Raw genomic sequence first — 72,089 nt, forward strand, 5'->3', positions numbered from 1 at the left:
AACTTTTGGGGCATAATTCCAGATTGCTCTCCAGAATGGTTGGATTTGTTCACAACTCCACCAACAAAGCATCAGTGTCCCAGTTTTACCACATCTTCTCCAACATTCATCATTATTTTTTCCTGTTATCTTAGCCAATCTGACAGGTGTGTATCTCAGAGTTGTCTTAATTTGCATTTCTCTGATCAATAGTGATTTGGAACACTCTTTCATATGAGTGGAAATAGTTTCAATATCTTCATCTGAAAATAGTCTGTTCATATCCTTTGACCATTTCTCAATTGAAAAATGGCTTGATTTCTTATAAATCAAAGTCAATTGTCTGTATATTTTGGAGATGAGGCCTTTATCAGAACCTTTAACTATAAAAATGTTTTCCCAGTCTGTTAATTCCCTTCTAATCTTGTTTGCATTAGTTTTGTTTGTACAAAGCTTTTTAATTTGATATAATCAAAATTTTCTATTTTGTGATCAATAATGATCTCTAGTTCTTCTTTGGTCGCGAATTCCTTCCTCCTCCACAAGTCTGAGAGATTCCATAGAATTCTTTAAAAATACATTAAATTATCTGCAAGGTGATAGTTTTGTTTCTTTGTTATCTATATAATTTCTTTCATTTATTTGTCTTGTCTTGTTGATATAGATAACATTATTTTTGATTAAAAATGATAACAAGAAATCCCAGAAATCACTTGGAGAACTTTTAGTTTATCTCCCTTATAGATATAGCTTGCTGATAGTTTTAGAAACTATTTATAATTTCAAAGAAAGATCAATTTATTACTGTATTCTCTAATGTTTTTTTATACAAATGGATTGTTTATTTTTTCTAAAGATTTTTCTGCATCTATTGAGATAATACTATTTCTCTTAGTTTTGATACTGATATGGTTAATAATGTTTATCAATTTTCTATACTAAACCAGCTCTACATTCCTGGTATAAATCCTGCCTAGTCATATTATATGGTCTTTGTGGTATATTTCAGAAATATCCTTGCTAATTTTTAAAAATTTGATTGATGTTCATTAGAAAAAAATATTTAGTTATCTTTATCTATTTTGGCTCTTCCTATTTTACGTATCAGTACCATATTTATGTAATAAATGGAATTTGTTAGGACTTCTTTTTTCCCAAAATATTTATATTTTAGGGGAATTAATTATTCTTTCATTGTTTTATAGAATATGCTTGTAATTCCCATATTTTCCAGGGGATTTTTTTATTAGGAAGCTCATTGATGACTTGTTCATTTTACCCTTAAGATAAGGCTTTTTACGTATTCTATTTCATCTTCTGTTAATCTGAGAAATTCATTTTTTTTGTAATTATTCATCCATTTAATTCACTTTGTTAAATTTATTGTTATTTAATTGAACAAAATATCTCTAAATAAATAATTTAATTTCATCTTCATTGATGGTGAATTCACCCTTTTCATTTATGAATCTGGTGATTTGGTATTGTTTTTAATCAAAGTAACCAATAGTTTTTTTTTTCCTATTCTGTTGATGTTTCTTCATAAAACCATGTGCTGATTTTATTTGCTCATTCAATACTTTTCTTTCACTTTAATTAATTTCTCTTTTGACTTTTTAAGATTTTAAATTTGATGCTTAATTGGAGATTTTTAATTAATTCTTTTTCTATATTTGCTTTGTTGCATGTCCAATACATTGATTTACTCTTTCTCTTTTTCAATAATATTGGTCTTTTAAAGACCAATTGCTTTGGAGGCATCACATGAACTTTGGGAGATTTTCTCATTGTTATCATTCTTTATAATGGAATAATTTCTTGTTTCTTTGATTTGTTCTTTGACTCACTCATTTTTTAGCATTAGACTATTTTGTTTCTGATAGTTTTTTATTTATTTTTCCATGGTCTTCTATTGAATGTATTATTTTTTTACATTATGATCTGGAAAAGGTGCATTTAATATTTCTGCTTTCCTATATTTGACTGTGAGTTTTTTTATGCTCTAATTTACGGTCAAGTATTGTGAATACCCCCATCTACTGCTAGAAAAAAAAAAGTATATTCCTTTCTATTCACATTCAGTTTTCTCCAGAGGGCAATTATAGTTAACTTTTGTAAAACTCTATTCATTAGTTTAACTTATTTCTAGTTTATTATTATTTCAATATATATTTCTGAAAGGTGCAAGTTTAAGGTCTTCTATTATTATTGTTTTGATGTACAGTTTTTCCTATAATTTATTTAAATTTTCCTTTAAAATTATGGATGCTATATCATTTGGTACATCATGTTTGTGTATTTATTGTCTCTGCTGCCTTTTAGCAAAATGTACTTTCTCTTGAAGCTTCACTTCTTGCTGTGAGTCTGATAGACTCATAATTTCACCATCAACTTTATACACAACACCTTCCTATTTGTATTACCCTTCTCTTCTCCCTGTTATTACACCTCTACACTCTCTAATTCTGTGCTACAAAATAGAATGATTCACCTTTAGGGGAGTACATGGAGCTCCAGTGTCATTTCTCTAATTAAATTTTACATTTTATGCAGTTATGTAAAATTCTTCAACACATATTTCCACATTTATCATGCTACACAAGAAAAAAAAAAACAGATCAAAAAGGAAAAAAATGAGAAAGAAAACAAAAATCAAGCAAACAACAACAAAATGCTGTGATCCATAGTCAGTCCCAACAGTCCTCTTTCTGGATGCAGATGACTCTCTCCATCACAAGACAATTGGAACTGGCCTGAATCACCTCATTGTTAAAAATAGCCATGTCCATCAGACTGATCACCACAATTGTTTTGTTGCTGTATACAATGTTTTCTTGGTTCTATTCACTTCACTTAATATCAGTTCAGAAAGAAAGTCTTTCTGAACTTCAGGTCTTTCTAAAATCATTGTGATAATCATTGCCTTGTTTTTAGATTTTAGTTTATTTATTTTTTATAAATCTTTTTATTTTCAAAATATATGCATAGTTTTCAACATTCACTCATGAAAAATCTTGTATTACAAATGTTTCTGCCTTCCTTCCCTGTACCCCCTCTTCTAGAAGGCAAGAAATCCAATATAAGTTTAAACATGTGCAATTCTTCTATACATAGTTTCACAATTACCATGCTGCACAAGAAAAATCAGATCAAAAAGGGGAAGAAATGAGAACGAAAACAAAATACAAGCAAAAAAACACCACCAAAAAGTGAAAATACTATGTTGTGATTCATATTCAGTTCCCCTAGTCCTCTCTCTGGGTGCAAATGGTTCTCTTCATTCCAAAACTATTGCAATTGGTCTGAATCACCTCACTATTGAAAAGAGTCACATCCATCAGAATTGATCATCATATAATCTTGTTGCTTTGTTCTCTTGGTTCTGCTCACTTCACTTCTGTTGATCATTTCTCATAAATCAATAATATTCCATAATATTCACATACCATAATTTATTCAGCCATTTCCCAACTGATGAGCATCCACTCCATTTCCAATTCTTTGCCACTATAAAAAAGGACTGCTACAAACATTTTTGTACATTGTAGGTCCTTTTGCTTTTTTAATGATCTCTTCAGGATACAGGTCCAAAAAGACATTTCTAGGTCAAAGGGTATTTACAGATTTATAGCCTTTTGAATATACTTCCAAATTGCTCTGCAAAATATTTGAATCAGTTCACAACTCCACTAATAATGCATTAATGTCACAGTTTTCCCACATCTTCTACAACATTTATCTTTTCCTCTCATCTTACTCAATTTGAAGTGTGCAATAGTATCTAAGAGTTGTCTTAATTTGCATTTCTCTGATCAATAGTGATTTTGATATTTTTTTTTCATATGACCGGAAATGTTTTTATTTTCTTCATCTGAAAATTACCTGTTTCTATACATTCACCATTATCAACTGGATAATGACTAAAAACAAGCTTTATATTAACACATTTCACAAAATTACATGGGTTTTGAGTCAGAAAAAATTAAAGATACTCTAGCTACTCTTATTTGTTCTTTCAGGAAATTATGGCTCAGAAAAAAGGATAAAATCTCTGAATTAAAAAGGATATCAGAAGTCATCATTTACATTTTAATTTATATCTAACTAGGAATTCTTAAAATACGCAACAAAGAAAAATTTAATCCAACTCAACAAGCATTTATTAAGCCATTATTGGGCTATAACACTTCAAAAGATTTTAGAATGCCGACATAGACAAAATAATCCCTTCCATCAAGGAAATTTCTGCCTATATTTAAAACAAAAGAAGTTCAATTTAGGTTTATATTGTAGTTTGATGTTTACAAAGTTTTACTGTCAACATTGCTGTGGAATAGGTAATGAAGCATTGTGCTCCTCATTTTAAAGATGGAAAAACTGAGGCACAGAACAGTGAAATGTTTTATTTTGTCATACAACAAATTAGAATCAGGGACAGATATCAAACTCAAGTCTCCTGACTCTTATCATAGAGTACCTTTTCACTATCCCATGGTAATTCTCTATATTCCAAATGAAATGAATAGGAATTAAATGACACAAGAGACCGCTGTTTTATTGTGGATTAAGTATCAACATATCTGAGTTTGATACTGACCCTCTCTGGCTGTGTGATCCCAGAAAAATCACTTTCTTTTACTGAATCTAAAATACCTCATATATAAAAACATGAATCTGTTTATGAATCACTTTCCAGTGTTGGAGAAAAACTCAAAATCTAAATGCTTCAGTATCCTCTCAACATTGCTCACTTCATAAAATAGTGAATAACATATTTTCCCAAGCTATTTAGTATTTAATTAAAGGTGACACTTGAGCTTACTTCAGAGTAATGCTATAGGTACCTTTTAGGATGAGAATGTAATCTTTTCTCATTCAGAAGGTAGAGAGAGCTGGGATGATTGCAAAGGGCTGGAACTCTAAAAAGGTGTACTTGAATCTAAGACAGCAGAGTACTTAAAGCTAAGTACCTACTCAATGTGAGATAATGGTTCTATAAACATATAAGATGATATGGTGATGTGATTGCTCTCCTCATGATTGGCACCTGCTGAATGTGTTATGGTGAGGTAATAGTAGGCAAGGATTATAAGGCTGGGGGAGAGGGTCAGACTCTCTCTGCCACAGTGTGCTCTACAGGGAAGACTTTAGGCTCTAGAGTCCAGAGTCCAGGATCTATCTCTGATGAGCCACGTGGCAGCTTGTCTGCTTCCTTCACTTCTCCTCCTCAAGACCAAGGAATTTGACTGATCCTGACTCTGACGGATCCTGAGGCCCCCCAGAGAGCTAGCCTGGACATTACAGGAAGGAATGAAAAATTCTAAGTTTTCCGCTTAGATACCATTCCAAGGGCAGGACATTCCCAAGAAGAGATGAAATAATTTACTAAGCTCACACAATGAATTGCGAACCAATATTCAAGCCACAATCTTTGACTTTTTATCCTGTCCCTATGCTAGGCTCTGTTTTTGCTTATGGCTTTTTTCAAGGCTCCTTTCACATCTTGGTTCCTCAAGCTGTAAATCAGGGGATTGAGCATTGGTGTGATGATAGTGTAGAAAACAGCAATGATCTTCCCTCCAGACCGGGAGGACTTGGACTGAGGCCGCATGTACATGAAGATGGCCGTCCCATAAAACAAAGCCACCACAGTCAGGTGGGAGGCACAGGTGGACAATGCTTTAAGCCTTCCTGATGCAGAACGCATCCTGAGAACTGACAGGAGGATGCGGGCGTAGGAGATCACAATGAGAAGGAATGGGATGAAGACAATTATAATGCTAAAGATGAATACTACCAACTCTGTGAAAGATGTATCTGTACATGCTAACCTTAGTACTGAGGGCACTTCACAAAAGAAGTGGTTCAGCACATTAGGCCCACAGTAGGGCAATCTCAAGGTGAGGACATTTATCACCATGGAACTTAGGAAGCTGCTAGTACAGGAAATGATGACCATTTGAGCACAAGTGCGCTTGTTCATAATGACTGTATAATGCAATGGGGCACAAATAGCAACATATCTGTCATATGCCATGACCCCCAAAAGGACACATTCAATCATCCCAAAGGAGAGGGAGCAATACATCTGGATTGCACAGCCAATAAAGGAGATGGTCTTTTTCTTCCCTACCATATTGGAAAGCATTTGTGGGACATTAGTTGTAGTGTAACAGATGTCTAGGAAGGACAGATTAGTCAGGAAAAAATACATAGGTGTTTGGAGACGGGGTTCAATCTGGATTACTGTGATGATGATGAGATTGCCAAGCACTGTCAATAAATAGAAGAATAAAAACATGATGAAAAGGATGAGTCGATCCCTTGGTTGAGAAGAGAGTCCCAGGAAAATGAATTCAGTCACAGATGTAATATTTGCCTCTGCCATACTGGTTCTTCAGGCCAAATCATCATCTTTCAGAGGAAGAGGTAGCTTCTGTTCAAAGGATTAATCAACCCTACCTAGTCTGAAAAGGAAACACCCCACACAGCACATTATAGACAGATAATTAAAAAATAAAAACCAAGGTAAACATTCGCTCTAGCAGTTTACATAGAATTTAAAGTTTGCACAGATTTGCGGTTGTATTTCCCATTTTAGGATTAGGAAAGTGTTTTCCTGTCCAACTGCCAACATCAATATTTAATTATATATATATATATATATATATATATATATATATATATATATATATATATACACACACATATATATACATATAGATCTATATGTATATGTATACATATAGATCTATATGTATATATATTTAACATTCAAAAATACTACATCATAAGAAATGAGATGAGAATACCCCACATATCTATTTTTTGCCCATCCTACAAGGTTATTTTTAGATCACCCATCCTCCATGAAGCCTTCCAAAAGTATATTTATCCATATTCAGTTTCCCCTTCTCTAAATTATTAAATCATTTGTCTTGTAAAGTTTAAATCAAGTGAAACAATGAACAATATAAGTTAGTATAAAATGAAATTAGTTTATCTCTCCAATCAGAACAGAAGGTCTTTGAGAACAAGAATTATTATCATTCTTTTGTATCTCTCCCAGAACCTGAGAATACATATGGATTAATTGATGCCTCTACTTTTAGTCTGTAAGAACAACAAAGAACCAAAATAAAAACTTACTGACTGTCAAGGAAATAGATTAATAAAGGGCTTTTAGCAGTTCTGTCAAACTGGGCAGTGTTTCTGATCTTGAAAACTGCCATGCCAATGAACAGATAAATAACATCATGTATAAAGTGAGAACATATAAGGACTATGATCTCATTGCTGGGGCATCTTCCTCAATGCATATCATTAGTCTCATTTAATTTATTAAGTGAAACTTAAAAGAGTATTTGAGGTTCAGCAAGTTTGAGCTATCCATGGTCCTACAGCTGATAAATGTCAGTTTACATTCAGGTCCATTGGTCTCTCTGATTCCATATTCAGCATGCTATTCATTATGTGGAACTTCTCTATCATCATCCCCAGCAACAGCATAAGCAACAATTTAAAAATAACATCAACAGAGGGCTTCCAAGTTACTAAAGCATTCTGTGTATATTAATTCATATACCTCACAGAAAAAAACCCATTGAGGTATATAGTTTATTTATTGTTATTGTATTTTAAAAGATAAAAATACTGAGGGTCAGAAAAAAATGAAATCATCTGCTAATGATCATTCAACTAATTTTTGAAATATGCAGTCTCATAAGATGAGCTAAGAAAAAATTTGTAACAATTAATTTTATATTATTATTTAATATATATCATATTTTTAAATAATTTATAAATAATATATAATATATTAATATATATTATAATTATATATAGATGCCTTTTTTACTTGTAGTTGTTTTTAAGTTATGTTAGTCAAAAAAGTAAAAAAGGTTATTTTGGTTTTGTTTTTTTAGTATGGTTTTATGGGGCTTTTAGTTTTTTGTTTTGTTTTATTTTTAGATAAATCAAAATAAGTATTTGCTAAGGAGCACGATGAACCGAGTGTTGGACTTACAGTCAGGAATAGTTTAGTTCAAATCATTACGTAGACATTTACCAGCTATGTGACCTGGGGAAAATAATTTACCTTCAGCTTTCTCATGTGAAAAATAAAGCTAACAACACCACTTACCTCATAAGATTGTTTTGAAGAATAATTGAAATAACGTCAGTTAAACACATGCAATTTTCTAATTCTAAAAAAATTAGGGCCTTACAATCTTGATTCTTGTGTTTCCCCTCTATCAACAGAATAGAAACAGGAATTTATAAAAGTGAATACAGAGAATTGAGAGGGTGAATACAAAAACACTAAGTAGTTGCTGATGCTCTAATGGAAAATTGAAAAGAAGAGATTTGTATGTAAAAACAAATATTCAAGAAATATCACTATAATATGGAGAAACCCAATAATTGATATTCATAATGACCCCAATGTTAAATAAAAGTTAAATTATATTCAGCTTCATTCCTTCCTCCCTCTTCCCTTCTTCCTTCTTTTTTACTTTCCTTACTTGTTTTTTCTTCTTCCTGTCCTCCTTCATTCCTCTCCTTCCCTAATACTTATTATCCACTTACATATTTTATATCTTAATTGTGTAGAAATGGAAATTATATAGATGGTAACAACTCCCCACTAAATTCATCATCTGAAATTTGACCTTGGTAAGGAAGAACATCCTTACATGTTGAAGGCTGTGCCTATGGAGCACAAGTGATGATAAATACTTCTAAACTACAAAGGATTGGTAACAGTTTGCAAATCTTTGAGCTACACTAGCTAAATTCAAAGAAATGTCTAATCAGGTTTGATTCTAGGCAATAGGTTATTCATCTCTGAAAATGCCCTGAAGACCACTTCCCCATTCATAAGGATTTAGGTTGGAGATTGAGGATGAGGTGGTATCTCTGATCTTCATCAATGGACAAAGCTCCAACAGAAATCCAATCTTGGACTTGGGAAATGTGATTTCTGCGAAATTGCCTTTTCTAGGTGATAAAGGAGAAATGAAGATGAATAACATTTTTACTCCTGCTATATAACTAGAGAAATGAATAAACAGATGAATAGATAGGTGGGTGGGTAGGTAGATAGATATAGAGATATATAGATAGATAAAGAGTAAATCGATGGCTATATAAATAAATGCATGAAAACAATTTACAAAAAATAATAATGTAACAAGACACATTTGTGAAAAAAAATACTCAGATACAACTGATCTGCTAAATAAGGAAATGGAAAACTATAGATAGAGGAGCAGCTAGATGGTGTAATGGACAGAGTACCTGCCCTGGAGTCAGGAGGACCTGAATTCAAATTCAATCACTGTCACTTAATCTTTACTACTTGTGTGACCCTGAATAAGTTGCTTAACCCCAATTACCTCAGAAATAAATAAATGAACAAACAATGAATTAATACTTTAAAAGTATAGATAGAATCACCCCAGTAAGAAGGTAAGGAAGAATTTCCATGTGAATCACAAAATCACAAATATTTCAAGTCCTTAATCTATATATCCATATATATATATATATATATATATATATATATATATATATATATATATATATATATATATATATATATATATATATATATATATATATGATACTCTTATGAATCTGTGATCTCAGTGAGGGTACTCTTATCACCTCAACCCAGATCATAATCTAACCATGATTTATCTTTCCAGATCAGTCTTATATTTGTAGTCTATAACATCATGACCTTAAGTTTCCTGAGCTATAGAAGACAGAATTCACAAGTTTATAATACATCAGCATATTTTTCCATTTATGTTATATTATCACACACACATACACACATACACACACACATACACACATATATATATATATATGTGTGTATATATATACACATATATATATATGTATATATATATACACACATATATAATCACAGTTCAATTTCAAAACGAAGGTGTATCATATATTTTAAATAGTAAAAATTAACTATTTTCACCAGCATTGTTCATTCTCCATAACTTGAAATCACTTGATTCAAACAAGTGAGACTTCTCTGTAATGATTCTTTTAGTGTCAGAAGCTCAGAGGTATGGAGGGATTTTATATCATGTTGTCTATTCCTGCCCAGCAGATATAGTATAAGTTTCCTCCCTTAAACACGAAGTCTATTATCACATCCACTTAAAATAGAAATAAATTGACATTTTCCTTCCTACCTTTTAACTCATCTTTCTGTTTTCTTTTTCTGCTATCCATTCTATTTTCTATACTTTGTATTTCAGCTGCAAAAATAATCTTACTAAGACATAGATCTGACCATGTCACCACCTAGTACAAAAAACTGGTGGTTCCTTAATGATTAGGATAAAATGAAAACTCCTCAATCATTTCAAGACTTTCTGCCTGCTCTCTGCAACTTACATTTTCACATTAATTACACATTCTTTCTCTTCATCCACTATAAATTTCAGCCAAAATAGAAATGTTAACTGATCCTTAATCTTTGCCCATTTCCCTTCTTGCATTGTATAAGCTGTCTCTAAAGGCCAAATCACATTTTCTTTTCAACTCTGACTTTAGAAATATTTCTTTCCTTTTTTTCCCCTCTAGGACTAGTTCAGGTGCTATCTTCTCATTGGAGCCTTTACTCATCACAGTTCTATTGCTAAAAGATGAAAGTAATATTTTCTTTTGTTATTTATCAAAGCTCTTGTTCTAGACATTTTTTGTCCTTATATCCCATTTTAACTTATGACAAACAGTATTTTCATAAGCTCAGAGGACAATTTTTAAGACATAGACATATGGAATAGAATGAAATGATGTGAGCTTTTCCTTTTTAATCTTTTTTTTTTTTTTTTAATTCTCAGCACCTAGCAAAATACCATGTACAATATAAGAGGATTTTTAAATGTTTGTTATTCTAAATTGAATCTAAGGTAGTCAGAAGTTAAGAATGTGAGGAAAGGAGAAATGGAAGGCAGGTCAGGAGAAAAGGGCAAATCACTTCTAAACTGCTCCATATTTGTTTGATTTATGCAAATGGCTTAGGTGATCAAAATATTAAACCTAGAATAATGGAAAGAATATCAGACTTAAAGTTCCAAATAGTGGATTGAAGTCTCAGCTCTTTAATTAACTACTGTGTAACCTCAGAAAAGTCACCCACTGGTTATCAGTTAACTCTTCCTTAAAATATCTAGGAGAAATTAGATAAACTTAATGATTTTTTTTTTCTGAATCAGAATCAATGATAATGGATACTCATTTAGCCAGAAACATTCCATTATGATACAAGAAATTGAAACATAAAATGGGCTAAATATATTGAAGGGTTGAGAGATGGCAAAGGTTTGTTTTGAAATAGGCTTTTTCGTTAATCTCACCAAGTTCTGGTATTATCCTTTAGGATCAAATGGAAAAAAGTTTAATGTCTTTCCCTTTAATCAGTCACTCATATATTTCAAGGTAAATTTCAGATATCATGTCTTCCTTTTATTTTTTCCTGTACCAAAAATCCCTAGTTCTTTTGTCAGTTCTTATAAGGCACCATTTCTAGTCATCTCACCAATCTAGTTACTTTCCTCTTCATAGTGTGGGTGTTTTTAATCACTTTTTGGTACCATGATCCCTTTTAAAAGTCTGATGAAGCCTGTGAGTCCCATTTCAGAAAAATAAGATAATATACATATGATTACCATGCAAGTCAATAATATTTAAAGAGTTGTTAAAATATATTTATTTAAAAAGTGAATAGAGCCCCTGATATCTAATCAGACCATTTGGGGAGTTATGGAACTCAAGTTAAGAACCCTTGTTCTAACTAATCAGAATTTCTCCTAAAATATGGCCCAAGATTGCACTTTTACATAGAGTATAGAAGGGGTGGAGAGTTATAAGCATGAATTAGGGTTCATTTTTTTTGCCAGGATAGAATACCAAAAGCTTATATGTTAAGATGCTATTGGAATTGTAAATGTCACCCTACAACATACCACAAAGCTTTCCATCTAACTAGTCCATTGATGATACCTAGAAATTCCACCAGCACTTCTTTCATTTATTTAGAGTAGGAGTGGGAAAACTTTTTCTGACAAACACTATTTGGGCATTTATAACATCATTCAGGGGTCATACAAAATTATCAATTTATAGAACTCAAGCAGTAGGAAGTTGTTCTACCTAGATTTCAGCTTATCATCACCTGCAGTTGGTTATGCAAATAATTTCTTAGCTAGCACTAGCTGAAGATCACCCCTCCTGCTTTAGGGTAAAGAATTTTCCTAAGTTCAAATACAAATATGCCAAGGAGGGAGATCATTATATAATAGATGTAAAACTGTCAGAGATTTTGGAGATATCTTGTTCTAGTGTCTTTTTGTTACTAATCAGAAAACCAAGAAATATAACTTGTCAATAACACAAATAGTAAAAAAGAATGATTTGTACCCAAAAAATGCCAATTTCAAATTCAAGCCTTTTAAAATTAATGCTGTCCTCTCTTATGATACTACTAATTTTTTATTCTTTGAGTGCATTTTTAACTTTGACTTGCTAATTGTCTATCATAAATAAAGCCTTATTTGAGATACTGAGGGAAAAAACAAGGCACAGATTTGCCTTTATGAAGATGCCGTTCTAACAGTATATGAAGGTAGAAGGAAGAGGATAACTTTTATACAAATATATTTGTACTAAAACCCCTCAAAAAAACAATAATCAATTATAAACACTTACCAGAGAGACTTAGCCCTGAGATCTTAGAGCTTGGTCAACAATTTTAACCAAAGGACCTGGGATTTTTTTTTTTTTTTTGATCACTTTGATCACAGTATTTCAAGATAATGATTTCCTATGCGATTATTATAAACACTATTTTTGGAAGACTGCCATAAACTACTTGAATTACTAAAGAGGTATGAGACACAAAAAATGTTGAAATACTTTGTTTAGCAAAGATTCTATCAAATTGAGGAGATCCTTTATAAATAGTTTGCATAAAGTCTTAAGTGACAAACACAGGTTCAAAATATGTGGAAAGTAAAGTACTCCAGTGAAAACATCCTCACCTGACCAATATATTGTTCCCACACTGAATTCAAGTGAATTTTTTTCCTATCATTTTTCATTAGCCTTCATATGGTTTAGATTGAGGGTATAGAGAAAGAGAACTTGAGAATCCAAGGTTGGAACAAAAGAATATACTGAAAGATAATATCTATCTCATCCTAAACCTAAGCTTATGATTTTTAGCTAGTCTTAGGCCAGGGACATATCCCAAATTTAATTCATAAGATACATAAAGTCATTGAAATATTACTTTTACCAAAGAGTATCATGTGGCAATTTCAGTGGCATCCAAAAAAGCAGTTCATCCAATGAAGGGAGAAAATAAAAACAACTTCAACAACAAAATAGTTTAATTTAATTTAATTTAAAATAATTTAATTGGTTCAATTTTACTTTTTTGTTTGTTTGTTTGTCTTTTTGTTTGTTTTTTGTTTTGGTGCTGAAGGTAAACTAGTCTTACAATTAAAAGATAGTCCTGAGGAAAAAGGTAAGGGCTTTACCTGTCCATTCTGGAAGCATCCACGTAGCAAAGCTCATCTGATATAAAATGGACAAAATGGCAACGTTTTGAAAATATGTGCATGTATATGTGTATAAGTGAGTGTAAGCTTGAGCATTTTTGTATGTGAATGTGCATTTCCCAAAATACCCAAGAGTAAGATGAATGGAATTATCATCCCTTAAAAATCACATTTCAAACTTGAGACTTTATGTTATCTTGCATGTTTTACATATATGACCAGCAGAGTTAAATCCCTGAACAAGTCAAAATTCATCACTTTAGGAGCCAGCTCCACCTGCATGCTTAGATTCTTGAGGGATAACGTCCCAGGCCAACAATTAATCTCTAATGACTACTGAGGTCTTGCTGTGGGGACTGCCCCCCCCTGTTTTTCTTTTACATTTAATATTGTTTCATGACTGTTTTACTAATCTCCTCTTATTGTGACTGCTATGATTTGTCCCAAATTATTTAGCCTAATGAGCTGCAGAAACTGTAACTGGCATGTGTCAACCTGAGTGGTCTCATAGTCTACTCAGTATTCAATCAATCATCAAGAAGTTATTCAATTGCTACAGTATGCAAGGTGCTATGCTACCTTCTGGGAATAAGAGCCAAAGAATTAATCAATCCCTATTCACAAAGAGTAATTTTCAATAATAGGAAAGACAAATACATATTATAGCTAGCAAGCTAGCTCTACTTCTCTCCTTACATAAATACCTGTATACACAGAGCATTACTATAAAGTGAATAAATAAAAATATATATCATATAGTTCAATGCTTAGAAGGTAATATACTATTAGATACCTTATTGACCTCTTTTGTGGAGATTGACATTACTGTCTGACATTCCATTTTCTTGGTCTTTCAGAAAAAAAAATAATTATATTAATTATAATTCTATTGGATTTAAATCTCTGATTTTTGTCAGGGAATCAATTTCAAAATATTCACTGGTGGTCAGTACATAATAAAATTTGGATACATTATATTTAAACACTAGAGTAATTTTCTCTGTGGCACTAAGATGTGGTCGAACCAATTCTTAACCATATCAATCTCTTATTTACTAACTGGTTATTTCTTTTCTTATTTTTCTAAGCCTCTCATGCATTAAACCTATACTTCTTGTATAGACAACTGGACATGACTTATCAGTGCTAGGAAAGAATTTAATCGTGTATCTATCCATATATGTATTATGTGAAAGAATGGAAAAGTATTGTGTGTATATATATATGCATATACATACATATACACACATATGTAATAATCGTCTCACACAATAAGCTGCTATTTCTATCTGATTATAAAGTTGTCCCAATTATGAATGTATATACATATATACTTCTATATGTGTGTATTTAATGTATACATATAAACATATATGTATATACCATACATATATATATATATGTACAATGCATAATGAAGCAAGAGAGAGAAATGAAAATACATGGTTATAACTGGTACACCAGTTTCTCTTCCCTCTCTCTGTTTATACTTTTCTAATTTAAAATGCAAAATTTTATACTTGCATATTTTAATACCAAGATTAAATACATATAATAATAAATTAATGATTGCTTATACATAGAAATGAGAAAAAGAAAATTAGTATTTATTAAGTACCTAATATGGGCCAGACATTGTACTAAGTACTTTGAAGTTATCTCATTTACTCCTCACAATGCTATGTGAGAGGTGCTATTGATATCCCTTTTTTTACACTTGAGGAAACAGAAGCAAACAGTTGTTCAGAGTCATACAGCTAGGAAAAGTCTGAGATATGAACTCAGGTTTTGCTGTCTTCTTGACCATTATGTGTGCATGTACATACACATATAAACACATGCACATGGTTATGTATGAATGTATATGTGTGCATATGGGCACATGTGTGTGCATATACACACATGCAAAATGCCTATCTATTAGTATACTTTCTGAACATTTATAAATGATTGAAAAGATAGCAGCAGTCACCAAAACCATTTGGTACTGGCTAAGAAATAGAACGGTAGATCAGTGGAACAGATTAGATACAAAGGACAAAAAAGGGTACATCTATATATTTATGTATACATATATATATATATATAACATATATTTATTTTATATATGTATATAAATAAATATATATATACATATATATGATATGTATATATATATGTGTGTGTGTGTGTGTGTGTATATATATATATATATATATATATATTTGCTGAGGCAATTGGGGTTAAGTGCTTTTCCCGGGTCACACAGCTAGGAAGTGTTAAGTCTCTGAGGCCAGATTTGAATTCAGGTCCTCCTGAGTTCAGGGTTGGTCCTCTATCAGCTGCACCACCTACCTGCCCTTTTCTACAGTTATAGTAAATGGAATTTCTTTCCATCACTTGCTACTGGACTTTTTTGGTAATATGTAGAATATATGGGAATGTTGATTCATATAGCTTTATTTCATATTCTGCAACTTTGTAAAGTTATTTTAATTTAATTCTCTAGAATTCTTTAAAATACATTATATCATCTTCAAAGAATGACAATTTTGTTTCTTTGCTATTAATTCTAATTCCTTTCAGTTATTTTTCTTGTCTTATTGATAAAATTAGCTTTATATTGAATAAAAATTATAACAAGCATTCTTGCTTGTCCATGAAATCATTGGGAGAGCTTCTACTTTATCTCCATTATATAGAATGCTTGATATTATTTTTAGAAAAAAGCTATAATTTCAAGGACAGATCTATTTATTACTCTCCAATGTTTTTAATACGAATGGATATTGTATTTTGTCTAAAGAGTTTTTTGGTATTTATTCAGTTTATCATACTATTTCTATTGGTTTTATTACTGACATGGTTAATAATATTTATCATTTTCTATACTGAACCAACTCTTCATTCCTGGTGTAAATCCTACCTTGTCATACTATATGGTCTTTGTGATATATTTTGGCGATCTCCTTGCTAATATTTTATTTTTAAAAATTTGATTGATGTTCATTAGAAAATATTATGCAGTTTTCTTTCTCTATTTTACCTCTTTCTGTTTTAGGTATCATCTCCATATTTATGTAATAATTGGAATTTAATAGGACTCCTTTGTCTATTTTCCCAAAACATTTATAATTTAATGTAATTAATTGTACTTTGATTGTTTTATAGAATTTACTTGTAATTCCATATTTTCCTGAGGATTTTTTTTATTAGGGAGCTCACTGATGACATTCATTTTCCTCCTAAGATAAGGCTATTTAAATATTCCATCTCATATACTGTTAATCTTGGAAATTTATATTTTTGTAATTATTCGTCCATTTCATTCAAATTGTTAAATTTATTGTTATTTGATTGAACAAAATAGCTTTGAATAAATAATTTAATTTCATCTTCAATGATGGTGAATTCATCCTTTTCATTTCTGATAAAGATCTCATTTCTAAAATATATAAGGAATTGTCAAATTTATAATAATACACATCATTCCCCAACTGATAAATGGTCAAATGACAAGGACAATTTTCAGATGATGAAATTTAAACCATTTATAATTATATAAAAAATGCTCTAAATCACTATTGATTAGAGACATGCAAATCAAAACGATTCTGAGGTACCACTTCACACCTTTCATATTGGCTAAGATGACAGGACAATATAATGATAAATGTTGGAAGGGATATGGAAAACTGGGACACTAATGCATTGTTAGTGGAGTTGTGAAATGATCCAATCATTCTGAAGAGCAATCTGGAACTGTATTCTAGGAGTTATAAAACTGTGCATACCCTTTGACCCAATAGTGCCATTACTGGGTCTGTATCTGAAGGAAATCATAAAGGATGGAAAAGGACCCACATATACAAAAATGTTTTTAGCAGCTCTTTTTGTGGTAGCAAAGAATCAAAAAAGGAGTGAATGCCCTTCAACTGGGGAATGGCTGAACAAAGTGTGATACATGAAGTTAATGGAATATTATTGTGCTATGAAAATAATGAATAAGCTGATTATAGAAAATCCTAGAAATATTTATATGAACTGATGCTGAGGGAAGCAAGCAGAACTAGGAACTCATTGAACCTAATAACAGCAAGAATGTGCAATCATCAAATATGAAAGGCAGCATCAATGTGAACTGAAGTAATCCCAATAGACTTTGGACAGAAAATTCCTCCTGCATCTAGAAAACGATCTAATTATCTGAATGATAAACAACACATTCTATATTCAGTTCTTTTCATGTTTTTTTTTTTATTTCTTCCATGATATTTTCCTTTTGCTCTGATTTTTCTCTCCTAACATGATTCATAAAACAATGTGTATTAAAATAAATAAAATTACTACAATTAATAATAAATGAACCAAAACAAAACAAAACAAAAATTTCCATAGAGTACTTTTACATTATCCCATTGTAATTCTCCATATTACAAATGAAATGGACTAGGAATTAAATGACACAAAAGGCTGCTGTTCAATTGTGGAAAGTATACTAGATTAAGCTTCAGCAGACATGAATTTGATACTGACTCTCTCTGGCTGTGGGATACTAGGAAAATCACTTCCTTTCCCTGAATCTAGGATATGAAATCTATAAAAATATATAAATCTGTGCATCAATCACTTTCTGATTTTGGAGAAATCACTCAAAATTAAAGTGCTTCAGTATCCTCTCAACTAGTATTTGCATTGCTCACTTTATAAAGTTGTGGTGAATAATATTTTTTCAAGCTATTTAGTATTTAATTAAAAGTGAAGCTTGACCTCACTGCAGAGTAATGCTATAGGTACCTTAAGGAAGGTAAGAAGAAATGGGAAATTCTAAGTTTGCCCCTTAGATACCACTCCAAGGGCAAGACTTCTCTAAGAAGAGATAAAATAATTTACTAAGCTCACACAATGAATATGTGGACCAATTTTCAAGCCACAATCTTTGTGAGTTTTTATCCTTTCCCTATGTACTATGTCAGGCTCTATTTACTAATGACTTTTTTCAAGGCCCCTTTCACATCTTGGTTCCTCAAGCTGTAAATCAGGGGGGTTGAGCATTGGTGTGATGATAGTATAGAAAACAGCAATGATCTTCCCTCCAGATCGGAGGACTTGGACTGAGGCCGCATGTACATGAACATGGCTGTCCCATAGAACAAAACCACCACAGTCAGGTGGGAGGCACAGGTGGACAATGCTTTAAGCCTTCCTGATGCAGAACGCATCCTGAGCACTGACAGGAGGATGCGGGCGTAGGAGATCACAATGAGAAGGAATGGAATGAAGACAATTAGGATGCTAAAAATAAACACTACCAGTTCTGTGAAAGATGTATCTGTACATGCTAACCTTAGTACTGCAGGTACTTCACAAAAGAAGTGGTTCAGCACATTAGGCCCACAGTAGGGCAATCTCAAGGTGAGGACATTTATTACCATGGAACTTAGGAAGCTGCTAGTACAGGAAATGATGACCATTTGAGCACAAGCGCGCTTGTTCATAATGACTACATAGTGCAATGGGGCACAAATAGCAACATATCTGTCATATGCCATGACCCCCAAAAGGACACATTCAATCATCCCAAAGGAGAGGGAGCAATACATCTGGATTGCACAGCCAATAAAGGAGATGGTCTTTTTCTTCCCTACCATATTGGAAAGCATTTGTGGGACATTAGTTGTTGTGTAACAGATGTCTAGGAGGGACAGATTAGTCAGGAAAAAATACATAGGTGTTTGGAGACGGGGTTCAATCTGGATTACTGTGATGATGATGAGATTGCCAAGCACTGTCAATAAATAGAAGAATAAAAACATGATAAAAAGGATGAGTCGATCCCTTGGTTGAGAAGAGAGTCCCAGGAAAATGAATTCAGTCACAGATGTAATATTTGCCTCTGCCATACTGGTTCTTCAGGCCAAATCATCATCTCTCAGAGGAAGAGGTAGCTTCTATTCAAAGGATTAATCAACCCTACCTAGTCTGAAAAGGAAACACCCCACACAGCACATTATAGACAGATAGCTTAAAAATAAAAACCAAGGTAAATTTTTGCTTTAGCAGTCTACATATAGTTTAAAGTTTGCACAGATTTTGAAGTTTTATTTCCCATTTTAAGATTATAAAGTATTTTCCTGCAAACTGCCAATATCAATATTTAATTAAATATATTTAACATTCAAAAATACCACATCATAAGAAGAAGATGAGAATACTCACACATCTATTTTCTGCTCATCCTTCAAGGTTATTTCCAGATATTACCTTCTTCATGAAGTCTTCCAAAAGTTTATTTATCCACATTCAGTTTTCCCTTCTCTAAATTAGTAAATCATTTGTAGTAAGTTTCATAGAGGTTAGCCCAAATATACAATTTAAAATGAAATTATTTTATATCTCCAACCAGAACATAAGGTCTTTGAGGATAGGAATTCTTATTATTACTTTGTACCTCTTCCAGAACCTGAGGATATTTATTAATTGTTACATCCATTTTTACTCTTCAGGAACCATAAAGAACCAAAACAAAAACTTGCTGACAGTCAAGGAAATAGATAAGTAAAAGGCTTTTTAGCAACTCTGTCAAACTCTGGGCAGTGTTTCAGATCTTGGAGATTGCCATATCAATGAAAAGATAAATAATATCATATGTAAAGTGAGAATAAATAAGTATTTCTGATCTCATTGCTGGGCATCTTCTTCTATTTATTCATATCACCAGTCCCATTTAATTTAGTAGGTGAGACTTACAAGTATTTCCTGAGGCTCAGCAAGGCTGAGCTGTCCATGGTCCTATAGCTGATAAATGTTAGTTTCCTTTCAGATGCTGGTCTCACTGACTCCATATTCACAGTGTTGTTCATTATGTGGAACTTCTCTATTATCATTCCCAGCAACAGCACAAGCAACAATAATTTAAAAATGACATCAATAGAGGGATTTCAGGTTACTAAAGGATTCTGTGTATATTAATTCATACACTTTATAGGCAAATTCAATGAAATTATTGTTGTAGTTATTGTTATCATTACATTTAAAAAGATAAAAAAAAAACTGAGGTTCAGAAAAATGAAATGATCTGCCAATGGCCATGCAACTAATGTTTAAAGTTTGCAGTCTCATAGGATGATCTAAGAAAAAGTTTGGAAAAATAAATATATTATATATAGAGAGATGCAATATTTGTTGTTGTTGTTGTTGTTTATTGAGGTTATTCAAAAAAGAAAAAAGGTTCTGTTTTGCTTTGGGGGATTTTGTATGGATTTATGCATTTAAATTTTTGTATTGTTTTTGGATAAGTCAAAATAAGTGTTTGCTAAGGAGCATAATAGAGAAGAGTGCTGTCTGATACAGTCTGAAAAATTAAACATTTACTAGCTGTGTGACCTGGGGCAAATAATTTAACTTCAATTTTCTAATCTGAAAAATAGAGCTAACAATAATACCTACCTTATAAGATTGTTGTGAAGAATATTTGAGATGATATATAAAATATTTGGCAAACATTAAAATACTGTATAAACAAGAATATGCTTATTAAACAGTCTCTGCATTTAAAAACTTGTAAATTTTTTATCTAAAACATTTAGATCCTTACAATCTTGATTCTCCTATTTTCTATCTATCAGTAGAATAGAAACAGGAATTTATAAAATGAAATACAGAGAATTGAGAGAGTGAATGTAAAAGCATTGAGAAGTAGTTGCTGATGTTCTAATGGCAACTGAAAAAAGAAGATATAATGTAAGAGCAGATTTCCAAAAATTATCACTATAAAATGGAGGAACACAATAACTAATATCATGGCCCCAATATCACTAAGCAAAAGTTAAATTATATCCAACTTCATTCCTTCCTTCCTCTCCCCTTCTTCCTTCTTTTTTGCCTTCCTTCTCTCCCATCATCCTTTCCTTCCTTATTATTTCCTTACTAATATTCTCCTTCATTCCTCTCCTTTCCTAATATTTCTTCACCACTTAAATATCTTATGTCTTAATTGTTATAGAAATGTGAATTATGTAGATGGTAATTATCCTCCACTAAAGTCATTCTCTGAAACTTGACCTTGGTAGGAAGAATATCCTTGCATGTTGAAGGCTGTGCCTGTAGAGCACAAGTGATGATAGGTATTTCTAAATTGCAAAGGTCTGGTTAAAAAATAAACAGTTTGGAAATCATTAAACTACCCTAGTTAAGTTCAAAGAAACTCCTAATAAAGTTTTATGCAGAGCAATAGTGTATTCAGCTATGAAAATTCCCTGAAGATCAGCTTTCCAGTCATAGATGGTCAGATTGGAGATAAGGGATGAGGAGGAATTTGCGATCTTCAATAGACAAAGCTCCCACAGAAAGAAAATCTCAGATCAGGAAGTTTGGCTTCTATGAAATAGCATTTCTAGATGCTAGAGGAGAAATGAAAATGAATAAAACTTTCCCCCTTGTTGTAGATAATTGGCTAGTTGGGTAGGTCATTAGATATATAGCTAGAGATATAGATATAGATAGATAGATAGATAGATAGATAGATAGATAGATAGATAGATAGATAGATAGACAGACAGACATAGATATAGATAAACAGTAAATAGATGATTATATAAATAAATGAACAAAATAATGCACAAAATAACAATGTAGCAAGACATATTTGTAAAAGAAAAACTCAGATGCAAGTGAATTTTCTGCTATATAAGCTATATGGAAAAGTATAGATAGAGGGACAGATAGATGGGGCAGTGGATAGAGCACCTGCTTTGGAGTCAGGAGGACTTTAGTTCAAATACAACCTTAGGCACTTGACCCTTACTAATTGTGTGACCTCAATTGTCTCACAAATAAATAAACAAACAATAAATGAATATTTAAAAAGTATAGATAGAATTATCCCAAGTGACAAGGTATGGAAGAATGTCAATGTGGATCACACGATCACAAACATTTCAAGCCCTTGATTATCCATGCTTAGATACTTCCATGGTTCTGTGCTCTCAATGTGGATGTTCCTATCACTCCAACCCAGGTCATAATCTATCCGTGCTTTATCTTTCCAGGTGAATCTTATATTTGTAGGCTATAAAGTCATGACAGTTCCCTGAGCAATAGAAGAAAGAATTCACAAGCTTATTATTCATCTGCATATTGTCCCATTATTTATATATATATATATGTATATATACATATATATTATATATATAGTTGAATTTCAAAACCAAGGTTTATCATCTATTTTATTAAATAGTGTAAACTCATGTAACTCTTCTATTTTCACCAGTATTGTTAATTCTTTATAACTTGAAACCACTTAATTCGAACAACTGAGACTTCTCTGTAATGATTCTGTTAGTTCCAGAAGCTCAGAGATATGGTGGGAGTTTCTATATGTTGTCTATTCCTACCTGTCACATCTATAACTTTCCCCCTTAAATATGGAGTCTATTATCACATCTATTACCACTACTTAAAATAGAAGTAAATTGACAATGTCCTTCCTAGTTCTTAATTATCTTTCCACCTTTTCCTGCCTATCCATTTTATTCTCTATACTTTGTATTACAGCTGGAAAAAATAATCTTACTAAGGCAAGGATCTGACCATGTCACCACTCAGTTCAAAAAAGTTTGGTGGTTCCTTAATGTCTAGGATAAAATGAAAATTCTCTATCAACAATTAAAGACTCTCTGCCTGCTCTCTCTAACTTAAATTTTCACAATAATTACACATTCTTTAATTACTATAAATTCCAGCCAAAGTAGAAATGCTAATTGATTCTTAATGTCTTCCCATCTTCCTCCTTACCCTGTGCATTGTACAAGCTATGTCTAATAGCCAAATCATATTTTGTCATGAACTCCAACTTCAGAGATATTTCTTTTTTATTTTCTCCTCTAGGACCAGTTTTATTACGACTTCCTCATGAAGCCCTTCCTGCTTACTGTCCCATTACTAAAAGATAAAAGTAATATTTTCTTTTCTTATTTCTCAAAGTACTTGTTCTAGATATCTTCTTAGTCCTTATCTCATCCTACTTATGCCAAACAATATTTCCTGAAGCTCACTAAAGACAAATTTTAAGATATAATATCCCATTCTTATGTAATAGAATGAAAAGATGTGAGCTTTCCTCTTTAATCTTTTTTATTGTTAGCACCTAGCATAGTACCATGTATAAGGTAAGAGTGTTTTTAAATGTTTGTTATTCTAAATGTAGATACTAAATTGAATCTGATATAGCCACAAGATAATGGTAAGGAAGAAGAAATGGAAGCTAGCTCTGGAAAAAAAGGCAAATTACCTCTAACCTGCTGCATATTTGTTTGATTTATGTAAATATCTTAGGTGATCATGATATTAAAACCAGAGGAATGGAAAGAATATGGGATTTATAGTTTCAAATCTAGAGAGATACTAAGTTCTGATAATACTTAAGTATTATATTAATTTCTCAAAGAGGTCTGTATTATATGTGATCAGTTTTCAAAATATTTAAGGGTGGATATCTCTAATGCAAAGGGCATGAAGCTGTGGTTAGAGCCACAAATTTCTGAGCATTGACCAGATCTTTAATTAACTGCTATGTAATCTTAGAAAAGTCGCCCGCTTGTCATCAGTTAACTCTTCCTTAAAATAACTGCATGAAATTAGATAATCTTTAAGATTTTCTTTGTCTTAAAATTGAAGATAATGGACTCCCACTTAGCCAGAAATATTCCATTATGATAGAAGAAGTTCAAATATAGAATGGACTACACATATTAAAGAGGATGTGAGGTGGCAAAAGAATTAGTTTGCTTTGAAATAGCTTTTTTGTTAACTTCACCAAGTTAATTCTGGTGTTATCCTCTAGGATCAAATAGGACAATTTTAATGTATTTCCCTTCAATCAGTCCCTCAAATACTTGAAGACAGATATCAGATATCATGTCTTCATTTTAGCTTTCTCTGTACCAAAAATCTCTGGTTCTTTTTTCAGTTCATTTCTGGCAATATTTTTAGTGCTCTCATATCTCCGTTGATTTTCCTACCATAGTGTGAGTTTTCTTTATCATTTTTTTGTGTCATGATCCTCTTTGAGGAAGCCTATGGGTCCAATCTCAAAAAAATAAAACAATATATATGTATATATATACACATATATATAAAATCACAATGCAAATCAATGATATATAAAGAGTTATTAAATATATATTTCTTAAAAAGTGAATAGACTCCCTGATTTCTAATCACAGATCATTTGGGAAATGGGTCATGGAACTCAAATTAAGAATCTTCATCTTAGCTAATCAGAATTTCTCCTGAAATATGGCCCAAGATTTCACCTTAACACAGAGTTTAAAAGGCATGGAGAGTTATAAACATGCAATTAGGACTCATTTTTACCAGGATGAAATGCCAGCTACTTATATTTTAAGATGCTATTAAAATTTTAAATGTCTTTCTTCTTCCCACTGCAGAGCTTTCCATTCAACTAGTCCATTGATGATTATCAATTTATAGAAGTCAAGCAGTAGGAAGTTATTCTACCTAGATTTCAGCTCATCATCACCAGCAATTGATTATGCAAATGATTTCCCATTAATCACTGGTGGAGGTTCCTGGCTCCTGCTTTAGGGAAAAGAATTTTTCTTAGTTCAAATACAAATATACCAAGAAGATAGACCATTGTACAATAGATGTAAAACTCTCAGGGATCTTGGAAATATTCTGTTCTAGTGTCTTTGTGTTACTGATCAGAAAACCAAGAAACATTTTGTAACTGGTCACTCAGACAAATAATAAGAAAGAATGATTTGGACAAAAAAAAATCCCAACTTCAAATTCAACCCTTTTACAATTAATGCTGTCCTTCTCTTATGATACCATTAATGTTTCATTCTTTGATTGTACTTTAAACTTTGATTTGTTAATTACCTATCATATATATGGCCTTATTTGAGATACGGAGGGTAAAAAACAAGGCACAGCTTTGCCCTTATGGAGATAACATTCTAATAATGTATGAAGGTAGAAGAAAGAGGATACAAGTTTCATACAAATATATTTATATTAAACAAACTTTCAAAAAGACTACTCAGTTATTAACACTTACCTAAAGGAGACTTAGCTATCACCGAGATCTTAAACCATTGTCAACAATTGTTAACCAAAAGACTTGGGATTTTTTAAAACTCTGAACACAGTCTTTTAAGATAATTGGTTTCCATTGTAACTATTTAGGCAATTATTAATTCTATTCTTGGAAGATTTTCATGGACTGCCCAGATTGCTGAAGAAGTATAAGATGTAAAAAATGTTGAAAAACTTCATCAAAGATTCTAGCAAATCATGGAGATTCTTTACAAACAGTTTACATGAAGACTTAACTAAGAAACACAGATTCAAAAGATGTGTGGAAAGTAAAAGTGTTAGTGATCTGCTCCAGTAGAAACATCCTCACCTGACAAATACATGAATCCCAAAACAAATTCAAGTGATTTTTTTCCTATAATTTTTTATGTTTAGATTGAGGATATAAAGAAAGAGAACTTCAGAATCCAAGATTGGAATAAGAGAATATCTACATTAATACTAAACCTAAACCTTTGATTTTTTAGCTAGGGTCAGGCAAGGGAAATATCCTAGATTCAATTCATAAGACACATAAAGTCACTGAAATTTTTCTTTTACCAAAGAGTAACGCATAGCTTTCTTAGTGGGATCCAAAAAAGCAGGCCATCCAATGAAAGGAAAAAAACAAAAACAAAAACAAAAATCAGTTTAATTTAAAATAACTTAATTGGGTCAAATTTTCTTTTTTTTTTATTTTTTTTTGTTTTGGTACTAAAAATAAACTAGCCTTACAATTAAAAGAGTCTTGGGGAAAGAAGTAAGGACTTTACCTGTCATTCTGGAAGCATCTGCAAGGTGAAGTTCATCTGATATAAAATGGACAAAATAGCAACATGAAGTATTCATGAAAGAAATATGTGCATGTGTATTATGTAAATGTGAATGTAAGTGTGTGTTCCACAAAATACCCAAGAGTATAATGAATGGAATTATTGAATTATTGTTCCTTCAAAATCACATTTCTAACTTGAGATGCTATGTTATTTTGAAGTAGTTGTTTGTATATGACTGGTAGAGTTAAATCCCTGAACAAACCAAGATTCATCACTTTAGGAGCCAGCTCCACCTGCATGCTTAGATTCTTGAGGGATAACGTCCCAGGCCAACAATTAATCTCTAATGACTACTGAGGTCTTGCTGTGGGGACTGCCCCCTGTTTTTCCTTTACATTTAATATTGTTTCATGACTGTTTTACTAATCTCCTCCAATTGTGACTGCTGTGATTTGTCCCAAATTATTCAGCCTAATAAACTTCAAAATTTATAATGGCATGTGTCAATCTGAGTGGTCTCATCGTGAAGGATTTAGCTAGTCTCCCGCTATTCAATCAATCAAGTATTTATTCAATATCTACAGTATGCAAGGTGCTATGCTAGGCTCTGAGAATGAAAGGCAAAGAATTAAATAATCTCCATTAACAAGGAGTAACTTATAATAATAGGAAAGACAAATATATAGTATAGCTAGCTAGCTCCATCTATCTCCATACATAAATGCCTATATATATATATATATATATATATATATATATATATATATATATATATATATATGTATATATATATATATACAGAATTACTATAAAGTGAATAAAACAAATATATACAAAGTACTTAAATGTTTCAAGGGAAAGACACTATGAGACACTTTATTGACCCCCTTTGGGGAGGTTGACATCACTGGCCTACATTCCATTTTTTTGGTCATTCAGAAAAAATTATATTAATTGTAATTTTATTGGATTTAAATCTCTGATGTCAGTTTCTAATTATGCAATCGTGGTCTCTATGTAATGAAATTTGGATACATTATTTTTAAGCACTAGACAGTTGAACATGATGTGACCTGTATGACTCATCAATATTAGTAGATACAGTTTTAGTCACATATGTATCCATATATACATTATGTGCAAGAATATATATGTATATGTATATATAGAAATATATATATATATATACATATATATATATATATGTGTGTTAATGATTGCTTATACATAGAAATGGGGAAAAGATAATTAGCATTTATTAAGTGCCTAGTATGGGCCAGACATTATGCTAAGCACTTTGCAAATATCCCATTTACTCCTCACAATGCTATGTGATAGATGCTATTGTTATCCCACCTTTTACACTTGAGGAAACAGAAACAGATAGTTGTTCAGAGTCACACAGCTAAGAATAGTCTGAGACTTGAACTCAGGTTTCCCTAACTTCTTGACCAGTGTGTATGTGTGTGTGTCCACACACACATTTGTGTGTAAATAAACACATGCACATATGTTTATATATAAATGTGCACATGTACATATACATATGGGCACACATGTGTGTGCATATACACACATCCAAATCCCTATTGATATACTTTCTGAACTTTAAAAAATGATTCCAAAGGAAATAGACCACTAGCACTTAGCTGGCACTATATGGTATCCTTTCTCTTATAAGTGGTCCAGATAAATTGACCTTTTTCCCATTCCTTATACATCAAACTTTTTCATCCTTGTATCTTTGAACAGACTATTCTCTTTGCTGGGATTGAATCTCTGAGTTCTTGGACTATCATGTTTGTTTGGTGTTTCATTTTGGATTTCTTTTTTTTGCAAAACTCTACTGAAACTTCTATATAAAGTCATTCTACTTCTCCACTCTCAAAAGTTTATTTTTTCTCATTTTTATGTATTACATATATGCATGTATATATGTATGTATGTGTGTATATATGTATGTTGTGTGTGTACATAATTTCTATACATAACAGAAGTTTCTCTTACCATGGAATAGTAACTTCTTGAGAAGTGGGACTATAACATATTTGTAGCTCATCACATAGTACATTGCTTGACAAGTAATACACATTTAATATATCATGTTTCATTCTTTCCCACCCAAAATATATTCAGTTAAATGCTAAATTGCAGAAAAAAATTCTTAAATATTATTTTACATGGAGATAATTTAATTGAAGAGATAACCATTCCAAAGGGGTAAGAAGTTGTTAGAATGAATAGTAGCAAGTGTGCTCATAAGCAAACAAAACCTGTATTGCTATTTACAAAGAGAGGAGAAAAGATTCCAGTGGAGAAGAATCTTAGTGTGTGACCTCACTTTCCCTCAGTCCAAGGGCAATACACAGTAAGATGGCTTCGGATAGAAAACTATGCAACAATATCCTTTGGTCAAAGTTTCAGAACCTATCAGGGCTCATGCTTAAGAGTTTTAATAATGACTCAACATGTCCACTAATACAATACTGTCTGTTTCCCATAGGGGAAAATTGTAGTTGAGTCAAATTAGTTAAATGACAGTCTTTGCTTTAATTGATATATAAGGTATGTGGAATGATGGGAACAAAGGAAACTTTATTCTGTGCCATTCCCCACGTAGGTCTATTAGCTTTAATATACATGTACTTTGAAAGGAGGTTAAGGGTGATGGACAACCAATCAAACTGGCTTTCATCAATTTGCAGTTATAAATCAATAAATGATTCATTGTCATTCTTGAATTGTGTCTTTATAGTTATACAGATATTTAATATTCCAGATTTTGTCTACATATTTACAGATTTTAAAGAGTCTGAGAACTTGTCTTTTTTTTTTCAAAAAATAAGCGTTTTGAGACAGAGATTAAGCTATGTTCATCTTTCCAAACAGAGTAGTTTTAAATAAACTAAAAGTTACGTGAGAATTTAATCTCTCTGCCTGATGTCTTCTAACTCTAATTCATTTACCCAGATGCCAATAGTTATTTTCTTAAGTTCAGACCTAAGCATGTTGTTCCCTTTCTTAATAAATTTAATATGCCCTATTATTTCCAGTTAAAAATGCTTTATTTGGATTAATTTTCCAATTACCAAACTTTTTTCCCTCCCCTCTCTTCCATCTTCCTCCTACCACTGGGAAAAAATTAAATACAAAAAATTGACTTTTTATTTTTAATTTATCTAACAAAACAAGTATTTCTATAACATAGAAAAAATGATTGTACAGGAAATTGCAAATCTATTATAAATTTATTTACATGTAAGATAAAATTATCATGTAGCACCTTTAAAAAAAGAAAATGACTTATATGTACAAAAATATAAAAGCTCTTTGTCCAGGGGAAAAATAATAATTTTGGTTATATCCATTAATTATAAAAAGTATGATTTGTGGCATGTGATTGTGATGGAATGCTACTGTGTTATAAGAAATTATAAGCAAGATGCTCTCAGAAAAAAAATAAAATTGGAAAGACTTTCATGATGATCAACTCTGAATGATTAAGTTATTTTCAGCAATATAATGATCCAAGACAACTCCATATGGCTTATGGTGAAAAATATTATCCATCCCCAGTGAAAGAAGTGATTGTGTCTGAATACACAATGAAGCATTTTTTTAAACTTCTTGAGGTTGCTTTGAAAGAACAATGGCAATTATCCTCTAATGTTTTTTTTTTCTTTATTCTGCAAATATTATATAGATTTTAACTTATTATTTTATATAAACTTTTAAGTATTTTATATACTGTCATTGTTTTAAATGAATTTTCATTATTTTCTATTGGATTTTATTGGTAATATAGTGGGATGCTGATAATTTTGTGTATTATTTTTAAATACTGAAAATTTATTAAAGTTATTTTGATTAACTTTACTCTATAGAATTCTCCAAGTAAACCATCAAATAAAATGGAAGAAAAACTGGAACACTTTTTTTCTCTCCTATGCTTTTAATTATTATTTGTGTGTGTGTGTGTGTGTGTGTGTGTGTGTGTGTGTGTGTGTGTGTGTGTGTGTGTGCTATGGCTAGCATCTCTAGCTCTGTAACAAAGGAAAATATTGAAAATGGACCTCCTTGTATTGCCCTTTATCTTATTGGAGAAACTCTAGTTAATTTCATTACAGATGATGCTGACTTTTTACTTGAATTACCGAGTATTTGAGCGACTAAGGATATTTCATTTATTATTGTTTACCAGTGTGTGTGTGTGTGTGTGTGTGTGTGTGTGTGTGTGTGTGTGTGTGTTTTAACTGAAATGGATAATTTATTTGGTCAAAAGTTTTTTGTTTGTTTGTTTGTTTGTTTTCAAATAAACATAAAATCTTTTTTGATGGTTATTTTTTAATTTATGTAGCCAATTATTTTATGGTTTTCATAATAATAATCAACTTTTCATTTCTTGCATAAATTCAACTTGATCATATTGCATAATCTTTGTTATATGAAGTATATCTTATTTCCTAATATTTTACTTAAAATTTTGACATCATTGTTCATTAGACATTTGCTTATACTTTTCTCTTTTTTACTTCACTTTTCTGCCATTTTCATGACATTCTCTTAAACCCTTAAACATTCTCTAGGAAACTTCCCAACTTGAAAGATATAGTTGTTTCTGTGATCTTTTCTTGTTGTTAATTTTGTCCTGGAGCATCTTTTGGAGAAAAGGATCAGGTTAGCCCTGTACATTTCTACCCTCTTGACTACTCTTAACTGATAAATTCTCCATCATTACTTTTTTGGTAACTGCTTTTTAATTCAAATACTGATTTCTGGCTCCTTCCTATATATTTTCTGCTATTCAAATATAAAATCCTTAAAAGTGAGAACTATATTTCTTTAATTGTTATTTTCAGAACTTAGTATAGCACTTGACCAACAGGTAGCACTTATTAAATAGTTGAGTTGTTATATTGCTGACTTTTAATTTTTCTTAATTTTAGCATCAAAATATCAAAAAATTTAAATTTAGCATCAAAATCATAGAAGGAATTTTGTAAAACAGTTTGATAATTATTGAATATTTTATGCTGTATCAGAATTAATTCTATAAAGACATGATGAAATCTTCTTGTTTATCCAGCTGGTCTATTTTTTCGGTATTTGAAACATTATTTATTAATTGTAAAACTTTCAAAATTGGCTAGTTTTGATTCTCTATTTTTCTGTTAACAGGCATTTTATATATTTTTATAATTTTTCATTTATTTAACCTGTAATTTTTATCATATATTTTAGTAAAATAATTTACAATAAAATATTTTTATTCATATAATGTGTATTCTTTTGATGCTAGTAATTTAATCTTTATTTTGTATAACAAAGACCTAATGATAACTATTTCATTAGATTTTTAAAAAATTCTGTTCCTTCTTATTGTCATAGTTCATTCTTTCAGTCATATCAGACTCTTTATAACCCCTGGATCATAGTATACCAGGCCCTTCTATTTTCCATTATCTACTGAAGTCTATCCAAGCTCATATTACTTCCATGATGCTATCTATCCATTTTATTCTCTACCAACTCCTTTTATTTTGTCTTCTATCTTTCTCAACAACATGATCATGTCTTCTGATTATGTTGTGAAAGTCTTTGAGTTTCAGCTTCAGTATCTCTCATTTCAATGAGTAATTTAAATTAATTTTTCTCTAAGTATTGACTGATTTTATTTTCATTCTGCCAAAACCTCTCTTAAAAGTCTTCTTCATCACCACAATTCAAAGCCATTGATTCTGTGGCCTGTTAGGATTACTAAGTGAGAACTGAGGTTGTCTGGATGGTGACAAGGTGAGAATTCACTTAGTAATCCTAACAGTGGCCCTCACCCTTTTTATAGTATAACTCTCACAGCCTTACGAAGATAATGGAAAACTCATACTTTTAACTGTGTTAACCTTTGCAAGCAAGGTAATGTTTGTTTTTAATATGCTATCCCTAGATTTGCTTTCAAAGAGCAAGTGTCTTAAATTTATGACCGAAATGGCTGTCTCTAAGCTTAAGAAAACAAACTCTGACTCTGCTCCCATTTCTTCTCACTCTATGTACCAGGAACTGATGAGACCAGTTGCCATGATTTTTCCCCTTCACCAAGAGGCTTTTTAATTCATTATTTTTTGGCATCAAAATGGTATTATCTGCATATCTAACATCATTGCTGTTTCTTCTAGCACTTTTAATTCTGGCTTTTGATTCATATAGCCTGGCATTTTGTATAACATGCTCTGCATTTAAGTTAAACAAATAAGATGACAATATACAGCCTTGTCATACTTCTTTTCCAATCTTAAATCAACCAGTTGTTGCAAGTTCCATTCTAATTTGCTTCTTGATCCACATGCAGGTTCCTCAGCACAGACATAGATACTACTCTTCTCATCTCTTTAAGGACGTGCCACATTTTCTTGTGATCCACATATTCAAATGCTATAGTATAGTCAGTGAAGCCAAAGTAGATAGTTTTGGGTGTGTGTGTGTGTGTGTGTGTGTGTGTGTGTGTGTGTGTGTGTGTGTGTGTGTTTCCCAAACCTGTCTTGCTTTCTTCATAATACAGAGAATGTTGGCAATTTGGTATGTAGTTCCTCTGTCTCTGAAAACTGGACTGTACTTCTGATATTTCTCTTTTCACATATTTTTGAAACCTAGTTTGCAGAATTTTAAGCATAACTTTGCAGGCTTGTGAAATTAACATATTTTTTCAGTAATGTTAACATTTTCTGACATCGCTTTTCTTTAGGATTCTTTATTTCAGGGTAATTTTAACCTGTTTCCATAAATAATATTTTAAAAATATTTTAGCACTTGTATTTCAATATAATGGGTCTTATATATTTTATTTTTGCATTTTATTTTGCATTATTCTGCATATAAAATCATTATTGTGAGAAGTAGTCAATACAATTTATCAGATATTCAAAGGTATTCATGACACCAAGTTATTGAGTTGCTTCTGCAAGGACTGAAATGTCATTGGCCACCCCCAAATTTTTTTTTTCATTTATTTTGCTTCTAATTTCCCTGAGGGAAAAGTATATGGTTGTTGTTAGTTCAGGGGATCTTTTCTTTTACTAATCCAGTGCCCACTATTAAGATTTCCAAGCTTGCAGGCCTATTGAGTGCAACACTTTAACAGCTTCATCTTTGAAAATTTTAAATAGCTCAGATGAAATCCCATCACCTCTAACAACCTTATTGTTAGCAATGTTTTCTAAAGCCCATATGACTTCATTGTCCAGAATATATGACTCTATATTGGTAACTATATCATCATGGTTACTTGTATTGGTAAGCTCTTTCTTATATTGTTCTTCTGTGTATTTTTGCCACTTCTAAATCTTCTCTTCTTTTGAGTCTCTATCATTTTTGTCTTTTCCAATAGTCATTTTGGCCTGAAACATTTCATTGATATCTCCAGTTTTCTTAAAGAGATCTGTCTTTCCCATTCTATCTCTGCTGGTGAGACAATCAACTACTCACTTGAGACTGACAACAGTCTTTGGTATTAAATTGTTTTCTGATGCATGTTGGTTGCCACCCCTGCAGATTGTGAATCCCAATGAGACTTCTCTAATAGGTTCCCCACACTCAATAATTTGAGCACTTTCATCTAAAAGCATCCATACACTTGAAATCTGGAAAAATAAACAACAGAGAAAGAGAGGCAACAAAGGGAACAAGATAACTGTCCATTCCCCTCCTCAAAGTCATCAAGGAGAAGAAGGAAAACTTATCTACTTATATTTTTATGCATAATGATTCTGGTATAGAAACTCATGGTCTCTGGACTCCAAACTATTCACTAATACAAACAATAACACTAGTCACCATGACCAAAACCATCTTCCAAATTTACACTTTGTGGTTAACAGAAGACAGAACATTTGTGCATATTCTATATAATTTACAAGGAAGGAGAAATCCAATCATTATTTCAGGGTAATTTTAACCTGGTTTCCATAAAAATATTTTTAAAAATATTTTAGCACTTGTATTTCAATATAATGGGTCTTACATATTTTATTTCTGTATTTTATTCTGCGTTACTCTCCATATAAAATCATTATTGTGAGAAGTAGTCAATACAATTTATCAGATATTCAAAGGTATTCATGATACCAAGTTGTTGAGTTGCTTCTGTAAGAACTGAAGTGTCATTGGCCATCCCCAAATTTTTTTCATTTATTTTGCTTCTAATTTCCCTGAGGGAAAAGTATATGGTTGTTGTTAGTTCAGCAGAAGAAATTGGGGTGAAGCTTTACTGACAAACCAAGTTAGAGATAGGAGTTTTCTGATAAAAAAGAGAAAATTGAAAATCATCTTTAATATTATACCTTCATGAATTTACCTGATAAGCATAATGTCAGTTCATATAGCTAATGAAAGCTATATCCCAAAATTGAAGGCACCTTGCCTTTCTGAAGATTTACTGAAACCTCTCATTGAGTCGTAAAACCATAATTTCTAGAATGCTTCAATTGAATTAATATTGCAATCAATCTTATCTTCTCAGATGTGGCTATTGCATTAAAATTAAAAGCACTCATTTTGAAAAGTATTTACCAATTGGTATGAAAACATGAATGGAAGGACCAATTAGCTTACCTTTCTGAATGCTTCTATAGATTCAGAAAACCATTTTAAAAAACATCTATATTGTGACATAATGAGGAGAGAATGGTGCAGAATTTAGCCATTCCAGTCATCAAAGAGCTTAGAATTTTATAGATTTCTGGAGAAATTTGGTTTAAAAATATGAAAAATTGAGCAAGATCAATACCAAGAAGAAGGTTATCATCTCAATTATTCAATATTGTTAGCTAATATATTATGCACAGAATCACAAAACTATCTAAGCCAGATTGTGAAAATATTACCTATATTTCATGGAAAACAATATGTGTCTGTGTTAATAATATACCTAAAGACAGAGATTAAGTACATTTCCAAAGGTCATAAGCTTAATATTGAATAGAAATTCAAACCCAATTGTACCAATTGTGGCCAAGTTCTATATCTCTAAGCACCCCAGTTTTCTCATCTCTAAAATAAGGGGGTTGTACTCGATCCCCAAAGTCCCTAAAACCATGATCCTATGACTTTAAGGTTTACAATCTTCCACATAACCAAAATAACAAAATATGATAATAACATGAAAACAAAACCACCATGAAAACAAAAGGATATATTAAAAATCAAACAAAGTAGCATGAATCAAAATGGCAGAACATGCTAAGAGACAAAAGAGAAAAGGAGTAAAAAGCAATGCTCTCAATTTCTAGTTGAGGAGAATAACAAAGCCTTCTTAGATGAATGGACATGAACTAGTACTTCATGTTATACTTAGAAAGTGTAGGTTTTGATTCTAAGTCAATTGTCTTCAAATCCAAGACTTGTACTATTCTTCCCCCAAGCCAATGAACCATAAAAAAAGGTTTTTTTCTAATTCAAAGAATGGAGACCCAGAAGGGCATTTGGGAAATCATTGTCCCCAACATTAAGATAAACAAGGATATTCACAAAGGAAAAGCCCACTTTGAATAAAATATGACATATTTTAGTGCCCAATTAATGTGTTATCCCCAAACTCTGGAACAACTCTAATTGCTACTTTGGAGACTGAAATGTGTGTTTCTGAGAGACTTGTGTGGAAGAAGTCCCAAAGGAAGTGATAAGAGATCTGCAAGGTTCCAAAAGACGATATGTTAAATCTGACAAGCAAATAAAGAAACACACTGTCTTCTCCCACAAGGTGTCTCTTGCCAGAGTGAAGGTAAGTGTGTAGGATTAGAGATTTGTATATGAGTACTGAGTAAGCAGGGTCTAAATGTAATCTTAGGACCATGTGGTCAAAGATTTCAGAGTAATAAAGAACTTTGGCATAACATTGGCTTAGCTTTTGCTTTAGAGCTGAAGAAATTGAAGATTAGAGAGATTAGGGAGGAACTTTTAGAATACTATGTAAGTAACAAGTAAGAGAACCAGGATTCATAATATAATAAAATCACCAATATTTAAATGGAGGAAAAATTAGAGATTTTTCAGTCTTACTTCCTCATTTTATGGTTAAGCTATGAATCCCATAGAGGTTAAATAACATATCTGAACTCAGATAGATAGCAGCAGTCAGAATTTGAACTAAGGTCTCATTCTTCTAAATTAAGTGTTCTATTTACTGCAGCAGACTGCTTTTTAAACAACAATAAATTGTTTTTGTACTATTTGATGATGGCAACTAACATCTTTCAGTTTTCCCTTCTTTAAAAAGGAAATAATAATTCTAGCCTTATATAAAGTGCTTTCCCAACTTTAAATTGCTATTTACCTACTATTTCTAATTATGTAAATCATTTAATATTAATTTTCTCTTTTGTGGCAATATAAATATATTCCCATTTTTCAGATGACTAAAACAAGGGTCAAAGAAGTAGAATGATTAATCTAGTATTTTCATGAAAGAAGTTGTGTAGGATTTGATCTAGGTTCACTATAGCTTTAATCCCAGTGCCATTTTCACCATGTGCTTCATCTTATTAGATTGAAACCTAACAGGGATCCAGGAGAAACTCCCTGCTATGTTTTCTTCTTAGGGCAGTATTGACATTAATAATATGGCCACTCATTACACTTAGCTCGATTTCTTTACTTCCTTTCCTTAGAAGTCTTAATTTTTCTCCATTTTGTCAGAATTCTACAATTTAAAAAGCTAGAATTCCTTTTGTGATTCTGTAAATATTCTCTGATCTCATAACTTATTTCCCCTTTCTTTCTGGTTAGCTATGTATAGAATTATATGTATCCCCTCAGAAATCAGGAGGAAAACTAATGAGAGCAAAAATATTAGGTCTGTAGCTTTATCCTCCTTTTGGAATGGAATAAATACTTAAAAGATGCCCCCAATCATTCCTTTTGCACTTTAGCCAAGCTGACTTATAATGGATACTCAAATTGCTAGTGCCTTCACTTTGCAGCAAGTGAATCTTTTCCTCATTATATAAGGATAGGATCATAAGGTTTAGACATGATCTCCTCCAATCAGTCTTTTTTTTTTCTGAAAACAGCCTGTTCATCATTGCTTATAGAAGAGTAAAATTTTATTAATTCATAAACCATAACTTATTCAGCCATTCCCCAACTGATGATATCCAATTTCCAGTTCTTTGCTACTACCAAAAGAGCTGCTATGAACATCTCTGCACATAGAGGCCCTTTTCCTCCTTTATGATCTCTTTTGGATGTAGACCTAGTAGTGACTCTGATGGATTAAAGAGTATATACAGTTTTATAGCACATTTGGCATAGTTCCAAATTGCTCTTCTGAATGGCTAAATCAGTTCACAGCTTCACCCAGAATTCATTAGTGTCCCAGTTTTCCCATATCTCCATCAACTTTTATCATCAGTTATCTTAGTCACTCTGAGAGGTGTAGGTAACTTTCAGCTCTTAAAGTAATAAAAAAAACCCTACCTTTTAGACTCAGCTCATATATTCCCACTAGCGTAAGCTTCCTCAGACTGTTCAACTACCAGTGTCCTTTGCTCTTTTAAAAAATTTATTTATTTACTATTTTCCCAGTTAACATTCAAAACATTTTTTAGATTTGTTTTTAAAATTTCCAGATTTTAGTTTCTTTCCCTTATCCTCATCCACAATTAAAAAAACCACTTATGAAGTTATGCAAAACATTTTCATAAGAGTCAAGTTGTAAAAGAAAACACAGATCTCCCACCCTAATGAAAATAAAAACCCACCAAAAAATATCTAAACTAGAGAGATAGAGGGATTAATATTGAATGCTTCAATTTATATTCAGACTAAATCAATTACTTCTCTGGTAGGGATAGGATTTTTCATAAGTCATTTAGAGTAAGTGTGAATGATTCTATTACTGAGAATAATGGTCATTTGGCGCTCATCATCCCAAAAGATTGCTTCACTTTCTTAATGGAAAACTTTCCAGGTTTTATTTTGTTGTTGTTGAGTACATCCTGCCATCATTTTGCAAAAAACAATATTCCATCAGAGAAATTTGCTTCAAATTTTTTTTACAATTACTATTGCTAATTGTATTCCCCTCATTTTTTTTCTCTCCTAATTTTTTCTGTCTCCTTTCATTTGTGTTTTCCTACTGACTACTCCCTTCTCCAATATGCCTTATATGCCCTCTCTTTTATCATCCTCCCAGACTTTTCAATATCCCATTCCCCTCCTATTTTACTGTGGTGTAACTATGTGTGTCATTTCTTAGTGGAGCCAATTCTGAGGATATTAAGATTCACTCACACACTCTCTTGTCTGCTTCTTCCCCTCTGCCTTAAATGCTTTTTCTTACCTCTTTTTAAGGCACATAATGTGCACCATTCCACTTCTCTATTTCCCTTTCTCTCATTTCATTCCTCTCTCACTCCTACTTCCATCATTAAAAAAAAAATATTATCCCTTTATATTCAACTGACATCTATGTCCTCTGTCTATATATACTACTTCTACGTGCTGTAATAATGAAAATATTGTAATGATTTACAAGTATCATCCTACCATGTAGAAAGGTAAACAGATAAACTTCTTTATATCCTGATTACCTCCCTATGCTTCTTCAGTGTCCTGTATTTGAAAATCAAAATTTTCTGGTCTTTTCATCACAAATGCTTGAAAATCCTCTATTTCATTGACTGTCCATCTTTTGTTCTGAAGGATTTTTCTAAGGTTTGATAAGAATCTTACATGGTTCTTGTTTGCATTTCTAGCTCCACTTGTCTCTGGAATATCATATTCCAAGACATGTAGTGATCCTTTAATGTGGAAGCTGCTAAATCTTGTGTTATTCAAACTGTGGCTTCACTAAATTTATATTATTTGTTTCTGGATGCTTGCAATATTTTTTCCTTGACCTGGGAGTTCCAGACTTTGGCTATAATATTCCTGAGAATTTTTATTTTGTGATCTCTTCCAGAAGGTGATTGATGGAGTCTTTTGATTTCTATTTTACCCTCTGGTTCTAGCATATCAGGATTGTTTTCCTTAATAATTTCTTGAAAGATGATATTCAGGCTCTTTTTTTTACTTTCTGGTAGAGTTGTTTTTTGGTTTTTTTTTTTCTTCTTCTAAGACTACTTGGTATATGTTTTGTCCTCATATTATATGCATAGATTTTTATATTTGTTGTTTTTCCCATTAGGAATTTAAGTCATTTAGGGCCAAGATTGTGTTTTTGTTTGTTTGCTTGCTTGTTTGTTTTTGTTTTTAACTTTACTTTTACTCTTACCCTATATCTTCAGCACCTAAGACAGCACTTTGCATGTAATAAGCACTTGGGAAATGCTTGCCAATTAATTGATCACTTAAGTAATGGATCAATTGAATGGTTGAATAAAACTAAAACAGTCATTTCTCTTCAATATATATATTCATTATTCCAGAGTGAACACTAGCTCCAGAATCACAAAATCGATCATAATATCCACTCATAATGTTTACTGATTGCAGTAGGACCACCAAAAAAAAAAAGTCAACAAACTTTTTAAGCCTTATTTTTCTCATCTGTGAAAGGAAAGAGTTAGAAGTGAAGAGATCTTTGATTTTTTTCACCTTTTCAACCATAATCCTATGATCTATTAAAAAAAACCTTCAGTAAGTGATCTCCAAGCTCCTCTGTCATTAGAACCTTCTGTGTTATATTAAAACCTTTTCTAATTCAGACATCCTATATTCTATTCTTTGATTTAATAGTCTGTGTTTTATAGTCAAAAGTCTCTTCAAAGTCTCATACTTCAGGATCTCCATATTCCTCTTCCATGAAATGATAAGAAACAACTAGATAGTAGCCTGATGCCATGTATATGTTGCTATAAGATTCAGAGAGCATTCTGCACACATTATCTCATTTAAGCCACATAATAATCCTGTGACATGGATGCTATTATGAGACCCTACATACGGATGAAGAACCTAAGGCACATAGACCTTATGGGATGTGCCCAGAACCACAAAGACAATAAGCTTTTGAGATAGAATGTGAATTCAGGTATTTGTGGCTCCAAGTATAAAGCTCCAACTTCTGTGCTATAATTTCCCCCCATTTGACCCTAGCATCACTCCAGATCTAAATCAAATGTACTCATAAACTGTACATCTCTTTTTGATACTTCTTTAAGGTTGCCACCAGTATGTCAGTGGAAGTGGGGAATCGGACCACCTTGACTGAATTCATCTTAATTGGTTTCTCAGCTGACCCCCAGATGCAATTGATCTTCTTTGGAGCTTTTTTGGTTCTTTATTTGGTGACATTGGCAGGAAACATGATTCTAGTTGTCTTAATCAGAACTGACTCCCGTTTGCATACTCCTATGTATTTTTTCATTGGCAATCTGTCATTCTTAGACTTCTGGTATACATCTGTATACACTCCCAAAATCCTGGCCACCTGTATATCTGAAGACAAGCGTATCTCCTTAGCAGGTTGTGGTGCTCAGCTTTTCTTTTCCTGTGTTGTGGCTTACACTGAGTGTTACCTGCTTGCTGCCATGGCCTATGACCGCTATGTAGCAATCTGTAACCCCCTTCTCTATTCAGCTGCCATGTCCAGATCTCTCTGTGTTGGGCTGGTTACTGGTTCTTATGTAGGTGGCTTCTTGAATGCCATAGCCCATACAGCTAACACATTTCGCCTGAAATTTTGTGGGAAGAATATCATCGACCACTTCTTCTGTGATGCACCACCTCTGGTAAAGATGTCCTGCACTGACACAAAGATTTATGAGAAGGTACTCCTGGGAGTGGTGGGTTTCACAGTTTTGTCTAGCATACTGGCCATCCTGATATCCTACTTCAATATCCTCCTGGCCATCCTTCGCATCCGCTCAGCCTCAGGGAGATGGAAGGCTTTCTCCACCTGTGCCTCTCACATGATCTCTGTCATGCTTTTCTATGGCTCCCTCCTCTTCATGTACTCAAGACCCAGCTCAACTTATTCCCTGGAGAAAGACAAGTTGGCTGCCCTGTTTTACACAGTGGTGAATCCCTTGCTCAATCCCATAATCTATAGCTTCAGGAACAAGGATGTAAAGGAGGCCTTCAGAAAAGCAATACAAAGCATCAAAATACCAAGATGATTTTTATTCATATCCAAGATATTTTTATTACCTCCCCAGAAATAGGGGACAAATAAATTGTGTGTTTTTTTTTTCTGTGTTTCCTTATTGAAATTCATATAAATGTGAGTTTCTCATGTCATATATATATATATATGTATATATATATATATATATACATATATATACACACATACACTCACACATATACATATACTAGGTTTTATTTATAAGGTTTTAGTTGTTATTATTAAATTCAAGAAGACATTCATGATTTCATTGGTGTAAATTTACTCTTTTCAAATAAAAATTACTTCTATATAACTAAGCTTTTCTATAGCATAGTAAATTGTCTTCTCTTGCTATGAAGGAAATTTATAACCTTGTGTCTAACAATCTAGTGTAGGGTTGTTAACCTTGAGGCATGGATCCCAAGAGGGTCAAGGATAGATATCAGGGAATACATGAACTGCAATGGAGAAAATCACATTCCATTTCAAAATAAATGATTTCCTTTATAATAATATGTGCTTTGTTTAATTCATGAAATAACATTTTTGAGAAAAGTTCCACAGTTTACTAACTGCTAAAGGGGTCAATACATACATGTAAGGTCAAACATAGACACTCATACACATTCACATGCAAAGAGACACAGAGAGTTATGAGAAAGATTAATTCTCTTGCTCTTGTGATGTTTCTCCTTTTTAATTAATATGTTCCTTAGTTGGTATACGTAGTTTTCCATTGGATCTGATTTCAAAGTCTTTCCAGCTTCTTAGGATCTTCCATTATTTATTCCCAATGGACACTTAGAGTCTCCATGAATATCCTGAGAATGAAGACTTTGTTACTTGATATCAGCAGTACAATAAAGCTATGTGTATAGGTATATGTATGTATAATAGAGAAATTTGTAAATAATCAATATTCCTTTTATTTTAGGAATGCTAAATAGGGAGTTAATAATCTTGGTCTAAAATGCTCACTATAATTATTTAAATATAGAAATAGTAATGTGTGGCTTAGTCGTTTTAGTCATATCTGATTGTTTATGATCCCATTTTTTTGACAAGGATATTGCAATGGTTTCCATTTTCTTTCTGAAAATATTTCCTATGATTCCCAACCCAATCTTTTATACAATCCTTTATATCATTCACCAAGTTGTTATCTTTTCCATGTCACCTAATTAGTCATTAGTGCCACCAATGTCAATTTAACTGATTAGCATCAATTAGCTTTCATCAAGTGATATGTAATATTTAATTAAAAGATAGATCATATACAAGATACATACAACATATTTAATAAAAAGATACATTAATAAAAAGATACATCAAAGACTAAAGTACAAGGATACTGTCCTACCACACAACAGACATTCTCCCTCTCCTGCCTCATTAGGGAGGTGAACACAATCCAAAGATATTGGGAACAAACTTAAAATGGCTATAGGAAAAATATTGCTAATATGTTATTGAGTGTCAGTCAGCTGCCAAGTCAATTCATTGCTTGTATTGGCTAAGCAGATCACTCCTTAAGTATGTGGGTCTTGGCTGCTGTGACTACTAAAGACTCTTCTAAGCTTCCATCACTGGATCTTTCAGAGATCATAAAAATGTTGTATTTCCATACCTTGTTAACCTAGGACCAATAAAGAATAAATTCAACAAAAGTGCCCTAATCAATGTTCATCTCTATTCTAGGGCCACTAACCAGTTTGTGTTGTTCATGCCTATGGTACAGTCTATAGAATCACTTAGAATTCTCTAAAATTAGGCCAAAGCATTTCATCTCTTTTTTCCTTATTGAAAATTTCAAAATCCTCTTCTGGTTTCTTAGTAAATTAAAGGTAACCCCAAGGTCTCTGAAACATAAATTTTAACAAGTCATATCAAGGTAAGAAGATACTCAAAGTGTAAGTCGTAACATGAAATGCTAACACTTTTTATTAGAACCATCCTAGCTAAATTTGGAGAGTTTCAACACCTATTTCTTTTCAGAGAACTGAATTATTCATTAATTTTCTAAGACCATTACTTGTTGAAAAAAAATTCAATCTGCATAATTAAAGGGTATCGATATTCCCCAAATATCCAAATCTTAATGTAAGACATCCAGAAAAAAGAAGACTTTAAAGTAAATTCTTATGGAAGTAGTTCTATCATCATAGGTAGATTAATAATATATATGTTTTTAATATAATAGTGATATTGAAATGTAATTCTTTCTGGAAAAGGTATTCATTTAAGAATTAAATGGTTCAAACTCTATTAACTTCATTCTACATACAACAGAAATATGATATATCTTTCAAATCCTTTCAATAGAAATCATTTCTCTGAATAATAATGGATTCAAGTGTAAGTCACCCCAAAATGGTGAAAGATTTACATAAAGGACATGTATTATCAGTTTTAAGACCTTCTTGCACAACAGATGATCACAACCTATATGTTATTTAGTAGATGAACTCAAGAATGAAATATCCAACCACTCTAGTAGCTTTCCTTAGAAAAACCCTAAATGGCATCATAAAGACTTGGATGTGATTGAAACAACAACAGCAGCAACAAAAATTTAAGGCCTAGAAAGTTGCCTTACACTGATCTGGTGATTTTCCTAAAATAAGTCACTTTATCTCCTCCAAAAATTCTAATAGGCTCTATTATCACCAAATTCCAAAAGAAAGTCTTTTGTTCTGCAATTAAAACCTTTCAAAATGGGGCTCGTTTGTACCTTTCCAGTTTTCTTTTATGTTGATTCTCCACGTAACTTTAATTGTCTCTCTGCTGCTTATATTCCATTTTCTGCCTTTGTATTTATGTGCTTAGCTTTTACCTATGCCGGCGATAATTTCCCTCCCCATCTTTATAGCCTAATTTCTCTGTCTCCCTTCAAAATTTGACTCAAAATGTCTCTCAAGTTTCTAGCATCCTTTCCAATTTTTCCCTTATACTATATATATACATATATATGTATACTTATTTGTTATATTTATTATATATTATCATACCTATTGTTATATAATTATTCATATACCTATTTATTAGGTATATATTTATATTATTTATATATATTATATATTTATATAAATATATATTTATTAAAATGTTTTCACTGCCATTAAAATGTAAGATCTTTGCATGTAGAGACTATTTTAACCTTTATTCATATCATCAACACTTAGCACAGTACTTGGGACATATAGTGAGAGATTAATAAATGTTTGTTGGGTGAAGGACTGAATGACTTTCATAAAGCCCCTTTTCAAACATTGTCAGAAATGGAATTTGATCACAGATCTCCCTCACCACAAACATAGTATAAACACCATTATAACAGAAATAAAACAACCAAAGACACTTGATTCAACAATTAAGTGTTTTTGGTTGTTTCATTTCGGTTAAGGTCAATGTTGGATATAACGGTGCTATTCTAATAGGGCATAATTTAGATCACATTTAAAACAAAACATTTGAAAGAACTCTGAGTGTCAGATAACAGTGACATCAAATATATGGATGAATTTATTGGGGGAAAGACACAATGTTTTCCTCAAACTCAGGAAGCTGTAATTTTGCAGAGTTTCTTCAGGGCTTCTTTGACATCCTTGTTCCTCAGGCTGTAGATCATGGGGTTCAACATGGGGAAGAGGACTGTGTAAAATGTGGAGACAATTTTCTCCTGCTCCAGGGAATAGCTGGAACTTGGGCGAGCATAAGTGTAGATACCAGAGCCAAAGTATAAGGTAACAGAAATCAAATGAGCAGAACATGTAGAAAAGGCTTTGAGTTGACCTTGTGTAGAGCGAATCCTCAAGATGGCAGCAATGATGAAGAGATAGGAGGCAAAGATTAGTACAATAGGCGTGATGATATTGGAAGCCACAAGGAAATACAATACCTCCTGGTAACTGTCCTTCACATCACATGCCAGCTTTATCAAGGGTGGAACATCACAGAAGAAATCATCAATGACATTATCCCCACAGAAATTCAAAGTGAATGTGTTGCTAGTAAGTATGGTAGAATTAACAAAACCACCAATGTAGGAAATGCCAACCAGACACATGCATAACCATCTAGACATGGCCTGAGCATAGAGCAGTGGGTTGGAGATGGCTACATAGCGGTCATATGCCATGGCTGCCAATAGGTAGCACTCACTATATCCCAGGCCTGCTGAGAAAAAGAACTGAGCCAAACATCCAGCAAAGGAGATGAGTTTGTCCTCAGAGATACAGGTCACCATGATTTTAGGGGTATAAACAGAGGAATACCAGAGATCCAGAAAAGACAGATTCCCAATGAAGAAATACATGGGAGTATGCAGCCGGGAGTCAGTATAGATTAGTACTATCAAAGTGATATTCCCCATCAGGGTCATAAAGTATACAATGAGAAAAAGTACAAACAGGATGAGCTGCATCACAGGATCCTGGGTGAAACCAAGCAGGATGAACTCAGTTACACTATGGTTGCCTTCTTCCATGTCTGTAGAGTGTGTCACCTCCCATGAAAAAATGGTTTAGAAGCACCATTGTCCATACCTAGGTAAAACAAATGAAAAAAAAACATTGTGTGATAGGGTAGGCTATACAAATCAACAGGCAGAAATATTTGGTGCTCTCTGCCTGCCATGTGGGTAAATTTTAGCACCAGAAGACATTTAAATTTTGAGGTGATTTTGGGTGCTCAAAGTCTCTAAGGAGAGATCTCAAGTTCTGGTGATTCCTACCAGTCTGAAAAGGTTTCAAGAACATGCTACGTCAATGACTTCATTACTGCCATGCAAATCCCAACCCAGTTAGCTTCAAAGAGCCTTGTTATGAGCCAGAACTCTGAAATAAGGATTCTTACAAGCTGTTAAGTCAATGGAATTGACTTAATAGTTCTCTAGTTCAGTACACGTACTTAGTACTTAATATAGTTCTACAAGATCCACACCTATGATAATGGAGTATATAACAGGCAGCAAAGGCTGAGACAGATTCATTCCATCATCCACCTTTGTGGTAGATGAAAGCTGAAGCAGAAACCCTTGGACTCAGACAGATTCATCCCATCTCACACCACCTTGGTGGCAGGCTCTCCTCCTTCGATACTCCACTGAAACCAAGACTCCAGAAGTCCTTCAGAAAACTAGCTGAGCCCCAAGTGAAGGAGACAAGACTTTGAAGGAGACAAGAAAGGATTTGGACTTTAACACCTGGCTGTTCTTGTGGTGATTACTGAAATGAAATAAAGGCTGCTCCCAGGACCCCCAGAGATCCCAAGAAAACTGAACCAGAGAACATTACAGAGCCTCATTAGCTTCTGATATGAAGAGCCACCTTCAACAAATATATCTAACAAGTTCTGTATAAAATATGGAAGCCCTGGCTGAGGAATCAATTTAAATTATGTATAGTTTTCCACTATTAGGCATTAAGGCCATTCTTTCTTTTAATTAATGGAATCTCATTAATCAGTTCTCTATTAACCTAGTGGATCAAGGACTTATAGAGTTATTGCTTCATCAGTGAGTCCAACCCTTTTATTGTTCACAAAAGGAACATGAGCTTCAGGGAGTAGATGCGGTTTATCCAGGATGATCTGCCTACAAATTCAGTTCTCATTCTATCAAAAATAAATCCCTCAATTTTTTTTTATCTTCTGCTGTATTACAGCATATGTTTATATGATTTTTTGCAAACATTAAGAAACATAAAATATCAGATCCTGAGAGTTGAAAAGTCCTACATAAATCATTATCAATGTAACTCAAGTCTGAAAAGAATTCTTACTGCAACAAATCTAAAAGTGGGTATATAGCCTTTGCTTGATGACTTCCAGTATCAAATAAAATGTTTTATTATTTTAAATTAAAATGCCCCATCTGCATTGAGTTTAAAAACAAAATTAATGAAATAAATCCATCAAAGGACTTTTCTTTGAATTTTATAATAAAAACTTCTACCTCCATACCACTACTTGAACATAATGTGAAGTAGTGAAATGTTATTCTATCATCATCACTACCATTAGGCATGTTAACATAATTATTTGATACTGTGCTAAGAGGGCAGCTAGATGATGGAATGGGTAGAGTACTAGGACTGGAGTCAGGAAAACACATCTTCTTGCGTCCAATTTTGGCCTCAGACATTTTATAAGCAGTCATATTTGCCTCAGTTTCCTCATTTGTAAAATGAACTGTGGGAAGAAAGTGGCTAGCCAGTCCAGGATATCTGTTAAGACCCTGACTGGGGTTCTGAAGAGTCAGACATGACTAAAAAATGAGAGTACTGTGCTGGTAGTCAATAATACATGAGATCACATTCCATGTCTGATACTAATACTGTTTTACTTAGGGAAGTCATAACTTATCAGTAGCTCAAGCTTGAATGTTCCTGCTCCTCATCTTCTGAAGTCTTCTTTCAGTTCAAATCTCATCTTCAGAAGTAAACATTTCTTGGTTCTTTCAACTTCTAGTAACCCCTCACCTCAATTTACCTTCTTTTTATTATGTATGGATGTAGTTATTTATTTATTTATATATCTTTCACTTCCCCCGTAGAATATGAACCCCTTGAAGATAGGATTTGTCTTTGTAGCTGCAGCCCTAATTCTGACTCTGAATTGGTAGAGAGAATTCTGATTCTAGGAGTTCCACATGTTATTGAGATCCTTCGTGTATTTTCAATCATATTCAATATTATTGAATATTTTTATTACTATTATTGAATAATGATTGAATAATAAATAAATAAAACAAATAAATCTTTGTTGTTTATGTAAGGGATTTCATTTTATCCTCAGAATAGCTCCATAGGGAGGTAATGATTTATAAGGAGATATTTCAAACCACATGATATTTTTGTGAAAGAAAAGGTATTTATTTGGGCTTTATGCTGACTATTTAAAAGATACATCATCATGCTCAGACAGATATGTGGTAGAGAGGATATAATGTTGGAACTGTAGTTCATAAGACCTAAGTTCAAATCCTGTTTCCGATACTTATCAGCAATATGAATTTGGGCAAGTGCCTTCTTTTCTTTCTCTTTCTCAGTTTCCTCTTCTTTAAAATGAGAGGAATCAAGATTCTTGAAGTGTCCTTCAAGCTCCATTTCTAATATAAATCTCTGATATTAGGATTGTTTAAGTACATGATAAGGTTGGACTAAATGCAATTGTAACAAGCAAACAACGAACAACTATTAGAAGCTCTGGACAGAGGAGCCCATGCAAGTTAGGACACTATTTTGATCCAATTATAAGCTTTTCTATCACTTTAGCAAATGAAATTGTCCAAGCCATGAACTGTTAGGAGATTCTGGTACTGGCCAATGAATCAGTCTTTGACCTTATTAGACAGATGAAAAATATAGCCTTCATGTTACTGAATTATACAGTCACATTGGTCGTTAGAGTCCCACCTCTTCTGATAGCTTTTCAAGCTCATTAATAATCTGTGCTAGTCTTTTACTAAGTGACACAAGAGATTATGGAGATAGGGTTCTCTGCATTCTACTACTCCAATTTATATTTGCCTTACTGAGACACATAAAAATGATGTTTCTTATCCATTCTCACACAGCTGATATCACAGTGGGGACAATTTCTATTTCCAATTGTGTAGCAGAAGAAGTTCTGGATGTACAAACAGAGAGGTAGGGTTGAAATCTCAATGCAGTTATTTTAGCTCCCCTGGTGATTTTGGACAAATCATTTAACCTCACCTTTTGTCATTTCTCTCAACTGTAAAGAACTCAAGAATCTTCTAAGGCCTTCAAAATATTAATCTCTGATACAATGGTTATTGGAATACTGGAATATTGGAATATTGTAGCAGGTTATCCTGTCTCTATTTTCCCATTTCTAATACATTGTTTCTTTCTCATTTTTTTCATTAATTTTCTCTTTCTTCTACTATTATAATATACACTCAAGCAAAACAAATATCTACTTTTAGTTTAGTCCTTTTCCAGTTGTGTCTAACTGTTATTGACCCCATTTGGGATTTTCTTAGCAAAGATACTGGCATGACTTGCCATTTTTTCCCCATTTCATTTTACAGATGAGGAAACTGAGGCAGTCAAGTGACTTATCCAGGGTCATACAACTAAGTAAGTGTTTGAGGCCAGATTTGAACTCAGGTTTTCCTGACTCCAAGGCCAAGACTCTATGAACTGTGCCACATAGCTGCCCAATTTTTTGCAATGATCATGTGCAGTAAATAAAATTCTCATTGTACTTCCTGATTCTATCAATCATCTGCCTATTAGTAAAAGTGTAGAATTTTTTTTTTTTTATCTCTCAGGCTGAATTATTATTATTCTCATCATTCTCAGGCTGAATATCATGCAATGATTTTGTCATGTGACTCCTCTGTTCAGCAATACTCAGCGGCTCCTTCCTTCTAAGGTCTGTTTCCCCATCTGGTATTCAAAATTCTACACAATGATAGATGACATTACCATCTAACTTTCTCTATGCCCTCCTCCCTGCATTCTAAAAATTGACAAGCCATGGAATATTCTACTTCCTAACACTCATTGCCATCTTACCCCTTTCTGTCTTTGTTTGGTGCCTTCTCTCTGCCTTGAATGCCCCCTTCCTTCTAATTTCCTGCTGAATTCCTGCCCTTCCTTTAAAAGCTAATTCATGTCACCTTTTTTTCCCCACACAAGTCCTTTCCTGATATCACAAAATTTAAGAACTCACTTTATGTTATTATGCTATTTAACTAAACACTAATTATAGGACACTGTCAGTTATTATAACTTATGTTAATGTCTTAACTAGTAAGTTTTCTGCAGGCATGTACCTAGTCTTAATCTTAAATGTGTCACTTCCCAAAATGTGTCTCACTGTGCCTAACACAGTGCTCTGTAGCTAATAGATAATTAATAATTACGGGACTGTATTTCATTTGTTTCATTATATAGCTGGATCTTTGGGGATAGGAGAAATTATATTAAATGATAAATCAATAGCTGGTTTTTAAGTTAAAATGATGTGGATTCAGGGCCTACCTTTATCCCATATTAGCTGTATAACTCTGGTTACATTGCTAAGGCTTGTAGGATCTCATAAAAAATTCATTAAAACTATAGGGCCTAAAAGTATTGCCAATCTGCATGAAGAAAGGGAGTTCCCATCCTGGAAATTTCTTGAATAAGTGAAATCACAGATGATGAAAACCATTACCTCTAGTCTACTTCACCCCATGCTACCACCAAGACCCCCAAATAATAAATCTTAGCTAAATTAAGGCATTTAGCACAGATTTTTCTAAATATGACTTTTCAAATTTTTAATTATTTCCTTTGATATTCTTGAATTCTTGTTTTTCTAAATTATAGCTAATTCAGCAAAATAATGGTTCGTAATTTAATTTAAATAGCATTGGAAGGGAAGGAGGAAAAAACAAAAAAAATTAACATGACAATTTTGTTGTATATATATATATATATAAAAGGAATTAAAAGTTGCACATAACAGATTTGAAGTTTCATATGAGATTGTCTTTTTCATTGTACTTATACTATGGAAATCTTAAATATTTGAGATGAGACCTTAGAGGATTAATGTATAGGATTAGATACAGATTGTTCAACTCTTAATACACACTTTCTTCAAACTTCTGAGTTCATAACAGGCTTGAGTACCCACAATTGTAGTGTTAGAAAAATGGAATGGACCTGTGGGATTTTTCTTTCAACTAAAGCTCTTGAGGTAGCAAAGTGGAAAGAATAATGTATCTGGTATCAGAACACCCAAATCTCAATCTTTATTCTGCACATGCTTGTGGTCCCAGAGTTTTTTTGTTTTGTTTTGTTTTTATAAAATGAAACTCTTAGATGAAATGCTTCCCAGTGCCCTTGCAAATTAATTATATGAGCTCATGAATCTATGAGAACAGATGCCTGACCACAAAAGGAAAAATAATACTTATGGGATTTCAATCATCATGTTAGACATGTGTTTTAGCTAGCTGGAGCAGATGTATAGGAATTTATCTGGCTCCTCAGTTGCTACCTCATTTTAGCGGGCAGCTGCATTTATTTATGCTTCACCAAACAGACTATCAGCTTGTATTGCAAGAACAAAAAATTTCTAGTGAAGCCCCATCCCTGATTCATACAACTTACCTAAAAATGAGCAACACAGTCATCCCAATGGAACCCTCCCTACTCTGCTGCTCCTGGAATCTTTTGTACTTGCTGTGTATTCTCCAGGGCTCAGATCCCAATCAAGTACACTCTTGGTCTGGAAGTTCTTGCATGTGGCAATTAAACCAAATTTCCTTTTGATTGTTTTGGTTTTGTTCAATTCCACAAGAGGATGCAGTCACACTAGGGAATCATGCTCTCCAAAGTTAATTCATCCTTGACTTTCTTCCTTAATAAAACTTAGAGGCTATTGGGAAGTAATAACCATGACTTTCCATGGCAACAAAATCCAATAGAATATGTAGATTGGGGTTGAGATAGGAGAGACCTCTACTCAAATGCAAGGGACTCAGCTTCTCAAGCTATTTTTGGAGCCTCTAAAACCCCTAAAATTATTTCCATGAAAAATGGAAAAAGAAAAAAATAAAGAAAAGGAAGAAGATGAAATATTTTAATTCATTTGAAAATAACAAGGCTTCTCTCTGACAAAAGACTTCCTAAAGTAATGATGGATATTTTTACTGTTCTTTAACATTGCCTATGAATTTTTAACTTATTCCTCATATGAATTAGAGCTTATCATGTTCAAACTACTATACAATGTGCAATACACACACATACAAAAATCAAATGATCTCTGGCTTCAGGAGGATTATATTATACAATATGTATACAGGTACAATATGTACAATATGTAGGGGGGACAATATGTAGACAGGTAAACAAATACAATAAAAATTGAGTCTGTAGAAAGTATTCATGAAAGGAACAAAGTCATGATGTCAGAGCAAAGACAGGGCCTCACATAGTTCTTACAAATTCCTCTCCAAAGAACTTTAAAATAATACCTCAAAACAAATTCTGTAATGTCAAGACCCACAAAAGTACAGGGAAAACAATTTCCCAGACTAAGACAAATGAGAAGGTCAACAGAAATGTTCTATCACATCAGGGTGAAAAGTCTAGCAAATTCAAGTACAACTAATACCCAAGGAAAACAGCAATAGATCTTGGGACCAACTGAATTGACAATGTTGACTTTGAAAGCTCTCAGCCCACCGATGGTAAGGAGATAAGATATTGGGCAGAAGAAAATTACAGGAGTCTCATTATTTGGCAATAGGTCCAGAACTCCCTTATATTACTCATATGCAGGTTCATATCACAGATCTGGATCTCATGCTCAGGATGAGAAGGAACAATATCACACAGAGCTATTATGTGCATGATGGACCTGATCCCTATTTCGGAGCAGAAAATCAATGCATGTATAGACAACATCAAAGGCCAATAAGTTTATAAACCCACCTGTCCTTAGATCATATCGTCTTGGAAAAAATATAAATATAAATTGTAAAAATCAATTAACAGATATAGAGTAAAAGTGTGGATATATGTAAGAATGAATGAATCATGTATGAAAATCATGAAAAAAAAACATTTAACTCCTCAGTAATGGAAGCACCAAAATACAGAAGAAAATAACACCTTTAAAAAGCAGAATAGATTAAATGGTAAAAGAAAAACAAAAATCCACTAAAGAGAAAAACTCTTTAAAGGAAAAAACTGACCAAATGGAAAAGGAAGAGGAGAATCAAGAGGATAAGGAATAGGATAATGAGGAGGAGAACAAGAAAGAGAAGGAAGAGGAGGAGTAAAGAAGCCTCAACCCTCAAGAAGCTTCTAAAGAGAAAGACAATAAACATATAAGTAGCAAGAAGATAGATAATACACACAGATATGTATATAGATGATCATATAAATATATAGCATATGCATATTTATATGTGTGTACACATGCATGCACATAAATGTATGGAATAGATATGTCATCTGAGTTCTTCCCTCTATCTTCTTGATGAATTTCTCTTTTAATGTCTATCACAAAACCTAGTTTTCACATGGATTTCCCCTTACCCCTCTGGGTTGTAAACCCATTCATACAACATTAATGTTTTATATTGTAATATGTAACTGTTCTGTTTATCTTCTTTTATACATATATGTTAGGGCAGCTAGGTAGAGCAGTGGGTAGAGTGCCATGCTGGCAAATCAGGACTCACCTAATCACAATTAAAAGATATATTAATTTATATAGTTCAAGGTAGATGATGAAGAGCAATCATGAGTTAAGCCAAAAAAATCATTTTATTTGCTATCTATCTCAAAATGCAGTATTACCAGTTATAGAAAGTAGTGAATGTTCTCAAATCCTAAAGGAAAATCTTGTTTATAAAAACTTGGAAAATCCTCTTTTAAAGTTCCTGAGGAGTTAGAGGAAAGAAAATAGATGGGAGTGATAAGATGTCACAAATTGGGCATAAAACAAGTAACTAAATTACTGATAACAATTTTGACTTTTTATAATTAAAATTAGTTCCTAGTTTATCTGTTTTTCTTGTCTGTCTAAAGTAGTATATTCATTTGAAGATCTGAGCTGCACACATTTTATTAGGCATCTTCTCAGGCCAACTCCTTGTTGAAGCTGCTAAGGAAACTGAGAGTGAAATGTGTAAAGTCTGAGATTTCTCACCTTACGATAAATGATTTCTGTTTATGATAAAGAAATAATAAATGTTCCTTAAAGCTCTATATATTATTCATGATCTCTTAGCTAGGCAAAAAAATCCTTATTCTACTCTCTCCATAGTCTGAATTCCCAAGACCAAACAAGAGTAAGGAAAAATTGAGATTCTTACAGCAAACATCTCACCTTGATTCACTTTCAGCCAGATCTGGTGTAGAACTTTAAAGTCCAACATAAATGTTATTTATTATTTTTATTATTATTATTGCATAGCTTCTTTTGGGAAATATAAGAATGATAAAAATGCACCAAAGAGATTATATGTCTTTTTTTGTCTATATAAAAATTATTTTTATTATTGTTGCATAGCTTCTTTGGGGAAATATAAGAATGATAAAAATGCACCAAAGAGATTATATAAGTTTTTTTTTTTTTTTTGTCTATGTAAAAAACCTTTCCACAATATCTTAGTCTGTGTTCAAATATTACCAAATACAATTACCTCCGAAACTCTCATTTGAAAGGCAGGGAATCTGAGAACCAGAGAGTTCCTCTCTCATCTTCAACTTCCCCAAGGTCACATACTTGGATTAGAACTTGAGTATGAATGTAGGGTCTTTGATTCTAAAATATGAAGTCCCTTCATGGTATGACTGTGGCTGCTGGTGAGGCATTGTGTGTGCATTTTCAGATATAGGTTAAATGGAGACATCTGCACTCACTGTATCTCTTCATAATAGCAGGATAGAAAAATGGTACCAGAAAACATGAAAAAAAAAATCTATGAGAAGCTACAGGATCATCAGTCATGGCCAGACAAGGCTATAATGCAGAATGTTCTCTCCATTTTTTGAGTTCCTTATTGAAGGTCTTCAAGAACAAATAATGATCATTTTTCAATTATATTATAGTGGGACTTAGATCTTGGTAAAATATCACCATGAAGGCCCTTTTAAATCCTACTATTCTTTGATTGTACTACGAATGAAAGAAACAAATCCATGTGTGAATGAATGAATGTGGTAGTGAATTAATTCAGTCCAATGCCTTAAAATAATTATAGCTTTCTTTTCACAGTTAATATTTTATTTGGTTTCAAATCTGTTTAAGAGCCTAATGTCAGTGCCCAACTTAAATGACTACATGAAAATACAGAAGAAATCAGCTGCCAAAATAATGGCTTCCTAATGAAATATGTCTTCATTGAAATGCATAAAGTAAAGAAGAAAGTTGCATAGCTCTTACCCATTCCTGAAATTGCACATGGTAAGGGGTGGGTGACATCTGATTGATAGTACTTCCATTTCTTTTTGAAGAATTAAACATTTTTGCCTCTTTTTTTCTGTTTGGCCAATTATGTTTTTTGAGTGGCCCAAAAATTCATTGAAGAAAAAACTCCTTAAAAAGCAGAATTGGCCAAATGAAAAAGAAGTACAAAATTTCAGTGAAGAAAATAAATCCTAAAAAAATATTAATAGAGCAAATGGAAGCTAAATGACTCTACAAGATAGCAAAAAAATAAAAAAATAAAAAAACTAGAAAAATAGAAGACAAAATGAAATATCTCATTGAAAAAACTGATCTGGAAAATAGAATCAGGTACTTCATTCAATCTTACAGGCAACAATTTCCCTAAAAAGTTGCTATTTATAGAATTGCATATATATGAATTGTTTCATAGTTAGTAGATCTACAGCTCTTTAAGTTTTACAAAGAGCTTTTCAACATATTATGTCATATTGATCTACACAATGACCTGAGAAATAGGTGTTTTTATCTTTATTTTGCCAAAATGAACCTGAGACAGAGAAAAGTTAAATGAATTATTCATAGTCATATAACTGCTAAGTGACTAGGATCTTATTTAAACTCAGTTCTTTTTGACTCTTGGTCCCATTCATTTGTCCATTGGGCACCTTAGTTGTGGGGTCTCAAATCTTAGGCTTTATGATTACAGATACAACTTTAATATATTTTAGTAGCTTTGAGAAGTCAACAATAGCTTATTAATCAAATCCTATATGTCAGTTACTCTATTAAGTGTAGTAAATAAAAAGAAAGGGACAAGATAATCCTTGCCCTTAAGGAGCTCACAGTCTTATCAAGAAGACTTTATGCATGCAAACAATATGTGGGATTAATTGAAGATAATTAATGCAAGGAAGGCACTAGATTTGAAAGAAACTAGAAAAGCCTTTTAGTAGAAGTTGAAACTTTAATTGGGATTAAATCCCCTTCCTCAGAAGGGGGTGAAGCAGAAAAGTATGTAGTTTATAAACACGAATCATATATGGAATAGCTTATTTATTCCCGGATAGAAAATGGGATACCAAATTAAAAAAAAAAAAAAATCACGAAAGTATTATAACAGAATTCTGATACTTATCACTGCTACTACAGATGGTAGGAAGCTAATATTCAACCCTCTTTGTAAAGTTACGGTCCTAATTAGTCAATTTATAATCTTCCTCTTCCAATCAGAGTTCAAATACTAATGAGGATTTTCTTTCCAGTGGCCTTACTTCTTTCTAAAGTGGATGCTTTACTTAATGCTAAATCTTAATACAAATAATGTTTTTTCATTCATATTATCTTCATTAACCTTTCACACTCTCAACATTACTAATATTAATCGTTAATAATATTAATAACTGATGACAGTTATTATACTATTCTACTCCCAAAGCTATCGTTGAAGTCATTATACTTACTGATGTCTTTTAATAGCTCCAGTAGCTTGTAGAAATTATTAATCTCCTACTGCTTTTCAATCATAGTACTAAGTGTTTTTAATACAAAGAATGGTACAAGATAGTACTTGTCCTCAAGAAACTCACAGTCTTATCAGGAAGACTTCATACAAATAAACAATATGTAGGATAAATTGAAGATATGTAATGGAAGAATTTAGGGAACCTTAAAAGGCTTCCATTAGAAAGTAAGATTTTAATTGGAATTTAAGAAAGACCAGAGCAGTCACCAGGAAAAAAGTAAGAAAGGAGAATATTTCAGACATCAGGAACGGCAGATTAAGATGCTTCTTATTATATCTCACAGACATTTCTGGAACTTCCAATATTCTTTAGGTCAATGTTAAAGGAAAATAAAAACAAATAAAGGAGGCAAAAACAACCATTGATCTTAATAAAGGTTAGTCTATGTACCCCAAGTTTACATAGGAATTGGTTGGCCCCTTGTATGGGATAGGTTATGTCGGACATGATGATGTGGCTAACTGGCTTTCTGCTAAGCAGGTAGAGACTGGTCTATCCATGCTTAAAGACAGTGGAGTGATGGAAAAACATGTAATCACAATTCCATTCCAGAGAAAACAAAAAGAATCAAAGAAAGACACATTCAAGATTTCTGTTAAGTAGAAACTATTTATTTAAGTATGAAGTATTGCAGGGAACTATGGCATCAAATGTATGCATGACCTCATAGAAAATTTTAAAAAGAAAGAATATTTTCCTCTTCAGGAAGTTGTCATCTTGAACAATTTCTTCAGAGCTTCTTTTACATCTTTGTTCCTTAGACTGTAGATCATGGGGTTCAGCATGGGAAAAACCACAGTATAAAATAAAGAGACAATTTTATCCTGCTCTAAGGAGTAGCTAGAACTAGGACGATAATAAATGTATAGAATGGAGCCATAGTACAAAGTGACAGAGATCAAATGAGAGGAGCAAGTGGAGAAGGCTTTGAGTTGTCCCTGTGTGGAGCGAATCCTTAAGATGGCAACAATGATGAAGAGGTAGGAGGTCAGAATGAAAACAATGGGTGTAAGGACATTGGAAGCCAAAAGGAAATAGAGCACAATATGGTAACTGGCCTTTACATCACATGCCAATTTTACAAGGGGTGGTAGGTCACAGAAGAAGTCATCAATGACATTATCCCCACAGAAAGTCAGGGTGAATGTTTCACTTGTAATGATAGTGGAGTTGACAAAGCCTCCAAGATATGAAACTGTTACAAGGCCCACACATAACCTTGAAGACATGGCTTGAGCATAAAGCAAAGGGTTAGATATGGCCATGTAACGGTCATACGCCATTGCAGTCAATAGGAAACATTCACTATATCCTAACCCAGCTGAAAAGAAAAATTGAGCCAAGCAACCAGCAAAGGAGATGCTCTTGTCACTAGAGACACATGTCACTATGTTGTTAGGAGTATAAACCGAAGAATACCAGAGATCCAGAAAAGATAAATTCCCAATGAAGAAATACATGGGAGTGTGTAGCCGGGAGTCGGTACAGATTAATATTATCAGAGCAATATTCCCCACCACGGTCACAGAGTATACCATGAGGAAAAGGACAAAAAGCACCAGCTGCATCACAGGATCCTGGGTGAAACCAACTAGGATGAATTCAGTTACGGTGTGATTACCTTTCTCCATAGTTTCAGAGGGTCTCATTTACATTTCATTGAAGAGTGCATATTTCAGAAGTACAGTGATTCACACCTTGGTAAAACTATTGAGAAAATAGAACTGATCACCAGATAAACCAGAATAGTATAAAAAATGAAGAATCTGTAATTCTATACCCCAATTACATATTTTTTCATTCATTCATTTAACCAGAATTTATTAAATGTATTAATCTATGTTCCACAGATGTAGGCTATATTAAGCTTTGTGTATATAGAAACAAAATCAAAATTGTATCTGAATTCAAGGTTTTATTTTACTGTTTCCCTATTCTTTAAATAGTTATCATGCATTAAGTAAAACCTCATTTCTATTAGAAATTCAATACTTGCATTCATTTAATAAATCATCGACACTTATTTGTTATCTGATAGTGTGATAAAACAATTTGTTAGGCTTTTGGAGATACAAAGATACAAAAATTATTTCCTTTTTTCACATAAGAAATACTTATATAAATGCCTAAACATATGTAGATACACACATAGATATGTGTGTATGTGAATGAAAGGGTTATACCTGTGCTATAGGAATATAAAAGAAAAAAAGATATTAGGGGTAGAGAGAAATTTAGAGGCTTCTGCAATATTCAAAATGAGAAGGAATAAAGCCCTGAATGTGAACTAAATGATAGGAATGAAGGGGCAGACTTGGAAAAAGCTGTAAATATTGAATGGGAAAATCTTGATACATGATTGGATTTATAGGATGAGAGAAAGAGAAGTGTCAAAAATCAGATCATGCTTAAAAATCTTGATATCCAACAGAATGAGGTTACCAGCCAAAGAAATTTGAGAATCCACTGCAAAGTCCTGGTGCTCTAGAGCTTCTACGTTCTGTCACTCATTTACTTTTTCAGTCTTAGCTGTTATTATTTCCCTGTATGATCTCTGAGTCCAACTGGACATGACCTAGTTCTGTTAACTAAACACTCTCGGGGCAGCTAGGTGGCACAGTGGATAGAGAACCATCCCTGAATTCAGGAGGACCCGAGTTCAAATCTGGTCTCAAACACTTAACACTTCCTAGCTGTGTGACCCTGGGCAAGTCACTTAACCCCAGCCTCAAAAAACAAAACAAAACAAAAAAAAAAAAACAAAAAAAAAAACTAAACACTCTCTAGTCCTACCCTCTCTGTACTCCTATTGTTCTTTATATCTAGAATTTGCTCTTTCTTAAACTTCTGTTGAATTCCTGCGCCTCCCTCAATGCCCAACTTAAATTCTACCTCTTTCATGAAGCTTTCTCTGATATCCCTACTTGATAAAAAGCTTCTTCTTCCAACCTCAATCAACCCCTTATTCAATAAGCTGAGTAAAAGTCTCCCCCAGAAAGTAAATATGCATATTATGTTTATCACTGTGTTATACCCTTGTTAATTGACTTCAGGCCTCTTGGGCACAGATCATTTTCTCAGTCACTAGGACAGTATCTTCTAGTAGGGTCATCTATTATTATTGCTGTTCTTGTTTTTGTTATTATTATTATCAATGTTTGCTCTATTATATTTGAGGAGTACTAAATAAAGTTGATCCAATGGAGTTTAAAGAGGTAGTATGAAATAATGGAGAGATGGCTGACCGGTGACTTAGGTAGATATGAATTCAAGAGCTGTATGTGATATATACTAGCTCTATGAGCAGAGATAAGGCATTTGAATTCTCTGTGATTAAGATAAACCTTCATGATAATAAGTTAGAAGAGAACTTCCAGTCTGCATCTGGAGGAGAAATGTCTATGGTATCTGATAAAGTCAAGACCTTCCCTTCCCCTATATCATGAACAGATTTAATGCAGTGAAGGAATATTTTACAATTCCTTACTGAGCCAGAAAGATAAGTTTTAAATATCATATATCTCTTTCCCTCCCCATCTATACATTGTGATGTCAATTCTATTGGGCATAGTTCTCAAAATTATAGAGAAAATCTAACTCTGTACTACTTTGTTGTACTGGAGAACTTCCCACCAGTCTGTAGAATCAGAAGGAATGGGAAAGCAGGAAATAATAAAAACATTTGCTTCTCCATTTGGGAATAGAGAATCCAAGTAATTCAATAATAACAATTCTGGCTTTTAAATCCTTTATTTTTGCTCTTTATCCTTAATTATTTCCTGGATTCACTTGATGAGGGGAACTGTACACACTGTGTTATGTATGAAGGGAATATGGGTGACTCAAGGGAAGCACATAGCTCATATCATCCTCATAGAGACCCCCATAATTTTGGAAACAAAATAAGCTCAAAGCTCTACTAATGAAAAACTTTGTCTCACATACTTTAAAATTTTGCGTTTGTCTTCTCTAAGTCTAGAATTTCCTACTTCATTCTTGCCTGTTGAATTCTTACCCCTCTTTCAAAATTCAACTTAAATGCTACCTCTTTCATGAGAGGCTTCTGTTATTCTCCTAGTTGGTAAAAAGAGCCTAAACTCCAGTTCTTGGAACAAATAATCCATCTCAATCCTGGACAGAAGAGGTAGTCTGGCCTGGGAAAAAAGAGCAAGAAAGGGACACCAGGAAAGCTAAATTACAAACCTGGCTCCGCCACTAAATTGCTTAATGATTTTGGAAGAATAATTTTATCTCTATGGATATCGATTTCCATAATAAAGTGGATTCAACAGTCAGGTAAATATCTTTGCCTCTGGCATTCTTTATCTGTGTTCTAATTTCCCTTATAGTTCCAACATTCTCGATTTTAAAAAATCTATTAGCCCTAATCTTTGTATTTCAAGTACAATTTTTCTCAAACATTTTATATTCTAAGATTCAAGGATCTAAACCCCATATAAGCATTAACATTCTTTGTGCTCAGATTCATTCCATGTCAAGATTCTATAACAGAGATAATTAAACTGGGATCAAGGTACTTCTTTGGGATAATATTTGAACAATGATTTTTCAAAATAATTAAATGCCTATGTAATTTTTGCACTGTAATTTGTAAAGTTAAAAAACACTCTAAGAAAAAGTTCACAGACTTTACTAGACTTCCAAAGGATCCAAAAACAAAAACATTTTAAGATCTAGAATTTTTTTTTTCTTTTATAACCCTGAGGTTTGAAACTTGGAAAGCACTTAAAAGTTGGCTATTATATGATGTCTCTTGCAATGTTAACAGTTTAAATACATTTTTTAAAAAACTCCATTATTTCACTTGGTAATAAAATACAATTCAGACCTCAGGGTCTGTGAAGGTCTATTGGAAAGATTAACTTTGTTATAAATTCCAAAAGATACAGAGAAAAGTTTTTTTTTCTTTTTTCTCTCTTTTCCATAGTTAGCTGTTATTTCTCAATATTATTACTATGCTTTAGCAGTTATTTATTCTTGCTATCAGTTGTAGTCCCCTTCTAATTGTCTCTAATTGGCCTGGGTTTTAAGTAACTAGATAACCAAAATATGTACAATGTATACAGACATACACAATACATATATAATGGGAGCTTTGAGCTGGAGATATTAGGATATAGGTTTTAAGAGAGATCATATTTCCTAGAATATTTTACATTCTTTTGATTTCATGATTAGGTTTGAGAGAGCTATGGGATTAAAAAATCGGACCCTTGGAAATGTATCCTAGCATAAGCAATCTTTGCATTTGAATGAAGTCCCTTCTGATTCTCTGGAAAGCATCCTGGGTTTGGAGTCAGCAGACCCCAATTTAAGTCTCTTCTCTGTGATTTGCTAGCTGTGTGATTTGGAACAAGTTACTTATCTTTGTGAGCTTTAGGATCTCTATCTGTAAAATTATAGAGACAATGACTTCTAAATTCTTTTAACTTGAATCTGTGATACTCCTGCCTTTAATTCCTTAACTTTAAAACAATTATTTTAGTGGTAGAAAATCAAGTATTGCAGTAAGTTGGTGCATGTCACATTTAGGCTCAGAGAAATTTTTCTTTGCTCCTGTTGTTGCTAGTGATCTATTTCTTTTATCTGTCTCAGGACCAGAGAATTCCACAAAATCTTGTAATTCCAAAAATAAAAGAGAAGAAAAAGAGGAACCAAGGAAGGAAGGGAGGCTCAGAGAAATTTTTCTTTGCTCCTCTTATTGCTAGTGATCTATTTCTTTTATCTGTCTCAGGACCAGAGAATTCCACAAAATCTTGTAACTCCAAAAATAAAAGAGAAGAAAAAGAGGAACCAAGGAAAGAAGGGAGTAAAGAAAGCAACTGGATATTTCATCTAACAAGGCCTTTAACACTTACTGTAAGAAAGGAAAATGTTTGCTGCTCCAGGAATAATGAGATATGCAACTTACCAATATCTACAGCATCACTGTTATCACAAAGCAATCCCAGTTTAAAAACATTACAGCCTTTTAAAAATTTTGTTCTGGTTTCCTCAGGGAATCAGACTCAAGTCAAGTTTTCTGTCCCAAGGGTCTTTCTCTCATTAATTGTAGAGGAAAACATGGGTAGCATCATGGTCTCCAAATATAATCTCACCATGATTTTCCCTTATCTTATTGAAGTCTGGAGAATTCAGAATAAAATCAGTCAATCCCTTCAGTTCCAAGTCCAATGAATTTTGCAGCTCTGAATCCCAGTAGTATTGACAGATTCTTGATCTGGTTTAAGATGCTATCATCATGACTTTCACCCTCAAAATTACTTCTAGAAGTAACAATGGAGAATGATTTTTCCAGGAGGAAACAAATATGGAAATATTTTATCACAGTTGAGATTCACTTGGCCTATCTCATATACATTAAATGCCAACCGATGCATAAATCAAGTCATTCTAATGATAACTTCTATTTCTATAAAGCTGGGGAAAAGTGTATGTTACCTTGGAAAGAGGACTGGGGTCACAAAATTTGTGTTTGAAACTTGGCTCATTTTTTATTTGTGTGACTCCTGTGACAGTAATTCAAACTCTCAACCTCAGTTTCTTCACTTGTAAAGTGACAAAGTCAGACTTGGTAAACATAAGTACCTTCCAATTCTTCATCTACTTTTTCAATATATTTTGAATACAATAAGGATATATTGTTTTAGAAACACAGTGCAAGGCATAGGGATAAAAAAATAAAAACAAATCAAGTTTTATTTTTAAAAAAACCTATCTTCTAAGAGAATGTTACATGTAAATGAAAAGCAAATTCACTGTGATGACAAATTAATATAAAATAATTTAATAGTTTTAAGAGGGAAGGAAAACCAACCTTTAGAAATGTGTTAGAAAAGACCTCATGTAGGAGGTAACATCTGAGCTACACTTTTTAAGAAAGCTAAGTGTTCTTTGAGATAAAGATGAGGACCAGCAAGAGGCAGAGAGATGAAATGCTAAACATATGTGTGAGGAACATTTTCTCACATCCATTTTCTGAGAAATGCATGGCAGATATTACTAGACAGATTTACAGAGAAGGCAACTGAAGAGCTGAAATATTGCTGATCCCACACATCACCCTTGATTGATTTAAATCTCATTAAAAATTTTCCAATATAAAGCTTTTGAAGGACTTACTTTTCTCTTCTCTTCTCTTTCTTTTTTCTTTGTACTTTTCTTGACTCCTCTCCCTTTTTTCTTCTCTTCCCTCTATCCCTCTCTTTCCCTGCCTTCTTTCCCTTCCTTTTTTTCTTGCTTCCTTCATTTCTTCTTTCCTTGCTCCTTCCTTTCTCGATTATTTTCTTCCTTCCTTCTTTTCTCTCTTCTTCCTTTCCTTTGTTTTTTCCTTTATGATTTTTGAAGTTACAAGATTTTATGGGATTCTCTAGTTCTGAGACAGATTAAAGTAGAAACCACAGATTACCATTATTAAAAGAGATTTTTAAAAATATACTTTATATGCCAAACCTTTGCTACCACATCAACAGACCAATCTGTCCTGTCCCCATTGCCTTTTCAATTAAATTCAATAAGCCATATATGAGTAAATCATTATGTGAAGATAATATAAATAGAGTAGGGGAGATAAACTTTAGATAATGCAAAATTATGGCTTGGTAACTATAGCTACCTTATAGTGCAACTAATCAGGACAAATGATAAATAGACCAATAACCACAAATAAAATAACAATACCCAGCATTTACATAATTATTTTCAGATTTGCAAAGTATTTTATAAATATTATCTCATTTGTGCCTTAAATAACTTTGAAAATAGGTGCCATTGTTATCCCACTTTTGCAAAGGAAGTAACTCAGACAGATAGAAAATAAATGATTAGCTTAAAAGCCACACAGCATGAAGTGTTTGAGTCTGAATCTGAAATCAGGTTATTTTGAAGTCCAGATCCAATGCTCCATCCATTATGCCACAGAGCAGAATAAATGAGGGGAAATGAGAAAACATCTCATTCCCAGAAGAAAATAACTCTAAGACTTCTCATTCTAAATCCAATTTTTCTTCTCCTACATTGTCCAACTCACATGGTTTTTGACAATATTCTTATGTACCTCAAGGCCTTATGTAAATATGAACTCTTATTATTATTGTTGTCAATATTATTACATATGGCTTCTCAGAAATGACTATTTATTGCTAATATTATAAACATTTATCATTCTCCTTCTTTGAATTATTATCTAGCTTGAGGTCCGAAACTTCTGCCATAATTGACCACATGGAAGTAATATAATTATAGCACTTTCTGAAAAGCAAGGAGTTGACTTCACTTTGGGCCCATTTAGAACACTAGAAAATATCTAGGTCAGAACATCTGGATTTAAGTAATTTCTGATCTGATTTATCACTAGCCATGCATCTTTAGGCAAATCATTTTTTTTTCAAATGGTTGCAGCTTCTTCCTCAGTTAATGGAAAAAACTTCACTTAATGACTTATAAGGATGCTCTTCCATCTACAAATCCTATAGCCAGATCATCTCATTTGCTTGCTTACATATATGTGCATAGGAAAACTATATTCTTTGAAATGAACCAAAAATCCAATGTGATTGCATAGAGCACTTAGCAAGCCTTTAAAAACTATGCAAATGATGGCTAACATTCTTACTATTATTTAATCATGAGATTTTTGCCATTACACTTTATAGGTGAACATTTCATCAATATCACTCTTTCCCCTTTTTCTCTTATTCTATACTGTTATGAGCCAGAACTCTGAACTTGAAACAAGGATTTTTACAAGATGCTAATTCAGTAGAATTGATGAGGCAATGGTTATCTAGTTTAGCATGGCTTAATAGTTCTCTAAATTCAGCATGATTGATTTAATCTTACAACAAATAATGGTTTCTTAGTGATATAATGATTGGTTTATACTCAGTGTAGAGCATATAAGCCGGGAGCCTCCCCCAGGTTCATTCAGAGAGCTGGAGAAGACAAGCGGACTGGAGGCTGAAGCACAAGTCTTTGGACTCAGATTCATTCATCCCATCTCACACCACCTTGGTGGCAGCTTTTCCTTCTTAGTTTCTTCACTGAAACCAAGACTCCACAAGGCCTTTAAGAAAGCTAACCAGGCCTCAGGAAAGGAGACAAGACTTTGAAGGAGATAATAGGTGAAAACCCATTATCATTATCTTTGTCATATCATCTCTGTCTTCTTTTTCTCTCCTGTTTGTTTTTTGTTCCCCTCAAAGAATAACACAATTCCAGAATTGACAAGAATCTAGGGAAAAGAATGGTAGAGCTGAGAGGAACCTTAGAACACATAATGCTAGAAATGAGAGCATTGTTAGGATGTGGAATTGCAGATGTGGCAAGGACCCGAGGACAGAGAACATAGAGTGTCAGAGTTTTAAGGGTTCTTGGGAAAAGGAATGTAAGAATGGGAAAGGATTTTACAGCACCATCTGTCATGTCATGTTTGGAAGAGATTATAAGCGATTATTTAGCATAATTAATTGGCTGATCTTAGAAGAAAAGAGAATTTCAAAGAAAATACTTGCCCAAAGTCACAGAGGGAATTGATGGCAGGACTGGGGTTTCCATTCAAAGCTTCCAAATGTCTATTACAATATCTTTTTTTTTTCCTTTTTTAAATTTATTTAATGAAACAAACATTTCTATAACACAATACAATAAAATACATGATGGTATTTAATCTTCACAACAAGTCTAGGTGGTAGATGCCATTACTTAGACTGCCTCTAACTCTAAATGCATGCCTCCAATTCTAACCATTTTACAGTTGAGGAAAATGAGGTGAAGAGAGGTTGTCATAAGTTAGCAAGCATTTTTAAAAATGTAATTAAAATCATTTGTTTGTTTATTTTCCAAAGGCAATTGGAGTTAAGTGACTTGTCCAGGTTACAAAATTAGAAAGTATTAAGTGATTGAGGCCTCTTTCCCAAGACACAAATTTTTTTGTAAAAGGAAACGAAGAGTTCAGCAAAACCAACAATATCTAAAAAGTCTATCATTATATGAAATGATCCATAGTCATCTCAGCAAAGAAATGAAAGGATATTTCTTCTCTTGGAAGGCAAAATTGATCATTTTAATTTCATAGGCTTCAATTTTAATTGTTTTGTTGAATATTCCATTTACATTGTTTTGAGGATTCTACTTATTTTAATTGCATCAGTTCATATGAAGTCTTTCCATGATCTTATATGTTTATGACCTTGATTAAGTTCTATAGCATGGGAATATTCTGCTATAAAAATGTCTAACTAAATAATGATATATTTTTTATAACAGATATATGTGCTTGACCTCTGAATGTATGTTTAGCAGTGGATTCTAATCAGGAATGCATTGGTTTTGTCTGTATAAATATATTTGATTTAAAATAATCAAAATAAATTATTTTGTATTTTGCAATCCTCCCTGTCTTTTGTTTGGTTATATATATACACACACACACACACATATACACACACACACATATATATATATACACACATATATATATATACATATACATATATATATACATGGTATTATTCTTTATGTCCAAACCAAGCATACATTTTGAGCTTAACTGGTAAAATATGTAAGATGTTGGGTTTCTACTATGTTTCTGTTTTTCCAATTTTTTAAAATAATATTATGTTTTCCCAATTACATGTAAAAGCAATTTATTTTCTTAAACTTTAAGTTCTAAATTCTCTCCCTCCCTTTCTCATTCTCTTACTTTACCCACATTGAATATTGTAAACAATTATATGTCAGTATTACAAGTTGAATCATACAAAACATTTTCATATTAGTCATCTCATGTAAAAATATGAATATGAAAAGTAATAAAGAAATTGAAAAAACAGAATGCTTCAAATTGCATTCATAATCTACCACTTTTTTCTCTGAAGGTGGATGACACTTTTCATCATAAGATCTTTGAAACTGTCTTGAATCATTGCATTGTTGGGAATAGCTACATTCATAGTTGATCATTGAACAAAGTTTACACAGTGTTCTTCTGGTTCTGCTCTCTTTTCTTTGCATCAGTTCATGTATCAGTTTTTAAAAAATCATTCTGTTTATCATATCTTATAGGTACTATTGTATCTATATTAATTTTTCATTTATTTAACCTGCCAATGTTGAAATAATATTGTATTTCATTATAATCATATACCACAACTTATACAGCCATTCCTCAACAGATGGACATTCCCTTAATTTCTAATTTTTTATCACCATAAAAAGTGTTTCTAAAATATTGGTACAAAAAGGTTGGGTTTTTTTCCTTTTAAAAAAATCTCTTTGGAATATAGCTCGGGTAATGGTATTGTGGGATCAGAGGGAATGCAGTTATATAGCTCTTTTGACATATCTCCAAATTGCTCTCAAGAATGGTTGAACCCAATAATACCAATTCTGGCCAAATCTCTTAACTCTTAAGTACCTCAGTTTTCTCATCTCTAAAATGAGGGGTTTTACTCAATGACCTCAAAGGTCCCTAAATCTATGATTGTATGATTAATGTCTTCCCCAATATCAGAATAACCCAATATGATAATAAAAGGAAGATAACATTACCATAAGAGCAAAAGGACATATTAGAAATCAAACAAAGTAGCATAAATCAAAATGGCAGAACAAGTTAAGAGACAAAAGAGAAAAGGAATCAAAGTAATGCCCTTATTGGGGAGAACAAGGAAGCCTTCTTGGATGAATGGACATGAATCAATCCTTGATACATGAATGGTATTTTGACATGCATAGAGAAGAGGCAGAAGGGTAGAGTGAGAAGTAAATAGAGTAAGAGAAGAGAAAACATAATAAGCAATAACATAAATGTTAAAAAAAAACTATCTACAGAATGTGTTGGGGACCAAATTGACTAGAATCCAGAGCGATAAATTTAGAAGCTACCATGGATAAGAGTGTGTGACAAAGAGACCTTACATATCTATTTATATGTGTTCCAGATTGAAAAAGGTCTTTGGATGTTTCTTTTTTTGGGGGGGGGGGATTCAGATTTTGGTCTCACAGCCTAGATTATGGGACTTCCAGGTCAGCTGGTTCAATCTCATCATATTACAGATGAGGAACCTAAGGACATGAGAGGTGAAATGCTTTGTTAAAGGTTACATAGCTAGTATTTATGAAGTCTATGTTTTGAGTCTAAATCATCATTTCTTTTTCAATTCAGGGCATCTATCATTCTTCTTCCATGCAGTAGAAAATTTTCTTCTGATTCAAAGAATGAAAATCCAGAAGTGCATTTGGAGAATTATTGTCTCCAACATTAAGATAAACAGGGATATTGAAAAAGGAAAATCCCTCTTTGAGTAAAATATGACATATTGGCTCCAATTAATGGCCCCAAACTCCAGAACAATTCTAATTGATACTTTGGAGACTGAAGTGTGAGTTTCTGAATCACTTGACTAAGAGAGGTCCCAAAGGAAGTGATAGGACATAGGCAAGGATCCAAGAGAAGATATGTTAGAGCTGAAGAGAAAAAGAGAAACACACTATCTTCTCCCACAAGCTGAGTCCTACCAAAATGAAAGTAAGTGACTAGGAATAGAAATGATATTTGAGTACTAAATAAGCATGTTCTAATTGTAATCTTAGGCCCATAAGACCAAAGATTTCAGAGTAGACATGAAGAAGTTTGAGATGACATTGTCTTAACTTTTGCTTTAGAGATGAAGAAACTGAAGGTCAGAGAAATTAGGAAGAAACTTTCTTAAGACTACATGAATACAAAATAGTAGCAGCAGGATACACAGTATATAATAAGATAATCATTTTATAAATGGAAGAGAACTTAGAGATTGTTCAGTCTTACATCTTCATTTCACAGTTAGCAAATAAGTCCCAAAGAGGTTCAAAATTATATCCCAACTCAGATTGATAGTAGCAGTCAGAATTTGAACTAATGTCACATTCTTCCAAATCAAGTGTTCTTTTTACTACAGCAAACTGAATTTTAAACAATAATAAATTGTTTTTGCATTATTTGATGATGGCAAATAAAATCTTTCAGTGTCCTCTTTTTTGAAATAATGAGAATAATAATTATAGCCTTACATAAAGTGTTTTCCCAACTTTAAATTGCTATTTATATACTATTTGTAATTGCTTAAATAATTTAATATTTACTTTCTTATTTGTGAACATATATATTACAGATATTAGAATAAGATTCAGAGAAGTAAAATCTAGTGTTGTCATGAAATGAGTTGTATAGGATTTAATCTAGTTCATTGTAGCTTTAAATCCAGTGTCATTTCCTCCATTTGCTTCGTTTTCTTGGGTTGAGGATGTGTGAAATCTAATAGGGGTCCAAGAGAAACTTCCTACTATGTTTTCTTCTTAGAATACTTTTGAAATTAATAATGTAGCAATGCATTGCACATAACTATCTCCTTTCTTTCTTTCCTTTAAATTCTTCATTTTTTTCCAGGCTTCTGTATTTTCAAAAAAGCTGGACTTCCTTTTGTGATGCTGTAAGTATTCACTGATCTAACCATCTATTTAAGGTTTAGCATTCCCCCTTCTTTCTGCTCACTGAAATAACTACAAATAGAATTATATATTACTTCAGAAATCAGGAAGAAAGCTGATGAGTATAGCTTTTTCCTCCATTTGGTATGGCATGAGTACTTCAGAAATGGCCAGTCATTCCCTTTGTACTTTAGCCAAGCTGATCTATAATAGATACTCAAATCACCACTATCTATACTTTCCAGCATGTGAATCTTTTCCTCATTATATAAGTTTAGGATCATAAGTTTTAGACATGATCTTGTTCACTCACATCATTTGAAAGAAATAACATTCTGGAGAAGGATACAATCTTTTTCAAGGCAATAATTTCCTTAGGAAGTTAATATACTTTTTTCTTTTATTTAGCAATCAGTGACTTCAATACTTTAATAAAGACAAATATTTATTCTTTAAATCTATATTTTATTATTGAAAAAAGCACCAAACAAAAAAGCAAGGAGAACTAATTTCTAATCCTGGTTCTACCATTAAATAGCTGCTTTTATATATATATATATATATATATATATATATATATTATGTATATATATATATTATATTTTATATAATATAATATGAAAGTCATAAATTCATTCTGGTATTTAGTTTCAATTTCTGTAAAATAAAAGTTTTGGGCTGAATACTATTTAAGTTAACATATCTTATAGTATAGATTCTCAGGATCCTCCAGTTTAAATCTTCTAGAAGTCAATTATTACACCAACATTTTCACTTATTAAAGAAAATATTTTCTTAAGGATGGTTTGAGGATGGATAGGAAGGATCCTAAAATTTCTTTTGTAGGTCTATAATTTGGAAATACCTTGCTTTTTATTGGTGTTACAAAGAATACACTATGCCTTTGAAAGGCATACAGAAGAATTACCATTTTGCAATACGTTATTCAAACATCTATTTTTCTAGCTCCAGTCACCTTTCTGAATGCAAATCTCATTTTGCCATTTCTCAATTTATGGGCATTTCAAGATGAATTTCCCATAAGTACCTCAAGCTCAACATTCACAAACAAAATTTTTATCTTTCCTTCAAAGTCTCTTCTCTTCTTAATTTTATTGGTACTGTCAGAGATTCCACCATTCTTGCTATCTAGTTTCATAATGTTGGTTTGTCTCATCTTCAGCTCCTCACTGTTACTCATTCCTCATCGCCAAGCAACTACCAAATAAAATTATTGCTAATTATACATTTCTCATATTGAGAAACTTCACTCCATACACAAACCATTCTAGGTTAAGTCCTTGAATATTTCAGCATAACTATTGTAATTGTCCCCTAACTGGTTATCCATTTTATGTTTATCAATCCCCCTCCCTCAGATCCACACTCCACACTGCAGCCAAAGTGATTGTGCTGAAGTTCAAGTCTGATCATGTCAATACTTTAACTCAACAAATTCCAATTCCTTCCTTTCTTGTATCAAATATCAAACAATCTATGTGGAATTTGAAGCACTTCATAACCTGCCCTGGTATTATCTTTCCAGCCCTTTAGCACATTGCCCCTCCCCGCATAATCAATTCTAGCCATTTAAGCCTATTTGGTACACCTC

General features: G+C 32.7%; 4 protein-coding genes and 1 pseudogene across 4 annotated transcripts; 1 reads left to right on the top strand and 4 right to left on the bottom strand.

Annotated features, from left to right (window-relative positions):
- Positions 1 to 5,434: 5,434 nt before the first annotated feature.
- Positions 5,435 to 6,367, bottom strand: LOC141547529 (olfactory receptor 2B8-like). The gene has a single exon (XM_074275921.1). The coding sequence runs from the start codon at positions 6,365 to 6,367 to the stop codon at positions 5,435 to 5,437; it is 933 nt and encodes a 310-aa protein (XP_074132022.1).
- Positions 6,368 to 18,532: 12,165 nt separating this feature from the next.
- LOC141547530 (olfactory receptor 2G3-like) lies at positions 18,533 to 19,456 on the bottom strand (annotated as a pseudogene).
- Positions 19,457 to 23,713: 4,257 nt separating this feature from the next.
- On the top strand, positions 23,714 to 41,541 carry LOC141547531 (olfactory receptor 9G4). The gene is made up of 2 exons (XM_074275923.1): positions 23,714 to 23,722; positions 40,585 to 41,541. Exons 1-2 carry the CDS (start codon positions 23,714 to 23,716, stop codon positions 41,539 to 41,541), a joined length of 966 nt encoding a protein of 321 aa, XP_074132024.1.
- A 3,546-nt stretch (positions 41,542 to 45,087) lies between these two features.
- LOC141546902 (olfactory receptor 9G19-like) lies at positions 45,088 to 46,029 on the bottom strand. The gene has a single exon (XM_074275059.1). The coding sequence runs from the start codon at positions 46,015 to 46,017 to the stop codon at positions 45,088 to 45,090; it is 930 nt and encodes a 309-aa protein (XP_074131160.1). The 5' UTR covers positions 46,018 to 46,029.
- An 11,658-nt stretch (positions 46,030 to 57,687) lies between these two features.
- Positions 57,688 to 58,635, bottom strand: LOC141546881 (olfactory receptor 9G19-like). Its single transcript, XM_074275035.1, has one exon. It carries the CDS (start codon positions 58,633 to 58,635, stop codon positions 57,688 to 57,690), a length of 948 nt encoding a protein of 315 aa, XP_074131136.1.
- Between the last annotated feature and the right edge of the window lie 13,454 nt (positions 58,636 to 72,089).

Source organism: Sminthopsis crassicaudata, chromosome 6, assembly GCF_048593235.1.
Source record: "Sminthopsis crassicaudata isolate SCR6 chromosome 6, ASM4859323v1, whole genome shotgun sequence".
Classification (NCBI taxonomy): Eukaryota; Metazoa; Chordata; class Mammalia; order Dasyuromorphia; family Dasyuridae; genus Sminthopsis; species Sminthopsis crassicaudata.

Excerpts from the sequence above, each read along its gene's own strand:
- LOC141547529 (XM_074275921.1), bottom strand. The coding sequence starts at position 6,367 with ATGGCAGAGGCAAATATTACATCTGTGACTGAATTCATTTTCCTGGGA.
- LOC141546881 (XM_074275035.1), bottom strand. The coding sequence starts at position 58,635 with ATGAGACCCTCTGAAACTATGGAGAAAGGTAATCACACCGTAACTGAA.
- LOC141546902 (XM_074275059.1), bottom strand. The coding sequence starts at position 46,017 with ATGGAAGAAGGCAACCATAGTGTAACTGAGTTCATCCTGCTTGGTTTC.